This window comes from Podarcis liolepis (genome assembly GCF_965112155.1).
Source record: "Podarcis liolepis genome assembly, chromosome: Z".
Taxonomy (NCBI): Eukaryota; Metazoa; Chordata; class Lepidosauria; order Squamata; family Lacertidae; genus Podarcis; species Podarcis liolepis.
The window spans coordinates 21583761-21655849 of NC_139570.1; the positions used below are offsets into that span (position 1 = coordinate 21583761).

General features: G+C 43.5%; 2 protein-coding genes across 4 annotated transcripts; both read right to left on the reverse strand.

Moving 5' to 3' along the window:
* Positions 1-13306: 13306 nt before the first annotated feature.
* On the reverse strand, positions 13307-26576 carry LOC310698024 (uncharacterized protein). Of its 3 annotated transcripts, none has more exons than XM_083484732.1 (7): positions 26460-26576; positions 25848-26015; positions 23147-23314; positions 19550-19590; positions 17646-17761; positions 14847-16196; positions 13307-13472 (listed from the first exon to the last, which is right to left on the reverse strand). In XM_083484732.1, the coding sequence occupies exons 1-7, from the start codon at positions 26498-26500 to the stop codon at positions 13440-13442; spliced, it is 1917 nt and encodes a 638-aa protein (XP_083340858.1). In that variant the 5' UTR covers positions 26501-26576; the 3' UTR covers positions 13307-13439. The 3 variants fall into 3 exon arrangements, with proteins under 3 accessions (XP_083340858.1, XP_083340857.1, XP_083340859.1); XM_083484731.1 differs by having other exon boundaries at positions 13400-13854; XM_083484733.1 differs by lacking the exons at positions 19550-19590; positions 23147-23314; positions 25848-26015; positions 26460-26576 and adding an exon at positions 18392-18504 and having other exon boundaries at positions 13400-13854.
* A 3442-nt stretch (positions 26577-30018) lies between these two features.
* On the reverse strand, positions 30019-33206 carry LOC310697898 (uncharacterized protein; the record flags this gene model as incomplete). Its single annotated transcript, XM_083484500.1, has 3 exons — positions 30019-30270; positions 31495-31613; positions 32927-33206. The coding sequence occupies 3 exons, from the start codon at positions 33204-33206 to the stop codon at positions 30109-30111; spliced, it is 561 nt and encodes a 186-aa protein (XP_083340626.1). The 3' UTR covers positions 30019-30108.
* Positions 33207-72089: the final 38883 nt, after the last annotated feature.

Consider the following 72089-nt stretch of genomic DNA (forward strand, 5'->3'; position numbering starts at 1 on the left):
TTCAATTACTGGCCTTGTGAATTCCTATATAGAAGTGGGGGTGGGTTGTCTTGTCCTTTCAGATAGAAAAATGTCTTGGACCAGCCTTGACTTGCAGAATTACGTGCACATTGGTTTATATCTAGAACACTGCTTTCTTTCTGTGTGTGTTTAAAGTCACTTTTGCAACACTTTGCAAAAACCCAGTGTGTGGCATTGGAATAAACCTCACCATCTGCATCAAGCTGGAGCAGTTATTTCCTCTCCCATGAGAATCAGATTTGGATGTCCTTGTTCTGGCAGTTCTGAAGCCTATTAATAGTCCCTTTGACATACATAGAAGGGGATGGAGGGAAGGGGGAGAGCAACACCTGAATAAGCAGAAAGGTGAAAGCAAAGATACATTGGCAGCAATTGGTATTTTTAAACTAAAATGTGAACCATTGCCCCAAGTGAATGCTCTAGAATGCCCTTGATTCGTTTATTGTTCAAGAGCAGTGCCAGTAACAGTTATACTTCATGGCAAATAATAAGTCAAAATAATATTTCAAAACCATGAAGATTTTCAAAAAAGTAACACCACAACCTCCAGATGTCATTTTGCCACCAACTCACAAGATACATTGGTTCTGTTTATAAAAATATGTACTAAGCAGCTTTTCACTTTGCACAGGTATTGCCATGCTTTTTTCTTTAAAAAGCAATTTTTAAAATTACCAGTACATTTAGATGCCCCCCTTCCTGCAAGGAACAGTGGCATACATGGTTCTAAAGGTAAAGGGACCCCTGACCATTAGGTCCAGTCGTGGCCGACTCTGGGGTTGTGGTGCTCATCTCGCTTTATTGGCTGATGGAGCCGGTGTACAGCTTCCGGGTCATGTGGCCAGCATGACTAAGCCGCTTCTGGTGAACCAGAGCAGCGCACGGAAACGCCGTTTACCTTCCCGCCGGAGCGGTACCTATTTATCTACTTGCACTATGACGGGCTTTCAAACTGCTAGGTTGGCAGGAGCAGGGACCGAGCAACGGGAGCTCACCCCGTCGTGGGGCTTCGAACTGCCGACCTTCAGATTGGCAAGTCCTAGACTCTGTGGTTTAACCCACAGCGCCACCCTCTGTGGTTCTACTCACTATTTTATCCTCAAAACACAATGACTGGCCCTAGGTTACCCAGTGAGCTTCATGGCCAAATGGGGATTTGAACCCTGGTCTCTCGGGTCCTAGTACAACACTCTAACAATGCCATATCTCGATATTAAAGGACTGTAGGTAAAAGAGATTCCAAGCCAATTTTCACAGCTGTGTTAACGAAAAGAAATGAAAACCAATGTGTACGGTGCACCCATAGCTCACGGGCCCTATCTTGCTTGCCATGCAAAATCAATTCCTTCCAATGGCACTTCTTCCTGGTCTTCCAAAGAGTGCATCTTCTTAATCATAACTGCAAGCAGATCAGAGCACACCAGAACCAGGAAAATGTGCCACTCCTTGTTTGTCAAGCACCTCCAACCTGCTTGCAATGACAGTATGCAAGATGAAAAACAGACCCTTTTGCAAGGGCTCTCCTTTCTTTATAAAGTTACTTGTATATGGCAATTTCATTTTTTTTAAATCAGATAAGTGTAGAACCATTTTAAATATGCAATAAGACTCACATAATGTTTTTAAAAAGAGAAAGATCACTAGTTTTCGTGTCTGGGGTCATCTAATAAAGCTGATTGTTAGAAGGTTCAGGACAGACAAAAATAAATAGTTCCTCACAGAGCATGTAGTTAAACTATGGAATGTTCTACTAATGGGGAAATATTGGGTTTCAGTAGTCAGTACCTTGCAGGTTCGGGCCGGAATGGCCAATAAAATCCAGACTCCAGAGGTTAGCAAAGCAAGGTGTTTATTTAGCATTGCAATGGACACCATTTAACCGCCTAGAGCAGAAAGTGCCACCTCATGTAAAAAGCATAGCAATAGTTAAACTTTAAGCATTCCTACACAACAACTGTTAAGCTAAATCACACAGCATAGCTCAACCGCCTTCTGAAATAGCAATGGCCTTCATCTTTATCTCCTTCCTCTTGCTTACGCGCTGCTTTGTTCTTCTCTCATGGTTCTCTTGCAAAAACAACCTTCACATTCCAACCTTCGCTTGCTAAGCCCTTCCAACGCACGTTTCAATTTGCATGCTATAATTTCAATAAGTTCTCTGACAATACCATGAGATGTAGCAATGACCCCCAACTTGGATTGCTTTAAAAGGGGTTAGGCAAATGGTGGATTAGGCTGTCAATGGCTGTGCTCTGTCTCCACCATTGGAGGAAATATGCCTCTGAATGCCAGTTGCTGGGGAAAAGCAAGTGGGGAGAATGCTGTTGCTCACAGGTCTTGCTTGTGGGCTTTTCAAAGGCATCTAGTTGGCTACTGGACTTGGTGGGTCTTTGATCTGATCCAGAAGGGCTGTGTTTGTGTTCTCGTGGTTTTAGCTCCCTTTACTTACTTTGTTTGCAGGAAGGGCTTCAGAAGGAGTCGTACTCCCCTTGTGTTTAAAGCTGGGGGGCATTTTTCTTTTACCAAGCTACTTCCTGGACAAGAAATACAACCCGCAGTGTATGAAACTGCTGGATGGGGTTTTTATTCATGATTGGAACATTCTTCATGGAGCCCTCAGATGGTCAGTTTACATTCTTTCATCTAGTTAAAGGTAAAGGGACCCCTGACCATCAGGTCCAGTTGTGACCGACTCTGGGGTTGCGGTGCTCATCTCGCTTTATTGGCCGAGGGAGCCGGCGTACAGCTTCTGGGTCATGTGGCCAGCATGACTAAGCCGCTTCTGGCGAACCAGAGCAGTGCACGGAAATGCCGTTTACCTTCCCGCTGGAGCGGTACCTATTTATCTACTTGCACTTTGATGTGCTTTCGAACTGCTAGGTTGGCAGGAGCAGGGACCGAGCAACAGGAGCTCACCCCATTGTGTGGATTCGAACCGCCAACCTTCTGATCGGCAAGTCCTAGGCTCAGTGGTTTAACCCACAGCGCCACCCGTGTCCCATTCTTCATATAGTTAGAATCATACAATTGTAGAGTTAGAAGGGACCCCAAGGGCCATCAAGTCCAACTCCCTGCAATGCAGGAATATTTTGTTAAAGGTGAAACTGGAACCCACAATCCTGAGATTAAGAGACTCATGCTCTACCAACTGATCTATTCTAGCTATCTAAACAGTGGAAGTGTTGTTGATTATATTAGAGTACCACCCTCATTATTTTCTTATGTGAAAATATTTGAAGTGCAAGAACAAACAGAAAGTGATCACTTCCCTTTATTAGGTCCCCTAATAAAATGTCTTCCTCAGGCAGGAGGTGTTTCTGTAGAGCTTTTGGGTGTGAAAAGATTGAAATGGTCACTCAATTTAAGCAATAATGCTCAAAAGATATTATCTAGTTTTTGTATGATGATTCTGTGCAAGAGCTTTGAAAATGAATTGTCAGTTCTGGTGGACACCTTCCCACAAATTGCACCAGACCCAGGTTATTAAATTCAAAAGCTTCAAACAATATACTCAGATGGTTCAATACAGCTGGCTTGATGCACAATGTAAAGATGTTATGAAAGTTCTGGCAAAGTTTAACAGGGCTTTCCAGAAGAAATCTGTAGCAAAATCCATGGAAAAACCGAGTAATGCTAGAGCAGATTATAAGAAACTGCTCAAGAACAAGAAAACAGATTATGGAAGGAGGCCTAAATTAATGAAATGATTTCATTAATTTAAACATACATTGGGGAAAACTAAACATTCAAAGCAATGGCATCACTGTTTAGACTCCTGAATAATAATAATAATAATAATAATAATAATAATAATAATACAGTAATTTATTATTTATACCCCGCCCATCTGGCTGAGTTTCCCCAGCCACTCTGGGCGGCTCCCAATCGAGTCTTAAAAACAATACAGCATTAAATATTGAAAACTTCCCTAAACAGGGCTACCTTCAGATGTCTTTTAAAGATAAGATAGCTGCTTATTTCCTTCACATCTGATGGGAGGGTGTTCCACAGGGTGGGTGCCACTACCAAGAAGACCCTCTGTCTGGTTCCCTGTAACCTCACTTCTCACAATGAGGGAACCGCCAGAAGGCCCTCGGCGCTGGATCTCAGTGTCTGGGCTGAACGATGGGGGTGGAGACGCTCCTTCAGGTATACAGGACCGAGGCCGTTTAGGGCTTTAAAGGTCAGCACCAACACTTTGAATTGTGCTCGGAAACGTATTGGGAGCCAATGTAGATCTCTCAGGACCGGTGTTATATGGTCCCGGCAGCCGCTCCCAGTCACCAGTCTAGCTGCTGCTTTCTGGATTAATTGCAGTTTCCAGGTCATCTTCAAAGGTAGCCCCACATAGAGCGCATTGCAGCAGTCCAAGCGGGAGATAACCAGAGCATGTACCACTCTGGCGAGACAGTCCACAGGCAGGTAGGGTCTCAGCCTGCGTACCAAGGAACTTAGAAGTAATTAAATCATCTTAATGCTCCCCATGTTCCTCTGCACTGAAAATGGAGCATTTTAGAGCCAGTTATTTGTCAAAACCCCTGCCTGTATCATTAATATCCACCTTTATTGAGTTGCGCTTTCAAGCAATGCCCTCGGCAGTGTTGGTTGGTTGTACAAAAAGATTCCATACGCAGATAGATTTTGTATATGCAGGTAATTGGAGGTGGAAGATATTATTCATTATTTGTTATACTGCCCCTTATACACGCCCCCCCCCAGCTTTTTTAAACCTTTGTTCAAGGAAGCAATCATCCCACAATTGAGCGCATTCTGTGGTTACTGAGTGATTCCAACACATTAGTGACACATAGTGTGACCCTTTTCGTGTTGGTGGCTAAGGAGATTAGTTAGAAGGATTTGGACAAAATAGATGTGAACTGTAAGGGGTATTCAGAGGTCCAAATCCAAAATACATTTTGTATATAGCAGTGGAGAACCCCTGGTTATAGTCTCACCAGGAGCTGATGATTCTGTTTGTTTCAGCCAATGCCTTGATTTATAATTTGAGTCTGAAACTGTTTGTGCTTTTGCTTTTGTCATGGCCTTTGACTAGCACAATAAACTTACTGATTGATTGATACGTCATTTATATGTTGCCCCATAACACAGATTTCCCCCCCCTCCCCAAATGCAATAGTTAGGCTTTTGAAAAGCCTTTGTGAAAAGCTCAACTGTGCAGTGAGGATGGGAGGCAGCTAGGGATGGAAGAGGGGAGGTGGGATAATGATGGGGAAGAGTATGAAATGGATGGAAGGAAATATGAATGGATGTTTGTGTCTGCACAAGGAAGAGAGTATGTGCCTATGTGTTTGTGTAATTGGTCGAGCCCTGCCTACTTTTGTCTCCAGCTACACCCACCACTGGTATACTGTCCCCAAAGGGAAATGTGATCCTTGGACATACAAAGCTCTCCCCCCTCCATTGTGTTTTTACTGTCTTTTAATTTTTATTCTAAATGTTTGCTGTATAATCTGCCTTCCATTGAGTTCCATTGGCCAGAAGAAGGTGGAAGGTTAAAACATTTATTAAAATAGGCACAGCAGCGATTCAAGCATTTTCTCTCTCTTAAACTTAAGCTGTGTCAGCAATCTTCACTACTTGTCCTAATTTGCAGGCGGGGGATGCAGAGGTTCAGAGGGACAAGATGCCAATCAATCAGGAAAATCAGAAACTCTTGATGATTGACTGCAAATCAACCAGATGTCTACCAGGAGATCTGGATCTGTTTTCTTTCTGCCCTTGCTCTTGATTACCCAGTTCTGAACAGTTACCAGTTTCCAAACACAATGCAGCTTCCCAAAAGGTGGGGCTCTGTCCCCCCCCCCTTAGGCAGCAATCCTTACTTACAAGAGACTGATAATCAGAGAAGGGAAATGATGTAAAACAGCATTACAAGCAGCGTTACACTGATTTTTTAATACTGTAATTGTGATTTTTGTTTTATCTTTAGTTGTTGGTTTTTTAAGAGTATTTTATAGATTGTAATTGTTTAACTGATGATTTGTTAATTATATTATATGATTTATGATATATTTGTGATGTTCTGTTCTGGTACTGTTATTTATTCTTTGTAAGCAGCTTTAGGATTCATTTGAATGGAAAGCATCATAGAAATACAATTCTTCAATCAACTAAGCCCCATTGAACTACTGAGATTTACTTCCAAGTAAGCACACGTAGGCTCATTTTGTCAATAGTATGAAGCAATGGAGGCTAACCCTCCCCAGTCAAGGTGGATCTCCAAATCAGATTAACCATTCCAGAGAGATAATATGAAAACTGTTCCGCTACATTTTTGCTCATGCTGAAATTTCCCTCTATTTTTCCTCTTCATACTCTTTTCTTTGGTCAGAAGATGGAGCCATTCTCCATTCTATATGATTCTTGCTCTATTTTAACTAGAGCAGGATTAGTCCCTAGGGCATTATAAAGTAGCATTTGATTATTCACTCTTATTTTCAGTCTGAAACTGGGCCAGCCAACATCTTTCCAAAACCAAACAGATACTTAAAATAATAATAAAAATAAATGAATGTTTTAAGTAAAGATTCCATGAAAATAAAAAAATATAACAGTTTACAGTGGCTAATTGCAGCAATAATAATAATAATAATAATAATAGTAATAATAATAATAATAATAATAATAATAATAATAATAATAATAATAATAATAATACAATCCCCCGGGGGGTATGTGTTATATCCTTTTTACTTTCCTTTTTGAACATACATGGTTATACAAATGAAATAACTGCTTTGAAAGAAGTTTACATAAGAGAAAACACTGCTGTTACTGGATACTAACCATCTTTCTTTTCTTTGTTTTCAAAAATGTAATACAATTCCATCTTTTTCAATTAAAAATGTAACCTCTTTCCATCAGTTTTAAAGAGTTGACACACAATGCAATCCTAGGAATGTTTGCTAAAAAGTAAGTCCCACTGTGTTCAGTGTGTTTACACCCAGGTAAGTATGCTTAGGATCGCACTTAGGCATGTGAGCTACATTTTCTGATCAGCCCACTATGGACTGTGTCATAACCTAGTACCTAAAGGTGGTTGGGAGGCTGCACCCACTTCCTCCAAGGGAAAAAAAGCAGCTTTATTGCAAAGGAGAGACTCTCCTGCCCCCATCCATTGGCCAGAGGACCAGCAGCTTCTCTTAAAGGTGTGTCATAGCTCAATGGAATAACATCTGCTTTGCACACAAAAGGTCCGAGGTTCATTCTCAGGCAGTCAGTGCTTGGAATCTCCCCTGATTGAAACTCTGGTGAAACACTGCTTGCCAATGTAGATAATACAGAGTTAGATGAACTGATAAAGCAGATTCCTGTGTTCCTATACAGGGAGTTTGGTTTCCCCTCCCCTCCCCTAGCAAACTAGCAGAGTCCAATGGTACAGTTGTCCTAGGACTGCAGAGCTGAAGGACAGCATGCTCTGGTCTCAGCCAGGGGCCAAGGGCCACTGGAAAGCTGTTCCCCTGTCTCCCAGAAAGGTCATCATGGCATGGGGGTAAATAATCCATTGGCCCATGAAGGAGCCCCAGCAATGGCCTTGTTTCCACCAAATCCTATTGGAAAGAGGACTTACAATAACTTAGCTAGTGAGAAGCAGTGTCTGGGTTTGCACTGTTCTTCCTGCCTTCGAAACCCTTTTTCTTTTTTTCTCTTTTTTTAATAAAATATTTATTAAAAGTTTTAAACAATAAAACACCATTCACATACACAACCCAAAAAAGGGAAAACACCATCACCATCGGTCACATAGGCCAAAAGAAAAAAAAAAGAACGTAAAAAGACATACAAAAAAAGACAACGGACAAAAAATCATATAAAAAACATGAAAAATAGTTCAGTTTCATAAACAAAATTTCCATAGCCCTCTTTTCTGACTCCCTCACATCTCCCTTTTCTGTGTTCCCATTTACAAAATCTTGTTCAGCAATGCTTCACCTTCTCTCAAGCCTTATTTTAAGTTGTACGTTTCAACTATTACGTCTCCAGTTTTACCCTTTGTTATCAAATTGACATAATATTGACATAAACTTGACATAATATTATTCAAATTTCACCTTTGTTCTTATAGTTCAGTTATTTTCATACTCCCTTCGGCTAAGTCACTAATGCTATATTATCTTTATATCCTGCATCATTCTAACATTCATACAATTTACAATACTTTTGCAAATAGTCCTTAAATTTCTTCCAGTCCTCTTCCACTATCTCTTCTCCCAGGTCTCGGATTCTGCCAGTCATTTCTGCCAGTTCCATGTAGTCTATCAGTTGCATCTGCCATTCTTCCAGGGCGAAACCCTTTTTCTTTTGTGCCTTGCCTTTTCTTTTGTGCCTTGCCTTTTTGGACTGTATGCTTGAGGGCAGGAACTTTTCTATTACTGATTGCTGCAAGCCACTCTGGTAACCTTATTTTAAGTCGCACTCCTGAGTTTCTATACCCTTTTAATCAGTAGTTCTCAAACAATGGGAAAACACCACTGAGGGAGGGGTGAAAGACACTTATCCCAACCCCACCCCTCCAAAATGAAGGATGAGGAAAGATTCAGATACTTTTTCCTGTTAGAAAATGAGGCTTAGCATTGCAGCTGCTGAAGCTGCTTTGCTGCTAACTGCGGAAGCTGCAAAGAGGCTGTGAACATGGACGATTCGGCCACATCCCTGCTCCTGCCTCCTTGTATGGCTAGCTATTTGAGGAGGGAGATTATTACCTTTCATGTGTTACACAAGTAAAGGTGATTCATGCTTTGCCAGTGGTGGATCTTACTATAAGGCAGAAAGAGGCAACCACCGCATAAAAAGAAAATTTGCTGTTCCTTACTACAATACAGTCTAAGGCCATATCCCTATCATTTCTTTAAAGTACTATTATACCACTTTGACAGTGATGACTTCCCCGAAATAATCCTGGGAATTATAAAGGTGCTGAGAGTTGTTGTTGTTTAGTCGTGTCTGACTCTTCATGACCCCATGGACCAGAGCACGCCAGGCACTCCTGTCTTCCACTGCCTCCCGCAGTTTGGTCAAACTCATGCTGGTACCTTCGAGAACACTATCCAACCATCTCGTTCTCTGTCGTCCCCTTCTCCTTGTGCCCTCCATCTTCCCCAACTTCAGGGTCTTTTCCAGGGAGTCTTCTCTTCTCATGAGGTGGCCAAAGTATTGGAGCCTCAGCTTCACGATCTGTCCTTCCAGTGAGCACTCAGGGCTGATTTCCTTAAGAACGGATAGGTTTGATCTTCTTGCAGTGCATGGGACTCTCAAGAGTCTCCTCCAGCACCATAATTCAAAATTCAATTCTTCAGTGATCAGCCTTCTTTATGGTCCAGCTCTCACTTCCATACATCACTACTGGGGAAACCATAGCTTTAGGAGACCCCTATTGCTCTCCAGAGCTACAACCTCAAGAGGTCCCTTGGAAGAGGGATTAGGAGTCTCCTAACAACAACTCTCAGTGCCCTTAAAGTTCCAAGGATTCTTTGGAGGAGCCAAAACTGATGGTTTAAATGCATAGTACAGATGTCACCTAACTTTTAAAAGTGCTTCTGTGTGGAAAAAACAGAGGTTCAACTGCAGCCTTATATCCATCATTTATTCTCTAAATTATCATATACAAAAATTAGGAATAAGCTCTGTAGTAATTTGTTAAACTTTCATGATTTCCCAGGAAATTACCAAATTTCTCTTTGGAAGTTTTTTTTTTTTTTAATGTGTCAAGCGGGAGGTCATGACTGAATTGAAGTATACTGTTATAGAACTTCAAACTAGCATCTTTTGAAAGATTCGTAGTGGCTGGAAGTTCCTAGCAAATTCCTTACCGAAACTGATGCAAGCTTTGTCTCAGATTTTTTCATGCAAATCATTCTGTTAAGTGCTGGAGGCCAAATTAATATTTAAGAATTTGTTGTCATTTATTACTTTGCATCACTTCCACAAACACATTCTGAGCCTTGGGCAGTTGGGTATTTAATTCTTTTAAGGTAGCTCAATGAATTATGGAGCAGGGTTTCAACGGGGGGGGGGGGGATATAATAAAAAAGGACTTTTCATAGATTTCATAGTATTGTGGAATTGGAAGGGACACTGAGGGTCATCTTGTCCAACTGCCTGCAACGTAGGAATCTTGACCACAGCTGTCCCTGGGTGGCTCGAAACCCAAGCCTTCGGGTTAACAACCAGATACATAGACCCACTGCACCATGAGGCTTAAATAACAGCAAATCTTCATCATCATCATCATGGATGTGTAAATGACCTTTGTTTCACTTACTTCAAAAATACACATTTTTTAAAAAAAATACTCATGGATTTTAATTTAAATTAACAATGAGTCAATTCAAGCATTATTTATACAAGCCCTGCTGTATCATTCTAATGGCCCTTCTGGTCCATCATTCTGCTCAACTAGTCCAGCCTCCTAAACAAATGGATGCCTCTGGGAAGCCTGCAAAGAGGACATGAGTGCAACAGCACTCTTCCTGCTTGTGATCCCCAGAAACCAGTATTCAGAGACATGCTTGCCCCAACACTGGAAGGTGAGCATACCCACTATGGCTAGTAGCCATTTAGGGGATGTGGGTGTGCTGTGGTCTAAACCACTAAGCCTCTTGGGCTTGCTGATCAGAAGGTCAGCGGTTTGAATGCCCGGGACAGGGTGAGCTCCTGTTGCTCTGTCCCAGCTCCTGCCAACCTAGCAGTTCAAAAGCATACCAGTGCAAGTAGATAAATAGGTACTGGTAAACGGCGTTTCCATGCACTTTGGTTTCCGTCATGGTGTTCTGTTGCTCCAGAAGCGGTTTAGTCATGCTGGTCACATGACCTAGAAAGCTGTCTGTGGACAAGCGCCAGCTCCCTCGGCCTGAAAGTGAGATGAGCGCCGCAACCCCAGAGTCTCCTTTGACTGGACTTAACCATCCAGGGGTCCTTAACTTTTTTCCCTTTAGTCATTTATAGCCTAATTCTCCATGAATGTGTCTAGCTGCATCTTGCAGGAGGGAATTTAATACTTTAACTATGTACTGTGTGAAGTATTTCCTTTGGTCTGCCCTGAATCTTCTGAAACTCATTAAAAAAGATTTGGAAATATGGGGGAAGGTGAAACTATCATTTTTAGGAAGGATTTCAGCCTTAAAGGTGAATATCTTACATTTGTTCTTGTTCCAAACAATACCAGTAACAAATAGCACTAGCTGCTTTAGGGAATGGCAAAGAGATATTTCAAGATTTGTCTGGCGGGGGGGGGGGGGAGTGAAGAATAAAGTATAAAATTTTGATAGATACTAAAGACAGAGGTGGCTTTGCACTGCCAGACTTTCGATCGTATTATGAGGCAGCCTGCTGAACCTTCTGAAACTCTGCTTCATTGGATGCCACAGAGATCTAGTGTTATGGGGGGGACACCCCTCTATACACTTTCTCCCATCGTGGTTACTTTTATTACTCCTCTATCATGTGTCTCCTCCAGCCACACAACTACTTACACATTTTCTAAATGAAAGAGCTCCAGATGTTATAACTGTTGTGCATAAGGGAGTTGCTCCAACTCCTTGCTGCCTCCCTTTAAAAAATCTTTTCAGTACAATAATGGTAGAGGGCCTTGCCATCATGGCTAGTAGCAACCCACAGCCTTTCCCTCCATGAAAATGTCTACCTCTCCCCACTAAAGCTGCCCTGGCTGCTGACTATTATGGGAGCAAATTCCATTGTTTCACAGTGTGGAAGGTGAGTAGAAAAAACTTTGTCCTATCCACTTATTTCACAACATGCATAATCTTACACGTGTACTTTGCGTGTGTGTCCCCCCCAGCCAGTGTGGACTGGTCCATTAGTGTGAATGAGGCACTGGCCCAGCAAGCTCAGTCTGCCCTCAGCCAGCCAGCCTCCTTCCTTAAACCAACCAGGGGGGGTGACTCTGACTATCACTGTTAGTCCCCCTGCCCTACTAGACCCAAGGGGCACCATCCACCTCTGTTCCAAATAGTGTGAATTTCAAGAATGTTTGCACTGTCTCCTAGTCCACTGCATTTTGCTCTTTCAGGGCTCATTACAAGCTGATTCTATGCCACAGCCATATTGATAAAGATAAAACAAAACAAAAACACTTTATATGTGTTATAACCCTGTGACACCAGATGGCGCTGTGGATTACCATCTTTCACCAACGGGATTTCCCTTCATGAAGTCTACAACGTGTTTAACTGAATCGCTTTTTTGATGTGTCTGGATCTAGCCTCTGTTTCTTAAGATGATGGTATCCTTTCCAAACATCATGGAGGGAAATCCTGAGTTTGATTTATAAACAGATTTCTGCATTGCTAGAGTTGTTTAAATCAACCGCCACCTTCTCCCAAGACTAAAAATGTGTTCAGTCACATTATTAACTGCTGAAGCTATATTGTCACATTTGTCCCAAAGCCAGGATGGACACACTGCATTTATTTCTTATTTGCCTATCTTGACACCACATTTCTGTCAGTCTGTTCTGTTGGTGTACTTGGCCAAATTGGAGTACTGCTCTAGTACACGTTGTAATGAGTGGTCTTTGCTAGAAAGCCAGAACTTGCAGAGAAATGTGTTGTTAAGTTGGCAGACTGTATCAGAGTGAGAAAAATATGAGGAAGTGCCCATGATGTGATACCAGCATTCCAGGGGAAAGGTAGTTCACACTAGCATTTCTCCATCTGACACATTGATTCAAATGATCCACTTTGGGAGCATGAAGTGATTTGTACCATAGTTCCTACAAAGACATGCTGTACACAGGGAATGGTGCAGAAGTGGCTGGTTTGGGGGGAAACCTCAAAAGCTACATTCCAATATCTGAAGTAGCAGCTGGCTACCTTTACCACCACCCTGCCCTGCCCTGGCAAGCTGCAGTGGCAACTGGCAAAATGACAAAGCAGTAACCTCCAACCTCATATGGTATGTCTGCTGGGAAAAGGCAAGGAACCAAACATGTTGTTGTTGTTGTTGTTTTTCTAAAGACTCAGTCTGCTCTTAACCTTTGTGTGAGCAAGTTGCATTCTTGGAGCTGTCCATGGTCCTGCAACTTCTGGGCTGCCTTCCTCTGAGGATTCTGGTATCAGATGCAGAATCTTAGAGAAGGAAGTGACCCCAAGGGTCCTCTAGGCCAATGCTTTGCAATGCATATTGCAATCTTTTGCCCAATGTGGGGCTTGAATCCACGACCCTGAAATTAAGAGTCTCATGCTCTACAGACTGAGCATGAACAAGGCAATTACCAAGTTATGCCAATAAACTCACTACTCACAGGTTGTTGGCGGATATGTTTTATTTGTTAGCTTTTAATAAAAGGAAGAGCTATTCCTTGATACCAGCTGCTGCATAAAGAATCCCCAGAGAAGTGTTGTGGTAGAACTGAAAAAATCATTCCTCCTTTCTTTTTATTAAAGGAATTTTTGAACCCATTTTGCTCCAGGCTGGAATGAGGAAGATAGAAGGCATGAGAATGGAATTAATAACAACAAGAAGATTTATAAATTATTCTGCAGAAAGAAAAATGCAGGTTTTGCCACCTTATAAACATACAAGAATGCATTTCTGCACAGTTATCTGCGAGTAGTGCCTTCGGAGGGCCACTTTCAGGTAGTAGATGGGGCCAGAAACAAAAGTGGGCAGAGGAGAAAAAAAAGTGAATGTTACCTTTGTCTACTAGTTTAAACGTACTCATGCACCCATCTCTGTTCTCCACCCAGACAAGCAAGAAGCATGCCAGGTACAGGCAGGAGTCCAAAGAGTGGGCAGAGGAGCCAGGGGACCAGGAGGATGATCAAGGGGAACAGGCCAGTGATTTGTGGGGTTCTGTACCACCCATGTGGCAGAGGGAAGAAGAAGAGTCAGAAATGTGAGAAAAGGAGGCAGGGAAGAGTTACAGGAAGGCACAGAGACAGATGCAGAGAGAGCTAGGCCATTAGAATCTCCTCTGCTTCTTCCCTTGCTGTCTCCAAGGACAAGGTGGGGTTTAAAGGGACAGGAGCAGCTGGAGCTGTAGTACAGGAGGTCACCAGCTGCTGGCATCACAACAGTGAGTAGTATGTGTGCTGAAGGGGGCATGTTTGCATAGTTGCTCCAGATATCTGGGTCAGAGCACAAGCCTGAAGAAGGAGATGCCTCGCTAGCTATTTAGCAGGAGCAGTGCATATATTTTTTGCACCTTAGAAGCTGATGTAGTTGAGTGCTTTGACACTAAAGAACCAAACGTCCAATCACATGTCCTCATTGTGGGTTGTGTATCAAGGCATCATCAGAGTTCAAGGATGTAGTCTAGCCAGGCAAAATGACTTAAGGAGGGTACACAGCAGCACAGTTGCAGAGTGTGGCTTAGGGAAAATCCTGAGGGCCAGATAGAGAGGCTGAAGGGGTGTGCGCACATTGCCATTTCAGGCTTGAGGTTCTCAATCCCTTCATTGCATCCATAGAAACAAACTCCTGTTTCAACCATTTCATGCTGGAGTGTTTCTCTGAGGAAACCTCTATATAACTAAGCTATTTCACAAGAATGTCAGATGTAAGAATGAGCAAGATAGGTAGGATTCTATTAGTTTGCTCAGTATGATTACATTTGCTCCTGTTTTCTAATGCTTCAGCCAATGAACACTTGTAATTTACAAGCAATGTTGCAGCTTTTTAAACTTTAGACTACCTGTATTGAAGTTCTGATTGTGGTGCACCCAATATTCCCTCTTCCCTATGGTATAATATTTGACTGCCTTACACCAACTATTTGACCTCATTACACCAACACTTCTGACTTATGTTTTCATGAGATATGAAGAAAAATAGAAACAACTTACTAGGCGTGCAGCTTTCACCTCCTCCAGAGATCCTGTTGGAATTCTGGTGAAGAAAGATTTGTGCACCACTGTGTGTTTCTCAGTATCTTTGGGAGAAGTGGTGGGTGATTTGAGTGGTGTTTTCTCAGGTGTTGGGCGAGGCAAGCTGCTGTCAGCTGTAGGTGACATTTCCTCACTTCTGAAATGAGTAGTGGCAACATTTTGGGATGGTGTACTTGCTCTGGCAAACATACGTGCCCGCTTCTGAGATCTGAGAGAGGTAGTGAGAGCAGAAGCTGCCTCTGTGTTCAATTGATCTTCTGGTGGTGGCGGCAAATTTCTGGGTGGTGATCTGGGCGCTGAATCAGGAGGCACCATGCCAGGTGGTGATGTGGGCACTGTTTTCTCCAATACCGGCTGAGATGTCAGAGGTGGAATTTCTTGATCTCCAGAATTAGTAGTGTGAGACTCAGGAAAAGTTGTTTCTGAAGCTGCAACAGTGGAAACTTTACCTTCTTCTTTTCCCTTTCCAAAACGTTTCCTGGCAACATTTAGTGTTGGCTTAAAAGCTCTGGCAAACAGAGGTGTGCGCCTCTGAGATCTGAGCGATGTGGTAGGTGCAGAACTCAGCTCTGTTTCATCAGTGGCTGATGTTCTCTCAGAGGTTGGACTGTCATTAGTCACAGGTGAAATTTCCTTACTTCTAAAATGAGTCATTGAATGCTTTGGAGGAGGCTTGGTGCTGTTTATCTCTTGTGGTGTATGGATGGAAACAGATTTTCCAGGCTGCATTTTTTCCACTGATGATTTCAAAATCCCTTTGGGTGATTTTGACTGTTCCCCATCATCACTTGGTGATGGCGCAGCAGATGTTTGAGGGGTTATGTCTGACGGAGATACCATCAGTGTGGTATCTTTCTTATCTTTGATTCTTTTCCTAGGTTTAGTTGCTGAAGGGGAAATGGGGGGCGGTGATTTTGGTGGTGGTGGTGATGGCGATTCCACAGTGGTCTGGGCTGATACACTGCTGTGGTGTGATTTTTCTTCATTTTCAGGTGTAACTGTTATATTATCAGCTGCATCTACCTTGGTATGATCACCTGCATGTTCCTTAGTATCTGATACAGGGGCCTTCTTTTTCTTCCAACAGGGCAACTTGTGCCAGAATTTCTTTTTCTCCTCTGACTTGCTTGGATCTGCTTTCTCAGAGTTCTCTAAGGCTTGGTTCTGGCTTGGTTCTAGAGATGGTTCTAGAGATGGTTCTAGAGATGGTTCATCAGATTCACCTGGAGCAATAGGCTTGGGTGGTTCAGTGGTGGGGATCTTAAAGTCTACTTGTACATGTGCAGGTGCTAGTGGTACGTTAACTCGCTGAAAGGCAACAATCAAATTGCATGTTAGTAATTGTGACATAGAGAGAGTGGGATTGAGATAAGGAGAGAATCCATGGACAGCTGCAGACCCTCCAACTCTCTCATACCAAATATCTCATGTTCCACGGCCACGTTCACACCTCCTTCATTTCTCATGGTAGAAAACTCTACTCTAGCTGCACAAAGCTATACTGCATTCATTAATTTGCAGTGGCACATCTGGGGCTTCAAGAAAACCAAGATGTTCATTCTTTTATTCTTTTGGCTAAAGATATGCTTCAAAAAACCTCTCGTAACTGCTGTACAATCTGTTATAAAAATGAGCTTCATCAGCATGAGAAGTGGCAGACAGTGCAGAACAAGGAACCTTACTGCCTATGGGTGTGCATCAGTACAGATGTACATTAGGGGCAAGATGCACCCATCTCCACAACTTAGAGATTTAACTTCCATAGATCAGGGGTACAGGGATTTAACCACTGTTTTTATCTAGCAAACCACACAAACAATATTTTAACAAAGCATCCCCAAAAGCCAGTGTCATATCAGTGGAAGGGGAGAACGAGAGCTGTCCTTAGAGAATTGGCACAGTTGACATGTGTGTGATGTATAAATCTGGCAGCAAGGTTGGTGATCTCATGTGACTTGGACCCACACAAGAGGAACTATAGGGAAGGAGGAAGACTTTCATATATTGGAGGCCCAAGGGAGAATTTTTGGCTCTGGACTTTTTGATTGTAATACATACTGTATGTGTTGCTTCACTTAGTTCAAAATGTGGCAAGTTACCCTTCTGGTGTCCTCTTCACCAGCTTGGATCTTTGTTGAGTTTCTCCAACATGAAAGGCCATTGCTAAGGGTTGAAAGGATGCACACAACCCATCTGGGCTTATATAATGTGAGTGTAGTTTTAATTGTAATCATTTTTATACAGCTACTGTGGACTACAATGCCCACGATGCAGTGCATTCTCACAAAAAAGCACATGTCAAAACATCCAGTCTGCAGAATATGAAATATATACATTGAAATGTCACAGGCCAGGTGGATTTTCTATTGAAATTCCTGGCTCTGTAAGCAAATTTCACCATGCTATTCTGTTGGCAGTTTTGTACCTTTCAGGGTTTTTTGTAGATCACTGCCTTAATGGCTGGGGACCCTTGGCCCTTCAGGTCCTGCTCCTATCAGACTTAGCCAGCATGGTCAGTGGTCATGGATGACAGGAGTTGTAGTCCAACAACATCCATAAGAGCAAAGGTTCCTCAACTATGTTGTAGCAGATATGACACATACCCACATGGCTTTGACAACATCTAAAATATTTGAATACTAAACTAAACTAAAATAGAGTTTTGTCTTTATTGATTTCAATGCATTTCCCCCTCCTAATATTGCACTTTATTAAAAATTCTTGTCTTTATTAATTGCCTGGAGGAATGCTGCTTACCTTTAAAGCAGAAGGCCTTGATCTTGCCTTGGTACCAGGTCGTACTGGCTTTGGAAAGTCCAGAGGAAAGCTTAGGCTGACTCGTGGCTTTAGTATGGCATTATAGCACTCGATATCTGAAATATAGATAGAAATAAGAAAGGCCTTTGAGGAAGGGGGGAACCCAACAACACAATGGTAAAGAGTGGTTTCTATGAATTCACCTATGAGTTCAGTTCTTAACAGATGCTTAAAAGGACAGCATAAGAGTAGCCCTACTGAATCAGGTCAATAGTCATCTAGACCACCATCTTGTTCTCACAGTGGCCAACTTATGTGGAGCCCAAAGGCAGGACCTGAGCACCACAGCCCTCTCCCCACTTGTGAGGAACTAGCACTGTGAGCAACTGGCATTCAGAGGCATATTGCCTCCAACCGTGCAGGCGCAACATAGTCATAATGGCTAGTAGTGCCATTGGTAGCTTTCTCACCCTGAATTGTCTAATCCTCTATTGCAGTGTTTCTCAAACTTTCTTCTCTGGGCCACACTTTCTGAATAAGAGTTTGCTCATGCCGCACTGAATTTTTTTTATTGCTACGAAATGCATTGGAGAACAGAAGGCAACAATTCTAGCAGTGTTTTGATTTATAATGCAGAATACAGCTACTTTATAATATGATCATGGGACACCCAGAAAGCATAAAACAATGCAGCTAACATAAGAACAGGAACCATTCCCAAAATATTATTTATTTATTAGACTTACATATTCCGCCCTTCATCGCAAGATCTCAGGGCGGTTCACAAGATAAGAATGCAAGGTAAGGCAAAAATAAATAATTAGTAATGAAAACAACAAAACAACCTCCTCTGGCCACCAGGCTCTTATGGGGAAGGTTATACACCTGTTCAGGTCTGTCTAGCAAGATATGATCTTCCAGGTTATATGTGTGTTTGGATGCATTGATCTGAGAGTCTGGCTCCACCTACTGCTGGGTTGAAACAGTTTCCCACCTTTGCTTTAAATCCCATATTCACTGAATGCTGTGAGGAAATGCCAGATTCATTTCCCTAAACTGCAAGTGGGAAATAATAAACAGCTTATTTCCATAAATCTTCACTGGGCTCCTGAGAATAAATACAAGTACTGACAGTCTGCTGGAGATATTGGTAGGGTGGGCTGTGGGTCTTAATGAGTCTGGTCTCAATGCTGTTGGACTACAACTTGCAGCAGCCCAAATCAGTGGGCTAATTTCCAGGGAAGATGGGAGATGTAGTCCAAAAGATCTGGAGGGCACTGGATTGGGGAATACAGTGGTACCTCGGGTTACATACGCTTCAGGTTACATACGTTTCAGGTTACAGACTCCGCTAACCCAGAAATATTACCTCGGCTTAAGAACTTTGCTTCAGGATGAGAACAGAAATCATGCTCCAGCGGCGCAGCGGCAGCAGGAGGCCCAATTAGCTAAAGTGGTGCTTCAGGTTAAGAACAGTTTCAGGTTAAGAACAGACCTCCAGAACGAATTAAGTTCTTAACCCGAGGTACCACTGTACTCGTCTAAATACAGTGGTACCTTGTGTTACATACGCTTCAGGTTACATTCGCTTCAGGTTACAGACTCCGCTAACCCAGAAATATTACCTCGGCTTAAGAACTTTGCTTCAGGATGAGAACAGAAATCATGCTCCAGTGGCGCAGCGGCAGCAGGAGGCCCCATTAGCTAAAGTAGTGTTTCAGGTTAAGAACAGTTTCAGGTTAAGAACGGACCTCCGGAACGAATTAAGTACTTAACCCGAGGTACCACTGTAGTCAGAATTTCTCTACCACTCCCTCTCTATCCTACAAGATAACACAATAAGAACATTTTTTAAGTGTGTGCCCTGCCCTGCAAAGCAAACTCTCTGATGTTCACCTTCATACCTGGAATGTATTTTTCATAAAGTGGAGATCCTCTATATTTACTACAAGAGAAAAACAACAACAGAGAGAGGCATTGTCATATAGACTGTTTTACCAATTCTAAAGACATTATCCCTTTTCAGTTTTAAAATATTATTATTATTAACAGGTACAAGGTAAAAAGGTTAAGGTAAAGGAGCCCTGGCCTGGACAGTTAAGTCCAGTGGAATTCAACTTTGGGATGTGGCGCTCACCTCGCTTTCAGGCTGAGGGAGCCGGAGTTTGTCTACAGACGGCTTTCTGGGTCATGTGGCCAGCATGACTAAACCGCTTCTGGTACACCATGACAGAAGCCAGAGGGCATGGAAACGCCGTTTACCTTTCCGCTGCAGCGGTACCTATTCATCTACTTGCACTGGCATGCTTTTGAACTGCCATAAGTGTATGCCTTAGAACAGGCTTCCTCATCCTCGGCCCTCCAGATGTTCTGAGACTACAATTCCCAGCATCCCTGACCACTGGTCCTGCTAGCTAGGGATCATGGGAGTTGTAGGCCAAAAACATCTGGAGGGCCAAGGTTGAGGAAGCCTGCCTTAGAATGACCTTCATTTGGGAACTGAATAGATATAGAATGATTGAGTTATGTTCTTAAACAATAATATTGTTATAATTTATTTCTTATATCCCACTCATCTGACTGGGTTACCTCAGCCAATCTGAGTGACTGCCAACAAAATATAAAAGAACACAAGAAAACGTCAAACATTAAAAGCTTCCTGAAACAGGATGTCTATGAAAAGTCAAATAAATGAGCGCTTATCTCTACAAAGGTTCAGTGAGATCGTCTCTTTTCTGTAGTAGAAGTTTATGAATTCTGTCTGCCACCTCGACCCCCCACCCCCATCATCCTAATTATCTACCGTTTCAACACTCATCCTGGTAACCAAAACAGAAGTCAGGTGGGATTTATTCTAAAGACCTGGTTGTATGCAAAATCCCTTTGGATGCCTTGGAGCCTGCGGCAAGTTGAATAGAGAAGAAATTACTTATTTGGTGTACATATTCCAGAACATCAGTGTGTCTAGGCATGAGTCATTTAGATAAGTGAAAACAAAATAAGCACCTATTGGCCATTTGAAATGAAAATACAATTAAAGGCTGCAAGGTCTGGTTCATATTTACTACTGCGATACTATTAGCTGGAGAAATATTTAATAATGTTATGGTCATGCAATGAGGACAGATTCCCCCCCCCCCCCAGGCATTTGTTCAGCTGATAGTTAAAGCTGGGTTTTTTTTTTGTTTTTTTTAAGGAGCACTGATAGCTAGAAGATGCTTTCTAAAATGGCCATTGATGATTGGTTACTGCTAGCTATCAAGCATGCCTCAATTGGTTGGGGCCTGGAATCCTGAGATTCCAGGGCTTGGATACTGTATCTCCAAACCCTCCAACATTTCTCCAATGAAAATCCTATGGGACATCCTAAGGAAAAGCAGGACATTCCGGGATCAAATCAGAAACCAAGATGGCTTCTCTAAATCAGGGACATCCCTGGAAAATAGGGACACTTGGAGGGTTTGCTAATATATAATGTATGCTGGCAAGGTTGCACTGTTAGATAGTTATAAAACAGCTGCAGGGAACTTCTTTCAATGCAAAGGAAACATTTTGTCGTCATCAACCCTGCAGGTGACACATGCTGGTGGTGGGAATGACCAAAGCGAGCAACAAATGTGAATCTTGCCACTGTACAATAGGCTGCTTTCTTCACATTTACCGGCCTCTCTCTCTGTACCATCCAGGCAAGGAAGAGACAATATCAGAGTTCCAGGATGCATTCTAGCCAGGCAAAAATGCTCAAGGAAGGTATGAAGAAGGGGCAGTGAGGGGTGTGGCCTGAGGAGAGTCTCAAGGGCCAAACAGAAATGCTTGTAGGGCCACATTTGATCCCCCAGGCCTGAGGTTTCCCACCCCTGTAATAAAATACTAAATTTCCCATTTTCAGCTTCTCTTATTTCCACTGCATTCATCAGCATATTTTGTTTGGGTGGGGGAGCAAAGTTAGGATGGAGGATTACAACTCTGGTGGGACCAGCAGAACTGATAGAAAGAGCTGAAGAATGATTTTTGTTACTTTCATCATTCTTCCCGCCCCCCCCAAAAAAAACTTTGAAATGATTTTTCTCAACAGCTTTTAAAACATTTGAAAAGGCGTCTGTCTTTTTTTCCTCTTTTTGTGGCCTTGTTTCGTTTCTTCCCTTGTTAATTAAACCATTCATCCAAAACAGGCATGGAAGAGAAAGATCTAATTTATGGACCTAGCCCAGTGAAAAGAAACAAAATTGAAGAATAAGCTGGACTGTTTAGAGGATTTATTACAACTGTGGTTGAAAGCCTTTTGAATAAGCTTGAGTGGGAGACCTGCAAAATGTGGCAACTTAATATTGCATCAAGGAGATGAGGGTAATGAGCTGGATCCTTGAAACAGAGGTAGGAGCAATTATTTGAGTTGCAAAGCTTCCTCTGGCATACAGATGATCCTATTCTGCATTACTAAGACCACAATAAGAGTATGCAGGATCAGGCCAGTGGCAAATCTAGTCCAGCATGCTGTTCTCAATGGTGGCTAATCAGATGCTTGTTAGCATCACATGGCCCTGGAAGGGTGGGGAGAAGTTTTGTGCAGGATTCACTTTTACTAACCCGCTGAAAATGTCGCATTTCAATAGCACTGGATAAAAACAGGGCGGAGAATTTCAGGTGCAACTATGGATCCAGTGGTGAGATGGATAGATAGATAGATATGATGAAAACTATGAAAGCAGCAATAACAATATTTCCAATCCACTCCCTTTAATATTAATATTGTTACTATTAATATAAACAAACCACAGTTCCTAGGGGCTTTTGAGGAAACCAATGACTGGTTCAAGTGGTATGAATGCTGCTTTGAATGCAATGTGCAGATAGGGGCCTCATTTTAAATGTGTGCCTGTTTATGAAGCTCATCTCCAACATCTGGCCCATGGGGTGATGCAGGTAATTCACTCCACCCTATGAGTCACCATTTTGTACCTGGCTCTGGTTCTGGTCTGCTCAAAAATAAAATAAAAATAAAAATCCCTGAAGTAGTTCCTGCAAAATCAGTTCTTCTGCCCGACCCTGAATGGATTGCAGGTGGGAGCAGGTTGCACATGAGTGCACATGCATTGCCTTTTAAATAAATAAATCTGGAAACTCCACTTGTCTCAATCCAGCATCACTTCTTTCTTAGGACAAATATTTCTATATCCAGTGCATAGATCAAAATGTGCAACATAATGGCTTTCCCAGTTCAAGGCAAGCAAGCTGAGGAAGCTGAGTTCATATCCTTTGGGGCAGTGGTCATTGCTGCCTATTGGGACTGGCAGGACAGAAGGCACGGAGGCCAACAGTAGGTGGCGCCAGAGTCAATGACAGCCAGAACCACCCTATGACTTTCTGTAAGTAAAGGTGCAGATTGGGGGGTGGGCAGCAAACTGAATGTGATGGGGGAGAAGGAAATGATCCTGGAATTGCTTTGTGAATTTATGCCCTGTTAACAGCTGTAATTGGGGCTGGATCATAACTTGGATTACCTGACATGCTGGTCTACCTCGGATGTCTGCTCTAAGTTCTTGGCTGGAAGGTGTTTGGCATTGGCTGGAACATTCTGGACATTGGCTGGAAGATGGTGAGTCTTGGCTGGAAGGTGGCGAGTATTAGCTGCCTCTGAATGAACTTTCTGGTTGTTTGCAGGTGTTTGACTGAAAAGACATTGAGAGAGGGTTAGGGATGTGCATGCAGGCCCCAACCCCCTCAACATTCCCAGCAGCCTCAAGCATTGAGTAGAAGGTCCAGAGGAAGAGGATTTGCATGTGCATCTGAAAGAGAATCCACCCCACAATTGATAATTCGCAATTGTGTGGGCTTTCCAGTCCTGGGGACGAGTCCTTGCTTGTTGCACTCCTTACATACTTCTACACATTCAAACGGGGGGTGGGGGGTGGCTCCAAATGCTGTTGGATTCCAACTCTCTCAGAAAGCATGGATAATAATCATGGATGATGGGGGTCGCCGCACAAAAGCATTGGGAATGGGGCATTGCTCCTCCATCCTTGCACCAAAAAAGCAACAACAACCCAAAAACGTTGGTGCCCTAATGTCATGTGTGAAGCACCTTTTACTAGATCTATTACAGGGGTCAGCAAACTTTTTCATCAGGGGGCCGTTCCACTGCCCCTCACACCTTGTGGGGGGCTGGACTATATTTTGAAAAATAAATAAATAAATGAAGGAATTCCTATGCCCCACAAATAACCCAGAGATGCATTTTAAATAAAAGGACACATTCTACTCATGTAAAAACACGCTGATTCCTGGACTGCCTGCAGACCGGATTTAGAAGGCGACTGGGCCGGATCCGGCCCCCGGGCCTTATTTTGCCTACCCATGATCTATAAAAAACTCTTCATTTCTTGGGCAGATTATACTTTGACAACAATTCAGGACCAGCTTTGCTCAAGAAAGGATGGTTGGTTTTGTTTTTTTAAATTATCTCCATTGGAGCCATTTTTCCTGACTACAGCGGTAACTCGGGTTACAGACGCTTCAGGTTACAGACTCCACTAACTCAGAAATATTGCCTTGGGTTAAGAACTTTGCTTCAGGGTGAGAACAGAAATCGGGCGGTGGCGCAGCAGCAGCAGCGGGAGGCCCCATTAGCTAAAGTGGTGCTTCAGGTTAAGAACAGACCTCCAGAACGAATTAAGTTCTTAACGCGAGGTACCACTGTACTTCATAGCGAGACAGCAAAGTTTCTTTCATTGGCCTGGCTGAGATCAAATACTATCTGGTTCTTCTCCTCCCATAAGTGCCTGCAGCAACAACTACACTTGTAACAGTATGAAAGAGCTAGTACCTGACCTTTCTGATCTGCATCTTCCTTACCTCATTCTATTTTTTCTGTATCCTGACTCTTAGATGATAATCCACCCTGGCCCCATTAGCACTCTTCATTTAACACAGTAGCATACCACTTTAAACAGCTGAGCTTCCCCTGAAGACTCTTGGGGACTGTTGTTCTCAGAGTTGTTCACCAGTCAATTCCTCATCCCAGAGAACTCAGAGAACTTTAGCCGTGTGAAGGGAATAGGGGCCTCCTAACACCTCTTAGCATCCTTAGCAAATTACAGTTCCTAGGATTCTTTGGGGGAATGCATGATTGCTGAAAGTGGTATGATAATGCTTTAAATATATAGTACAGAAGAGACATATTATAAAGCATCAAGCTCCTGAATGTGTTAGCAGACAGGCAAACAATATCTCTTTCTTTCTATCTGTCTGTCTAGACAGGTGCATAGCGTGATAATGTTTAGTCAACTACTGAAGAAATTTTTGCTTAGGAAGGCTTTATCTGCAGTGCACCCAGTCACTTATGGAATATCAATTTTACATCTGATGATTTTTTTTCTGGAGTTTGCTGGTATGCTTTCGTTGTTTTGAGAGCTTGTTGAATTGATTTTATTGCTTTTAGAGCTTGAATTTTTGTGTTTTGTTTTGTTCGATCATATATACTGCTTCAATGGCTTTATACAGTGGGAAAGTCTATAAATTTGCATAATTCCCTCCCAAGGATTGGAAACATGGTGCCCTCCAGATGTTAGGCTACAATTCCCATCAGCCTTAGTGGCAATTGCTGCCCATCAAGACTGACAGGGAGAAGGCACAAAGCCTAACAGTAGGTGGAACCAGAGTCTATGACAGTCAAAGTCACCCCTTGAACATAGAGGAAGAAGGTGGAGGCAGAGCCCCATTCACCCAAATCTATTTAGCATGATTATTTTTTTAAAGCATGTGCAAAAGAACAGCCGTGAGAAGAGGCATGTGATCAGATTCAGGTCTAAGATCTGCAGACAGGAAGGGTAACCCTTCACCCACTGCTGTGGTGCTTCTGAAGTTTTACCTCCTGTAATTGCTACTTAATCCAGATGGGAAGCTGCCAATGGCATTGAAGGCAGCATTCTCTTAAGAGTGATTAGAGCTTTGGAGTGGAGAGGATTTTCACTGAGATTGCAACATGGGTGAAAGGGTTAACCCTGCTTCCTAGGCACTGTAGACCTGTTGCTGTAATTGTCATAGTTGTTCTTATTGTTGCAAATGCATTCACATACTCGCTCCTTTCATTTACTCCTGCAGGCAGAAATGTGGAGATGGTAATGATCTTGGAGTTGTTTTGCGAGACTGTGCAATACACCCTGTTAACAGCTGTGCCTGGGGCTGGAACATAACTTGGCTTACCTAACCTGCTGGTCTGCCTTGGGTGTCTGCTCTAAACTCTTGGCTGGAACCTTCTGGGCATTGGCTGGAATGTTCTGGGCATTGGCTGGAAGATGGTGAGTTTTGGCTGGAAGGTGGTGGGTACTGGCTCCCTCTGAACGGACTTTCCAGTTCCTTGCATGTCTTTGCCTGAAAAGACATTGAGAGAAGATTAGTGATGTGCATGCTAGTCCCCACCCATAACATTCTCATTGGCTACAGCTTCAGGTTTTGGTTTATGTATTCATCTGAATGAGCTTAGAATCCTCCCCACAATTGGGAATCCCAATTGCATGGGCTTTCCAGTTGTGGGGAAGAGTCCCTGCATGTTCAACACCCAAATAATACTTTTTCAACCCCTCCAAGGACATAGTAACCAGGCCGATGCATACCTCTCTGTGCTCCTTACATCCACCTGTGCTCTTTGAACACCTAAACAGGCCTTATAATCTTACTTGTATACTGAACTGGGCACTATACATGGGAATAATAAACTCCATGTGGACTGACACCTTGTCTAGATTTTATTGGTGTTTCCATGTAGAGGATTATCCACATTTCAGAATGATGCCCCGAAGTGCAAGATTATTTCACCTCACGTGCTTGTTCCTTCTAGCCAGACCGGGGGAATTCATTTTTCTGTTTCAGGCATTTCCTTCCCTTTTTGTTGAAGATTCATATTGTGAAGTCATCCTGAAGAAGCCTGAGCAGGAGATGCTGCTGCTGATGTCATAAAGAGATAGAGACAATGAATGAAGGGGAAGGTTGAGATTCCATTTTGTACAACCCAGATACCATGCTAAGAGGTAGTTTAAGTTAAATTTTACTTACACTCCTTTTTCCTTGTGACTCTTGGTCTTGATATTCTGTGGTGGTTTAGTAGAACATCTGTTGCAGCTCTCCAAAGGTTACCAGCACATTGCCTCAAGTCATGGGATCCTGCATGGATCTGCAGGTTTTGGACCTGGGTGACTTGCTGCAAGTCTTAACTGTTGAATGACAGGAATAGGAAGTGGTTGGGTTACTGCCAAAAGGTTATGCTGTGCTACATAGGTGGATGGTCTCTGGCTGTTGTAGGAAAGTAATTGGCCTGATGGATCAGACAAAGTTCCTTCAGGTTCATTATCCTGTTTCCCATGGTGGCCATACAGATGCCTTAATGAAGGCAACTGCTGCCTCTCAAAGTCTGCTCACTCTACTGCAGAATACCCAGGAAGACCTAAGATTATCCCTTTCAGTCAAACAGCAGCTTGAATCACAGGTGCAGGTTGTGTTTGCTCCTACTGTTATAAAAGGGCTCAGTTTCAGCTTGTTCCTTGCTGGAGCAGCTCAACAGTTCTGTGTTCCCTAGAATCCTGCCTGAACTTTGCTTTGACTTTTTTCCAGCCTAACTCCACCCAGCTTCGCACTCAGTTTGATCCTTTCCTTGTGCTGTGCTGTAGAGCAGGACACCCGGTCCCACCTATGACTTTCACGTGCATTCCCTCAAGTTGCCAGAATGCTCTCATCCCTATAAAATGTCCCTTGAAGAGAAGTGAGGGATTATGCCTAGTTCTGGTGCTGGAGTGCCTTTCTGGGGATTTGATTTGAGCTAGTAGCTTCATTTGTGGGAGCACTATTGTCCTGCTTTTTTTTTTACTGCAGAGGAGCCCACAGAACCAAGCCAAAAGATAGATTGGTGGTCACAGCACCATGGAGAGCTCCTAGTGAGCTATTTGTTCTGAAGGGGGTTAGAAGATACAGTGGTGCCTCGCAAGACAAAATTAATTCGTTCTGCGAGCTTTTTCGTCTTGCGAATTTTTCGTCTTGCGAAGCATGGTTTCCCATAGGAATGCGGTTTTAAGAAAAAGGAAACAAACTTGCAAGACGTTTTCGTCTTGCAAAGCAAGCCCATAAGGAAATTCGTCTTGCGAAGCAACTCAAAAAACGAAAAACTCTTTCGTCTTGCGAGTTTTTCGTCTTGCGAGGCATTTGTCTTGCGAGGTACCACTGTAATTGAATTGGTTAGGACGTGAGTCAGAGATTACAATCTGTGGAGGCTGGCTTACCAACTTTGATTCTTCTTCAGCCAGTTCCTCCCCCCCCCCCCCGATTTAAAGTGATTCCTTACCATTAGGTCCAGTTGTGGACGACTCTGGGGTTGTGGCCTCATCTCACTTTACTGGCCAAGGGAGCCGGCATACAGTTTCTGGGTCATGTGGCCAGCATGACTAAGCCGCTTCTGGCCAACCAGAGCAGGGCACAGAAACACCATTTACTTTCCCGCTGGAGTGGTACCTATTTATGTACTTGCACTGCGTGTATGCTGGTCCCGGGGGGTGGGGTGTTACCGTGAGGCATGGTCAGAGTCTGGTCCTGGGCCAAGGGTCTGGAGACTGTCCACCAAGGGCGAAGCGGGGTCCAAAGCAAGAAGCCAGGCGTGGTCGGGAACTCTGGAAAAACAGGTCTGGGTGCTGGCAGAAACAGGTTTCCAACGTCTTCGTTGCTCCCGCAACCTGGGACTGGGCTGACTGGCCTTTATCTCCTCTGAGGCCAGGGGCGGTCCCAGCCCACAGGTGACCCGCCTCTCCTGGCCTTAAAGCGAGCACTCCACCTGAGAGAACCCAGTTCCCTCTGCCTCTCTGCCCTGAGCCTCTGCAACTCAGGAGAGGCTAGAGGGTTACTGGACTCAGGGGCAGCTTCACCTTCCCCTGACAGGGCTGGGAGAGGCGCACCTGGAGGCAATGGGTCCTCGATCACCTCCAGAGTCAGAGTGGATACATCTGGTGTCTGCTCCTGAGGATCCGGCACAGGTGCAGGCCCTTCGGATTCAAGCCCCTGCCCCGGCTCAGCCGGCCCTGGAGGCGGGGACTCCTGTGCAGGCTGGGACTCCTCAGGTTCAGATTCTGAATCAGATTCCCAGGCCATCACAGCGTGCTTTCGAACTGCTAGGTTGTCAGGAGCAGGGACCAAGCAACTGGAGCTCACCCTGTCATTGCGGGGATTCAAACCGCCGACCTTCTGATCAGCAAGTCCTAGGCTCTTTGGTTTAACCCACAGTGCCACCTGTGTCCCCCCTGACTTACTTCTAGTCAAAAGAGTGGGCCTGACTTTCATTTTCGCCTCCTTAGTCTCAGTGTTGTCCTCGTATACCTTTGTAGGAAGGAGAATGAGGGCAAAATGAGAATTAGCTGGCTCAGTCCGCCATTGCCTCCACCTTCCATTGGCCTCTCTGCCTTCTGCTCTACCAGGCACCAGCAAACACTGGCTATAGTGTTACTGGCTACAGAGCCAGGCCAGGTTTCTGGTTCTGATGTTGGTGATTAGAGGACCACTGAACCTGAGCCTGGCTTTTGAGCTTCTAACTTCAGGTCGCCTCTCATCATCTCCATCCCTCTTTGGACCCCTAGAGCCTCTTAAAAGGCCATCTCATTGGCCTAAAAATAGCAGTATTTGATGACCTCCTGGAAAGGTTGTGTGGGTGGTACTCAGTTCCCTGAGATCAGGGGAAGGTACCAATGAATGTCTTGGCTTTAGTTATTGGGGGTGTATCATCTGATTCAGTGGGCTTCTCCTTGCTAACCTCAGGTTCAGTGGGTCCCTGACCACCAGCTTGACTCCTTACTGGGTGACACTGTGGCCTCTGACTAAGTGTACTGCCACTTCTGGACTCCAGGGTCATGACACCTATGCTGCCTGCCTCCATCTATACTCTACATGTGTATTTGTACACAAACCCAAATGTTACAAAACACCTTAAGTCTCCATTGACCTTTTCTCTCTAAGGAAGCCAAACATGGGCAAGCACTGCTGCTGGAAGTTCTAACTGCTCAAGGAAGGTGGGAGAGTATAGCACTATGGCTAATGGCAATAAGCCAGGTTCACACTGTGACTATAGATCCTGTCTTGTCCTTAAATCACTGCTTGAACAAATCACAGTTCCTTGAGGTTAGATATCATGTTTAGCTTAAACCCAGAAGTGGAAGCTTTCAAACCCTTTTCTGGCATGTGAAAGAAAAGGGGGGCATGTAGTGTATGAGCCCACAGTTCACAATGGCTTGTTCCTATTCAAGGAAACCATGATGTCCCAATACGTGTGAAGTTGGCTGGGCTATCTCTGATTTGTGGTCACATTTTTGAGCAAATAATTATGAGTGTTGACATACTGCTTGCGGGAGGACAACATTTTGGGTCTTTCTTGACTTTATTATCTAAGATGTAGTTGTGCAGCTCTTGCTTTTCTAGGTGGTCTCTTGACTCCCAATCACTTTTCCTCATCAGTGAAGAGTGGACCATCTACAGGTACAGGCATAACCAGCATGCCCCCAATGCGAACATAGTGACTTTTCAGAATTTCTTGTTTCTCATCCTTTATAAGAGCATCTACGGTGGTATCCTGTCTTCTTTCTTCAACAGCGACGGAAACCTTAAAATTAACAACAGAAGAAAAGAGGCTGCGATACATTCTTACACCAAGATTTACTTACAGAAAACAAAAGCCAGCTGACCTTCCTACTCCCACCCTCCCCATCTCCTTTTCCTGTTGTGACTACAGTGGTACCTCAGGTTAAGAACTTAATTCGTTCTGGAGGTCTGTTCTTAACCTGAAACTGTTCTTAACCTGAGGCACCACTTTAGCTAATCGCACCGTGCCGCCGTCGTGCGATTTCTGTTCTCCTGAAGCAAAGTTCTTAACCCGAGGTACTATTTCTGGCTTAGCAGAGCCTGTAACCTGAAGCGTCTGTAACCCGAGGTACCACTGTATGTTATTTTTATTGATTTGTAAGCCACTCTGGGCCCAATCATTAGCTCATGAGTGTTAGGGTTAAATCCTGCTGTGTTGGCTGCATACAGCACATGGAACTATTGTTGCCAGCCAACAAAGAATTGAACCACACCTTCCTGCTCATTAGCTGCCATTACCGATCAGGTGTCAGTTGATTGACAAGATGATGTTTGCAAAAATTGGAACCCCTGGCAAGCCAAAATTGGCCCTGGGTGCCGCACTGTTGCAATAAATTATAACACATACATAACATAATTCTTTAAACTTGTTTAAAACAAGTACGTAATCCAATGCAAAATTTCTTCTCACATCTGAAAATAAAACAGCTTTCTTCCTTGCTTCTGGTTTCTCATTTATCTGTGTCCCCTGCAGATCTCATACAAGGAGGCTAAAACTCTAAAACAGGGGCAACTCCAAGGGTTTGAAAATTGTACTTATGTATCCTTCGCGGGTGGCACTGTGGGTTAATCCACAGAGCCTAGGGCTTGCCGAAAAGAAGGTTGGTGGTTTGAATCCCTGCAATGGGGTGAGCTCCTGTTGCTCAGTCCCTGCTCCTGCCAACCTAGCAGTTCGAAAGCACGAATAAAGTGCAAGTACATAAATAGGTACCGCTCCGGCGGGGAGGTAAACGGCGTTTCCATGTGCTGCTCTGGTTTTGCCAGAAGCAGCTTAGTCATGCTGGCTACATGACCTGGAAACTGTACGCCGGCTCCCTTGGCCAGTAAAGCAAGATGAGCACTGCAACCTCAGAGTCGTCCCCAACTGGACTTAACGGTCAGGGGTCCCTTTACCTTGATCCTTTGCAAATCTCTGATCCCACAAATTCACCACACAAATCTTGAACATATATCATTGTTCACTTACTTCAGTGAAAAACAACGGCTTTGTTTGTGGTCTTTGTAGAGGATGTGGAGGCTTTGGAAACAGAAGTTTGATCTTGATCAAGGACTTTGGAGGCAGCTCACCAAAAATGGAATCTAGGACTAAGAAATCATAGGAACATGACTAGGGAAATAAGCCTTTACAGATAGGTGAGCTCTGTGAGGCTGTGTCTTGCTGGAGAAACTCCCCTCCCACTTCAAAGAAGCCTGAATGTCATCAGAAGGCTGTTGGTTCAGGCTTGCAGAAGCTCTGAACAGGAACACACTTCTTTTGGAAAACACTACAACATTTAGTTGCAGCTTACGCCTGTTTTGTATAACAGCCATCTTGGTGGTCCCTCCTATCAGCAGAGCAAAGAGATGTAGTCAGTCAATGTAGTGATTAATGAATACCTGGAGAGGAGTCTCCAAGCCTGCAGAAACATATTTATTTGAAATAATGCAACCAGGATTGAATATAAATTTCCCTACATGATGTATGGAATGTTGAAAGCAGTGGTTCCCAATTGGTGGTCCGTAGACCCTGGGGGTCCATGCAACCCACACACAATTTTGGGTGCTGTGCTGTCACACAGATTGTGTGATTTGCATGGCAGCGTGGCCTGGAAGACCAACACATAGATATCAACATTTTCAAAAGTAGAGGTCCATGGCTTGGCTTTTGAAAAACAGGGGGTCCACAGTATTTAGGTAATTGGGTACCACTGGTTTAGAACATGTTGAAGATTGGGGGTGGGAGGAAAATGAGGTTGAATGAAAATGGCTTGCCTGAGCATCTAAAACAAAGGTGGAGAAACTCAGGCCCCTCCAATCCTCTCTATCAGGCCCTTGAGATCCCCTAGGTGAAACAATTCATTGATCCACCCTCGTTGATCCACATTGAGTGACTTTGCCTGGCTGAACTGTCATAATGCCTCTTGCTTGCCATGGATGGAGAATAGAGGGAGATCTGTGGGTGGTAGTGTAGAAACCTCTGACTCTGAGACGGCTGAAATGTGCCCTGCTATGAATGTAGCAGACTGAGAATCTTTTGGCACAGAGTGGGCCCAAGCCAGCCCACCCATGAGACGAGGTGAGGCAGCTGCCTCAGGTGGCAGAAATGAAAGCAGCAGCACTCCTGCCAGCATCCTGCCCCACCACTGCCACAGAAGCAACCCAGGTAAGGGAGGCTTCTGTGGTGGCAGAGTGGCACAGCGTTCTGCTGCCCAGCTTTGCTACAAGTTTCCCCTGTCCTTACGAGCTGTGAGGAACTGGTGGCACAGCTCTGTGGAATGCTTCCCCTCTCACTAACTTGGTGAGAAGGGAGGTGTTGTGCTACCCAGCTTCACCACCAAGTGAGAAGGGAACTACGCAAAGTGCTTCTTGCAGACCCCCAAGTCTGTCTATTGATGAACAGGTGGGATTATGGAACATACATGCTTTCTGGGTCATTTGTTGTGGACTAATAGCTTCCTTGGATGTGTATTCTTCGGTGGCAGGCTGTTCCTCATCATTTCCATTGGGATGTTCTGAGCCAGAGTCCATTTCATCATCAACATACTCCTCTTTTTCACCACCTTCTGGGTCTTCATTCATTTGTGTCTCCACTACATCACCCACAAACTCTTCTGGTTTGGTTTCATAGAATTCATCATCATTGCTGGGGACAGAAGAAAGGGTGGGGGGATCCCAAAATGTGGAAACATGACAACACATTTCTTCTGCCTATGAATAGCCAACATCTTTTCTAGTCAAGAAAATATTGCTGAATAATTTTTTTCATTGTAAATATGATAATTATTGGTAGAATAACGGGAGGCAAGTGTGGGAGGCTAGGATCCAGAAAAAGGACACCAGGATCTAGAAATGCGACATATGCACAATTTAGAAATTCTTGAATGTGGCCAGCACTAATGCTGCGTTTCATTTTCTCTGCTTTTGCCTTGGGAGGAGGTTTGACCAAATCTGTCAGTTTTGGTTTCTCTCAGTTTCTTATTTCCCCAGTCTTAAGGTCAGTTCTTCATAAGTTTGCAATGTTATTTTTTTAAAGTCCTCATGAAAACTGATCATTTTAGTGTGAATTTCTCCTACTATATACATTCTTTTCTATCCCATTTTGCCTAACATATACACTTTTACAAAACAATGTTCCTCAACAAACACTGTGCCATTATCATCGATATATACATCTCTGTGCACCCTTCACCATAGTATATGCTTTTCTTTCTTTTACACATTACAGTTATACCTCGGGATAAATATGCTTCAGGATAAGTATTTTTGGGTTGTGCTCTGCAGCGACCTGGAAGTAACGAAGCGTGCTACTTCCGGGTTTTGCCACTCACGCATGCACAGATGGTCAAAATGACGTCACGCGCATGCGGGGAAGTGGCGAAACACCACAAGCGCAGTCGCGTCTTACGTTCTGTTCAGGATGTGAAGGAGGCTCCAGGACAGATCCCGTTCGCATCCCGAGGTACCACTGTAATTAGTTGGAGAACCGTATTGTAAAATTTGGAGTAGTGCTGATTTTGAAGGATGGATGAGTTTTGGTTGGTTATTATTTCAAAAAGGATGAATTAGGGAAAATGTGGTCTTAATCAAATTTCTCTCCTGTCCTTTCTTGGGGGTAACCTATTAGACGGCACATGCCAGGGGTGGGTGCCACACTTTTTTCTTTTGCCCTCTCTCCCCATTTTCCCTCCTTGAACCATCATGAAATTAGAACAAAGGCCACATGAGCTCATCTCCACGATAATGTTTATTCTGCTTTCACAAATCAGTTTAATGCACAGTTTATCTGTAATATCTGAATGAAGCAAGACTGGCAATGAATATATTACCTGAATTTCCAAACACACACCTAGCTTTATGGATATATATATATATATATATATATATATATATATATATATATGGAAACAGAAGCAAGACAGTAATATGGAACTTCTCTTTTCCTTGCTTGCTTATCTCCAGAGTTGTAAGCACTTCCCTTAAAGCATAAGGACTGGAGGATGGTAAATTAAATTTAACATCTTTATGCACCCTCTTATGCTGTCATCAGTACTCAACTTTATCTGTTGATGGACGGCCATCCTGACAGCCCCAGACACATTGACCAGATGTTTGGAAGCTGTGGCTAGATGGGTGTGTGGGAGTCGGCGGAAGTTAAATCCTTCGAAGACAGAGGTCCTCTGGCTGCGAAGGGGCAACATGGAGTTGGGGGCCAACTCCCATCTCTTGCAGGGGTGCAATTAGTGCCAGCGCCTTCTGTCAAGAGTCTGGGAGTAACCGTCGACGCCTTTCTTTCTATGGAGGTGCAGGTTGCAGCCATAGCAAAGGTGGCATTTTTCCACCTTCGTCATGCTAAGCAGCTGGTCCCTTACCTCTCCCACCCTGATCTTGCCACTGTGATCCATGCAACAGTCACCTCCAGGCTCTACTATTGTATTTCGCTCAACATGGGGCTGCCCATGAAGCTGACACAGAAACTCCAATGGGTGCAGAATGCCGTGGCAAGGCTCCTTATGGGGTCCTTGCCACAGGATCACATTCATCCAGTGCTACACCAGCCTCACTGGCTCCTGGTGGAGTACAGGGTTAGGTTTAAGGTGCTGGTTTTAACCTTTAAAGCCCTATACAGCCTAAGGACATACATACGGGACTGCCTCTCCTGGTATGCCCCCGTGGAGGACCTTACGGTCCGCAAATAATAACACCTTGGAGGTCCCGGGCCCCAAAGATGTTAGACTGGCCTTGACCAGGGCCAGGGCCAGGGTCTTTTCAGCCCTGGCAAAAGGCACTGGCCCCAGCCTGGTGGAACACTCTCACTCTCTCGACTAGGGCCCTGCAGGACTTGAAATCTTTCTGCACTTGATTGTAAAAAACAAAACCCAAAGCAATTTACAAAAATATGAAACAATAAATTGAATAAAAATTACAACTATAAAACATAATAAAGTAATAAAATAAAGTAGATTAAAATTGCCTCAACTTACTAAGCATCTGGGTAGCCTTGTCTAAACAAGAATGTTTTTAGGGGGTGCCGAAAAGAGGACAGTGAAGGAGCTTGCTTGATTTCAATAGACAAGGAGTTCCAAAGTAGTACAGTGGTACCTTGGTACTCAAACACCTTGGTTTCCAAACGCCAAAAACCTGGAAGTAAGTGTTCCGGTTTTCAAAGGTTTTTCAGAAGCTGAACATCTGATTCAGCTTTTGGCTAATGTTTTTGGGGCTCCTGCACCAATCAGAAGCTGCACCTTGGTTTTCAAACATTTCGGAAGTCAAACGGACTTCCAGAATGGATTAAATTTGGTGCTTTTGTTTTTGCTATTTATTTTGCATTTTTGTTTTTGAGGCTTTTTCGGTTAATTTGTTTTTGTGACTGTGTGGAACCCAGTTCAGCTACTGATTGATTGATTGATTGTGTGACTGTGGAAATGGATAAAAGCTGCCTATACAAACAATGACTAACATCAGTGCAGGTGAGGAAAAAAAATAATCTTAATTTTTATCATCTACAATACTGTCTTATTTATTTTATAATACAGTACATTGATTATTGCTTTCATTTTATGGATCAATGGCCTCATTATATAGTAAAAGTCATGTTAAATTGCTGTTTTAGGGGTTGTTTTTAAAAGTCTGGAATGGATTGATCCATTTTCAATTACTTTGTATGGCAAAGTGTACCTTGGTTTTGGAACGCTTTGGTTTTGGAACGGACTTCCAGAATGGATTAAGTTTGAGAACCAAGGTACCATTGTAGTGCCAATTCTGTTCACTGAGGCAGTTGAGTAGGCACATCTGGGGTAGTTGCTTGTTTACTTCAGACAAACAATTCTGTCCTCAAAAGGACAGACATACTCTTAGAATGTACCTTTAACCAAGCTAGACTATTGTCTTTTCTGGTTCAGTGTTGTCTACTCTGACTGGCAGCGGTTGCTCAGCATCTCAGGCTGATGATCTTCCCATCACCTGCTACGAGATCATTTGGCCTGGAGATGCATTGAAACTGGGACGTTTGACATGCAAACGAGACTGAGCTACAATCTTACATCTCCAGGAGGAAGTTTGTAATGGATGGGGAAGCAAAATTATTTCTCTGAGGTAATGCTGCCTTTAAAGTTAAGCACTTTGAAAAAAGCAAGAGTTTGAATGGAAGAGTTAATCATGTGCTTGAATATTTCCATTAGAATCAATGAGACTGAAAAGTGCTGGATTGGGTCCCATATGCACAGAAGAAGAAGAAGAGTTTGGATTTGATAGCCCGCTTTATCACTACCCGACAGGTCTCAAAGCAGCTAACATTCTCCTTTCCCTTCCTCCCCCACAACAAACACTCTGTGAGGTGAGCGGGGCTGAGAGACTTCAAAGAAGTATGACTGGCCCAAGGTCACCCAGCAGCTGCATGTGGAGGAGCAGGGAAGCGAACCCAGTTCATGTTCAGTAGTCTTTAAAAATGCTTTGGGGAAACTTGCTTCCTAGCATGCGTTGAAGCCAAAATTTTATGTGAAACTATGGAAGCATGTGGCAAGCCATAGCCAGTGCCAGATTAACAAATAGGCAGAGTAGGCGCTGACCTATGGGCCCCCACGCCTTTTAGGGTTCCTGTGACAATGGATCCAAATAATAATGACTTGATCTTGAAAGAATTTGACTCAGAAACCTACATCACCTACATCACTGTGAGGGGGTCCCTGAGATTTTGACTGCCTGGGGGCCTCCAGAATGTTTAATCCTACACTGGCCATAAATTGTGAGGTGGTGAATGATTAGCTAAATTGTTCTGAGAATCGATACTTAGCAATAAGTGAAAGTCAAGAGAGAGGATATGAACCGACTCTAGACTCTGCATTCATAATCTGAGGTCCTTCTTCGTGTGCCTCCTCCACAAGCGGTCTGGAGGATGCCAACACAGGAATGGGCCTTCTCTGCAGTGGCTCCCAATTTGTGGAGTGTTCTCCCCAGGGAGGGTCATCTGGCACCTTCGATATATATCTTTAGGCATCAGGCAAAAACATTCATTTTCATCCAGGCCATTGTCTGAATAATATTCTACAGTCTTTTAAATTTGTTTGTGGGAGGGGTATGTTATTGTTTTGTTGTTTTAACTATTTATTTTTGCTTTTACCATGCATTTTTATCTTGCAAACTGCTGCGAGATCTTATGGTGAAGGGCGGTAAATAAATCAAATAAATAAATCTAATAGTCTTGTTAGGAATGTTTATGGGAGCTACTTGGGTATGAAGAGTTCTTGGTGAGTACTTGCCAGTCTAGATGCTCCATTGATTTTTTTCCCCTTCAGCTGGATGTTTTGGTCAGGAAGTTGCAAAGTACAAGTCATCAGTTTATCTGGTACATTATATTGTCACATCAGCTGATAGGACATTGTGATGCAATGATTTCAGTGTTTCTTTTCAGCCTATCACTTGAATCTCTCTCAAACTGGCTAGACAAGTGTTTGGAGACCCCTCTGGGACAGAGATGACTTGGCCATGGTACTCCATGCTCTGGTAATTTCCCGGCTGGATTGTTGCAGTGTGGTCTGTGTGGGGCTGCCCTTGAAGACTCATAAACTTGTGACAGTCAGATTATGCACTAGTTAATTATATGTATGATATTAGTCAGGATAATCTATATGAATTCTCCACAATTCACTAGATGTAGAAACCCTCATTGTGGGTAAAGGTAAAGGACTATGGGGTGTGGCGCTCATCTCTACTTTCAAGCCAAGGGAGCCGGTGTTTGTCCACAGACAGCTTTCCAGGTCATGTGGCCAACATGACTAAACCGTTTCTGGCACATGGAGGACTGTGATGGAAACCAGAGAGCACAGAAATGCCATTTAGCTTCCCGTCACAGCGGTACCTATTTATGTACTTGCGCTGGTGTGCTTTTGAACTGCTAGGTTGGCAGGAGCTGGGATAGAGCAACAGGAGCTCACCCTGTCATGAGGATTTGCTGACCTTGCAATTGGCAAGCCCAAAAGGCTCAGTCGTTTAGACCACAGCGCTGCCCGCATCCCTCATTATGGAACACTGTGCCAAATATACTGGTGCGGGGAGGAGGAAACCGTGAAGTAAGGGCCTTATCAGTAGGCACTTTGCTGAGTGTGGACCCATTCAAACCTGGAGCCAACCCTGAACATAGCTCCTCAGTTAATTTATACCATTCTTTAAATGCATTATGGCTTAATCACCCCCACCCCACCTCCCCCAAAATCCACAGAGTGGAAACATTAGAAAGGAAAGGAAAAAGAAGAGGAAGCAAGGATGCAAAAATTAAGAGAAATGTTAACATATGTGACAAATTCACAAAGGAATTTACACTGTGTGCAGAGTACCTCTTCCTGGGCACAGTTGTTAGAATATGTTAGTTTGAATTCCAAAGCCTTGCAAGGTGAGCCCCAAAAGTGTGATCATCACTTAGCAACAGAGCTGTGGCAAAGAATGCCTTGATCTCACTTGATTAGCACCTTGGAAAAGAAACATCCTCATTGAAGAGGCAGTGTCATTGTCACTGCAAGGAACAACAGCTTCCCCCAAAGCTAGGAGAGCTCTTTCCATACAGTAGCAACAGTATGCATGAGGACCAAAGAGCTCTATGGCCTGCCAGCCATTGTTATTAAACTCCTCCAAGCACCACACACATCTCCTCAAAAGAAGGAGGTTTGGCAGAGCTTTGGCCTGGTTTGTGTGGCCAATCTCACCTGGAGTGTTGCAGGAGTGCAGGATATGTACATGGGAATCTGCCTCATGTCAGATCAGATGCAGGCGGCAGTCTACACCTATGTTTGGATGCTGGGCACCATTTTGAATCAAGGTGGCAGACTAAAATATGACATTGGTGTGACTTTGCCTATTTTTTGGTGCAACAGCTTGAAAATCGGGTGGTGATAGATGCTTGTGCCTGATATCCCTCATCAAGCTTTCTCCTTGTGTTTATTTTCAAGCCCTGGAGAACGTGGGCCCAGGGTACCCCAAGGATTGCCTGAACCCTTATTTCCCAGCTTATTCACTGAGATCATTTGCAGGAATGTTTTTGGTCATTCCCTGAGTAGCTGGGGCTTGTTTGACAACAAGAACTCGAGGCTGCAGTGCCATTGGCCCAGTCCTGTGGAACACCCTACCAATGGAGATTCAGTGTCCATTTTTTGTGCCAACTTTTAAAAGCATGTGGAAAACTTTTATATTCTGCCAGGCCTATGGAGGTTTGTTTTTAGTTTCTTTTTTGCTTTTAACGTTTTTTATTACTTTTTATGACTTTATTGTTTGGATACAGACACACACACACAACAAACAAACAAACAAACAAACAAATTGCACTGGTGTGACACACCCTCCAACATTTCACTAATGAAAATAGGGATGTCCCATTCCATAATGATTATTTTACTATTTATACCTCACACATCTTATTGGGTTGCGCCAGCACTCTGAACAACTTCCATCATACATAAAAACACAATAAAACATTAAACATAAAAAAACCTTCATTATACAGGATTGCCTTGCATTATACAGGCAGCCCTGTTCAGGGAAGTTTTTAATATTTAACGCTGTACTGTTTTTAATCACTTGATTGGGAGCTGTCCAGAGTGGCTGGGGAAACTCAGCCAGATGGGCGGGGTATAAATAAATTATTATTATTATTATTATTATTATTATTATTATTATTATTATTATTATTATTATTATTACCTTGAGACAGCTCAGGGGTGGGATAACTCCATCCCCTCCAACATTTCTCCAATAAAAATACAGACATCCTAAGGAAAAGCGGGACATTCTGGGATCAAATCAGAAACAGGGATGGCGTCTCTAAATCAGGGACGTCCCTGGAAAATAGGGACACCTGGAGGGTCTGATTTGAATACATCTGCATAGACACCATCTTCCAGTTTTGTGTGATTTTGCTTTATTTGGTGTCACAGATCCAAACTGCACCCACTGATTTGGGTGAGTCTTAAGGTATTGCTTCCCAGCTCAGCACTAGCGTTCCGAAGATGGTCTTCATCTATATTTTGGACACCAGACGCCATTTTGAATTAAGATGTTAAATCAAAATGTGACTTTGGTAAGACTTTGCCCAATTTGGTGTGGTGGTTACAAACAGGCTTTCCCAAATTGGAGGATAGAGTTATTGCATATGGTTTGCTACTGGGTGAACTGAGGTCGCATCAATGTGTGCGCATGTGCACAGCCCCCAAACCTCACAAATTGCACTCTCCATTTAAAATTGTAATAAAGTGCCATTTTGATAGATTAGATTAACAGCTGTTATTAGCAGCAATAATTTGCCATAATACCAAAAATAATGATAATTGTGGGTCTTGGAAGTGAAGAAAAAAAGCATTTTTATATAAGCCATAAATACCTAAGAAAAATGTGCAAGCAAAGCACCCTTTCCTCCTCAGATCGGTTGGGAGGCAATATTAAACCTTTCTTGGAAGATTTTCTTGCCACATTTTAATTACCTGTCCTGTTTGTTTATATTCAGTTACATTTTTCTGAAGATGTAAAGTTTTCTTTTTTAAAAAAACCCCAAACACCTTGGTATTTAGGAAAATCCAAAGCTGGGGTGATGCATGCTCAGGTGCTAATTTATTTGCATCAATTAATTCCAGGCCCCTGATGTAAACCAATTAGTATTCAACCCTTAATGGAGTCATTATCTGTCAGATTAGCTTTCCGAAATGCTTGTCACCGTTACAGGACTAGGCGGCAGAACTTTGCTAATAAAACTAGCAGAATTAATGGAGTGAACAGCAGAGATAATGACTTAATGTGGAACATACAGTATAGACGAGGGGACTGATCAATGGGATTCTCAAAATAAAGATGTCAGAGAAGTAGCTACAGTATTCTTAAAAAAAACAAAAGCAAAACTCAACAACACCAAAAACCAAGGGAGTGTGTGGGAATTGAACAATACTACTCACACACATTCAAGAGGATATTATTGTCTTTGCAATGGTACAAAGCATAGTAAGTATATTTCCTCCTTTGACCCTTATATCATGATTGCAGGGAGTCTTTTCCCAGACCTTCCTGGAGATGCTGGGGTTTGAACCTGCAGCCTTCTGCATGCAAAACAGATGCTCTACCACTGAGCCACATTTCCTTCCCTGATCTCCCTGGTGTAGATTTGACTCTCAGTGCCATTGGCTGCAGGCACCTATGAGTGTGTGCAATCAGCCCAAGACATGGTGTACATGGTGCTGGTCATGAGCTGGACCTCCTGAGAGCTGATGTGAAGGGAATTGTTGGCATCCATCTGTCTTGGGAGACAATGGAGTGTACCTCTGGGGGTGAAGTCAGGCTGCTGGAGAATCACAGCACCCACTGTGGCTACAGAGACTAGTAACTCGCAGCTGCTGCCTTCTGTGTTGTTTTTGCTGCAATGACAGCACCAAAGTGACCTCTCTGGGGCACAAGCCTGGGCAGCGTGTATGGAGATCCTGGGCTGCCCAGAAGACAATACCTCCTTCTCAGCCTCACTGTTGTGATCCAAAGGAAAGCAGAACAATATGTCTGGCATCAGCTTGGCTGTAGGAGTTGCTGGAAGGAGGCATACAAGATACCATCCAACCATCCTAAGGACTCCACTCCAGATTTGTGTAGGGTTTAGTCTGTAGCCTTTTTCTCCTGAAGATATCCTGCTTTCGCTTAGGTTTCTGGGGCTCTCTGCTGTGAAAATAATGGGCATTCCAACATAATGAAGCTTTGTCTCCTTCCAAAGTCGTAGATTCACAAGAGGAATATTTTTTTAAAGGATTTTTAAAAGACAAAATAAAAAAGAAATCCTGTTTTCACATTTTCCAAAATCAACGAGTGTCATTACATCTCATAAATTAAAGAATTAAAACAATGCAGTCATCATCACACCAATCTGGTGTTGAATTAGAGAGCAAAAAAGTGTAAGAGTCGCCATTCCAGGGAGGAGATTTTCGGTGCTGGGATCTCTTTTATTTTAGCCATGGACTGCCATCTGTCCAGATTTTAATTTGCTCTGAACTAATTTTAAGATGTATTTTAATTAATTGATTGCCTGTTTTTATGTTCTTATGTTCTTGTATACTGTGTTAGTTTTATGATGTTAGCCGCCCTGAGCCCGGCTCTGGCTGGGGAAGGCAGAGTACAAATAAAAATTTATTATTATTTATTATTATTTCATCCTCATCTTTGAGAAAACGCGCTTTCTACTGAATTCAAATCTAAAAAAAAAATTCCTATTCTCACCTATGGAACAGTAATGATCCCCTCTTCTCCCTCAACAACTCTTCTCAAGATTCAGAATTTCCCCACAAATAATAAAGAACTCTGCTTCTTTGTTATCCCTCACTTCCTTTTCCATTCATTGGATTGCCAGCTGTAAGTCAAAAGTTGGCTATGAGATAAATAATTATCTATACTGAGAATGTGCAAAGGATTTCAGTGGTGAAGACATTAGAAGCACTTGGATGAGTTTCTCTACTCTTACAGAGGGATGGAGCAGGCAGAGGTGTCTCTGGTTTCCTCTAGTGATATGAGCAAAATTTAGTCCAGTTCACTTTTTTATGCATAGTGACCTAAATTTGCAGTTCCCAAAACAATACATGGATGGAAGTACAGGTAATACTTGAAATTTACACTTCAAATTCTGCACTGTAGTTTTCCAACAAAATTAAGCGTGCAAAAATTTCTATAAGTGAAAAATGTGCACTGAGATAACTATTGATTTTCTTGTAAGTCCCTGCCATTTTAAATGACAATTGTGGTAAGCTTTTTTTTTTTAAAAATTGTTTATTATAGATTTTCTTGGGTTACAAAAGTACATACGGTAGGTAAAGGGACTCCTGACTATTAGGTCAAGTCGCAGATGACTCTGGGGTTGCGGCCGTCATCTCGCTTTATTGGCCGAGGGAGCCGGCATACAGCTTCTGGGTCATGTAGCCAGCATGACTAAGCTGCTTATGGAGAACCAGAGCAGCACACGGAAACACCGTTTACCTTCCCGCTGGAGCAGTACCTATTTATCTACTTGCACTTTGATGTGCTTTTGAACTGCTAGGTTGGCAGGAGCAGGGACCGAGCAACGGGAGCTCACCACATCGCAGGGATTTGAACTGCCGACCTTCTGATCGGCAAGCCTTAGGCTCTGTGGTTTAGACCACAGTGCCACCCGCGTCCCAGACAAAAGTACATACAACCTCTCTATTTTCAGATCATAAAGTCATTTCTACGTATCAGTTGAAGTCAAGATTGGGAAAATGAAAAGCTGAACAAATCTGAAACTCAGTGGCGTGCAGTGAAAATTTTCATAGGTTTGTGAGAGCTTTGCACCTCTCTCCCTAAGCTTCCTGGGCTATGGAAAGGAGGTGCCAGGGGAACATTTAGGGAACTAGCCACTAACTAAAGGACTAGGCCTAGTCCACTATCCACAAGGTACTGCTGAAACTGAGGTTCACCCATTGCTTGCTGCTACTGGTTCATTTTTGTTTTTTAAGGGAAGGAAAAACTGGCTTCTGAATTTGGGTGATTTGGAGCGCAGATGCACAAAGGAAGAAAATACTCAACCGTTCCTCACCTGCCATTTTCTTGCTCCAAATCACACCTTCCCTGTAAGGCTCAAAATATGTGTTTCTGAGGGCAAATGCAAAAGAAAGAGAAAAGGCTACTGGGATGATTCAAAACAGGAAGACAGAGGACAAAACAGGAAGACGATGGCAGAATGGCTTAAGCATCTCTTCCTTGCCCACCACTTTTTGCTCCTCATAACCCCCCTCAAAATGTGCTTTCTTCCTCTTTCAAAAGGGCCATTGGGTTACAGTTACATGCATTTTCATGTAACACATATTTTGCAGCTTTCTTTTTTGTTGTTTTCCAGTTATCTCCAGCTTCACTTCAGAGGCCAGGAGGGGGTGCTATTGGAATGCCATGTGCGTGGATTTTCTGCTAAGTCAGTTCCTTTTCTTTTTAAGTTACCTTGTAATTTTTATACTCACAATTAAATTTTGTGACTTGAGAAGGGGATGGCGACAGCTGCATTGCAAATGTGAATTTATGGTGTTTGCCTGCTATTTTTTTTAATAAGCAGTAATAAATGATTCAAAGTTTTGAGTTTATGAAAGATAATTTATGTCCTATTAGTATTAGTTGTTGGCATCCGTCTGTCTTGAGAGACAATGGAATGTGTCTTGGGGGGAGAAGTCAAACTACTGGAGAATCACAGCATCTGCCGTGGCTGCAGAGACCAGTAACTCATAATTGCTGCCTCCCATGTTGCTTGTGCTCCATTAGCAGCACCGAAGTGACCTCTCTGGCTTGCAAGCCTAGGGAGTATGTATGGAAGTCCTGGGCTGCCCAGACAAGACACACACACCCTGGCCTGGCCTCACTAATATGGTCCAAAGAAAAGCAGAGCTATATGTTTGGCACCAGCTTGGCTGCACGAGTTGCCGGAAGGAGACGTACAAGGTGCCACCCAACAGTCTTAGGGACTCCACTCCAGACGCGGGTGGCGCTGTCTGGACAGAGCCTAGGACTTGCCGATCAGAAGGTCACCAGTTCGAATCCCCACAATGGGGTGAGCTCCCGTTGCTCGGTCCCTGCTCCTGCCAACCTAGCAGTTCAAAAGCACATCAAAGTGCAAGTAGATAAATAGGTACCACTCCGGCAGAAAGGTAAATGGCATTTCTGTGCACTGCTCTGGTTCGCCAGAAGTGGCTTAGTCATGCTAAGATTTTACAGTACAGAAACCACCTTCTTGACCCACTATTGGTCTCATCTCCTCAATCCACCAGAGCCTGTCGTCGCATGCAGGGGAAGTTGCTAACTCACTGAGGATTTGAGACCCATTGACTACCCACACCTGGTTTAGCTAGCCACTCAAAGCCGCTCCCAGGGTACATGGCCACTGTCACATGCTGACAGCTTCTAGTGTTATTAATTTTATTCTAGAACATGCTTGTAGGCCAGTAGGTTCAGGAAGGATATTTTGTTTCTCTCTTAAGTTCTTTGATTCCCCATCTTACTCTTAAGAGGTGGTCAGCTATTGTATTCTTGGAGTCCAGTGATCTAGTAGCTAATGCTGCAGGAACTGGTTGTGTATTTTGCTGCAGAACCACATCTCTTCCAGAGTGGTCAGGCTCTAAAATAAAGCCACTTCTCTCTGTGTGGATGTAGGGATCTGCCTTACATTGACTCAGCCTATTTGTTCACCTAAGTGGGTAGATAGATTTTAGCCCAAAATTCTCTACTACTATGAGTGGTTGTGACTCCACAGGGTTTCAGCGAGAGAGAGGTGTTTTCAATTACCTGCCACCTGGGAAACTCAACTGAAGATGTCAGGATCTGATCCTGGGACTTCCTGAATGCAAAGCATGAGCTATAGCATTGCCCCAATTTCAACTGTGGTCCATCAAGCTCACCATTGTCCAACAGATGATGCTGGACTCCAACTTCCAGCAGCCTCAGCCAGCATGGCCACTGGTCAGGTATGAGGGGAGTTATAATCCAACCATATCCAGAAGGCAATAAGGTCCTTATGTCTGGTCTGCACTGGTGGACAGTGGTTCTGTAGGGATTTGGAAAGGAGTCTTTTCCAGCCCTACCTGGATATGCCAGAGATTGAACCTCAGATCTTCTGCATGCAAAGCAGATGCTCTACCAAAGAGCTATATCCCCTTTCTAATGGAATTGTGATGAACACATGAAGTTGCCTTATTCTGAGTCAGACTAAGGGCCCATGCAGCTCAGCAATGTCTATGCTGACTGGCATTGGTTCTCCAGGCTTAGAAACAGCAGTTTTTTCAAGCTGTACTTGGAGATCCTATATGCTCTACGACAGAGCTATGCTCATTCCTCTGAACATAGAAAGAAGCCTTGTTTTTAGGCAGACCAATGGCCCATCATCAGTATTGTCTACATTGACTGGCACTGCCTCTCTGGGGTTTCAGGCAGGTCCTACTTGAAGATGCCCAGGAATCTAGAACCCTTTGCATGCAAAGAAGGTGTTCTGCCCTTCCTCATGAAGGAATGCCCACCCAGCCCAGCATTCACTACTCTACTTGGCATTACTTCTCTATGGTCTCAGACACAAAGATCTATATATGCAAGAACAACTGTGGCCTATATATATATATATATATATATATATATATATATATATATGCAGAATGGTATTCTTGCACTTCAGTGTGAAGGAACCAATTAATTATGTAGCATGTTGCTTTTGAAAATTGAGCAACTGGAACTGAATGTGTTGGGAAATGGAGTTGCCCTTTTTGAGTATGAGACCAGTTGGGTCTTGGGGAGGGGTCATGGCATGCAATGCACTCGAGGCGTGCCTCCCATAAATCACAACACTGGAGTGCCGAGTTTTGCGTTAATCCTTCCTTACGTGTAGAAGTGTTGTCTCTGCAGCTTGTGATAAGGCAGAGGAAATTAAATTGTTTTCCTGTGTGCATGGCACAGCAAGGTGCTTACGCAACTTTTTAATAAAACACCAGCGCTGCTATGGCGATGGTGGCGGCTAATTTAATGCCAGTTAGAATTTCTCCCCTTAAACTTGATTGCTTTCCAAACTATGCAGAGGCCTGAAATGTCCAGCTTTTTGATGCGCTGATACTTGTATGGCCAGTCAACGAAGGAAGATTATGGAGAGGCAAGAAGCTATAACGCTCGCTCACTATACATGGAATGAGTGCAATTTAGAATGGGCCACAGCTTGTGTACTTTTAAAATTCCTGGAGGAGGGAGGGGGAAATAACCTGACTGTTGGTAAAAAACAATCAGGCACAATCAAGCCTCAATTCTGATTCAAATCTTCGTGTCTATTTCAGTGCATTTGTGGAGCTCCTATGTATGCAGGCTTTTCCCATTCACTTCAATGGCATGTAATTAAAAAATGGTCATCCATCCTCTGCTTTAAAACCTCCAGTGAAGGAGAGTCCATAGCCTCCTGAGGGAGTCCATTCTACTGTCTAACAGCTCTTACTTTTATGAAGTTCTTCCTGATGTTTAGTTGGAATCTCCATTTTTGAAGTCATTTGTCTAGGTCCTACCCTCTGGAGTAGGTGAAAACAAGCTTTCTCAATTTTCCATGTGACAACCCTTCAGATATATGAAGCTGGCAATCACACCTCCTCTCAGTCTCCTCTGTACCAGGCTAAACATACCCAAATCCCTCAACTATTTCTCATAAGGCTTGGTTTCCACACCCTTGATCATCCTGGTCATCCTCTGAACATTTTCCAACTTGACAATATCTGTCTTAAATTGTGGTGCCCAGAACTGGACACAATACTCCAGGTGAAATAAGGAGCTAATCTGAGGCTGCACCCTAAACACACTTTCAAGGTAATAAACTCCATTGAGCACTTTCAGTCTGTCTTTGAATAAACATAGGGATGGGGGAGAAATTCATTTCACTTCATATTTCATGGCAAACCTAACTGGTTTTATGTTTCCAAAACAATTTGTGAATCAAAACACAGCCATCCTTCAAAATTTACACATTCATGAATTGTGCAATGCACTTCTCCAGTCAAGTGATCAGTATACATTGGTTAAAGCGTCTTTCAAAATGAACATATTGGTGAAAACAATATACCATTATTTTAGGGTTAATGACACTGCAGACATGATTATGTTAGGGGGAATTACATACAAACAAATATATATTAGGAGAAATTTGCACTAAGATGCCCCTCTTCCATATTGTACAAAAGGGGAATAGCTCAGTCAGTAGAACATGAGACTCTTACTCAGGGTCTGGGGTTCAAACCCCACGTTGGGCAAAAGATAGCAGGCGGTTGGGCTAGATGGCCCTCATGGTCCCTTCCAACTCTAAGATTCTACGAAATCCTTGCTGAATAGAAGACATCATACCGTGGTACTTTGGTTCTCAAACTTAATCCGTTCCGGAAGTACGTTCCAAAACCAAAGCGTTCCAAAACCAAGGCACACTTTCTCATTGAAAGTAATGCAAAATGAATTAATCCATTACAGACTTTTAAAAACAACCCCTAAAACAGACATTTAACATGAATTTTACTACCTAATGAGGCCTTTGATCCGTAAAATGAAAGCAACAAACAATATACTGTACTGTAAAATCAATAAAACAGTATTGTAGATGATAAAAATGAAAATGTAATTTTTTCTTACCTGCACTGATGATAGTCATTGTTTATATGGGGGGTGGGGGGTCAGGGTTCCCTTCCAGAATCACAACTGGTGAGTCCTCTCCTGACATTCCTTCCCTTGCTTTTTTTACACCACTGACACCTGGTTCAGACTCGCTGATTCTTTTCCTCACCCAAAAACTTTCAGTTGAGACTTGCTTTTGCCAATGTTTTAAAATTTGCCTAAAGTGAGAGATATCATTATCATTGAAAGTGTTAGTGGCGTGACTTACAGCAGCTTTATCAGGGTGATATTTTTCAACAAAAGTTTGCACTTCAGTCCATTTTGCAAACATTTCTTTGATCATTGCAGTAGATACACTTTCTCTGCTCTGCTCCTCCAAAGATATTTCCTCAGTTGCCACCTGTTGCTGCTCCTTCAGATTGTTTCGAAGTTCTTCTGTGGTGAGCTCAGTTTTGTGGTCCTCCACTAACTCCGCATCATCACTACTCACTTCCAAACCCATGGACTTTCCCATAGGCACAATATCGCCAACAATAGGTGACTCCTCTTCAACAACCTCACATACACGTTCTGGGACAGCTTCTGGCCACAGTGTCTTCCATGCTGACTTCAGTGTTCTCTGTGTCACATCCCTCCATGCTTTGTCTATGATATGTAAGCAATGTAGGATATTGAAATGATTCTTCCAGAACTCTCTGAGGGTTAGCTCTATGTCTGAGGTCACCTCAAAGCACCTTTGGAACAATGCTTTAGTGTAAAGCTTCTTAAAATTAGATATGGCCTGCTGGTCCATGGGCTGGATGAGAGAAGTCGTGTTGGGGGAAATAACTTTACACTGATGAAGCCAGACTCTTCCAACAACTCATTCTCCAATCCTGGAGGGCGACCTGGAGCATTATCCATAAGAAGCAGGCACTTCATTGGGAGATTTTTGTCTTGGGGGTATTTTATCATACTTGGCCCGAACACTTCATGAACCCACTGAATAAAAAATTGCCTTGTTACCCAAGCTCTGCTGTTTGCTCTCCGCATCACATGCAATTTGCTTTTTATGACATTGTTTTTCTTAAATACCCTGGGGTTCTCAGAATGGTAGACTAGCAAAAGCTTCAACTTAAAATCTCCACTTGAATTCGCACAAAATAAAAGTGTCAGCCTTTCTTTCATGGCAATGCTTTCTCCTCCTTTGTTATGTAGATCCTCCATGGCATTTTTCTTCCAATAGAGGCCTGTCTTACCACAGCTGAAAACTTGTTGGGGAACGAAGCCCTGCGACTCAACATAATCTTTAAATTCCAAAACGAATCGGTCAGCGTCTAATTTGTTGGCACTGGCAGCTTCACCATTTCTCACCACACTGTGTATGCCACTTTTCCTCTTAAAATTATCAAACCACCCTCTACTTGCCCTGAAACTCTCACCCTTAGCACTTGCTCCAGGGGTATTTCTGATGAGGCCAGCATGCAAATGCAAAGCTTTTTCACAAATTATGCTCTCAGAAATGCTGTTACCTGCCAACTGTTTTTCAGTTATCCATATTAAAAGCTATTTTTCCACTTCTTCAATTGTCTGTGTTCGCTGCTTTGTGAGTGTTTTAACACCTTTTGCAACACTGGCTCCTTTAATGGCATCCTTATTTCTTAAGATGGTACAAATTGTGGATTTGGCCATACCAAACTGCATTGCCAGATCACTTACATGGACCCCACTTTCATGCTTGGAAATAATTTGCTTCTTTACCTCTATTGTAGTTCTATTAATGGTTCTCTTGGCTTTGCAGCTTTTGTCCATTTCCGCAGTCACTCAATCAATCAATCAATCAATCAATCAATCAGTAGCTGAACTGGGTTCCACACAGTCACAAAAGAAATAAACCAAAAAGCTGCAAAAAGAAAAATGCAAAAAATAGCAAAAACAAAAGCACCAAATATAAGTTCCAAATATTACCTCTGTGTTGCATGTGTGCTCAGGACTCAACAGCCGACAGACCTTAGCGTAGCACTCAGAACGGAAGCGTGGCACTCAAATCCAAAGCGGAACTCTCAAATTCGAAGTGTGGCACTCACAACAGAAGCGTAACACTCAAATCCGAAGCGAAACACTCAAAACAGAAGCCTGGCACTCAGAATGGAAGTGCAACACTCAAATCCAAAGTGAAACACTCTAATCTGAAGTGAAACATTCAAAAAGAGCATGTTCGGCTTCCGAAAAAAATGTTTGCAAACCGGAACACTTAGTTCTGGGTTTGCAGCATTTGGGTTCCAAGTTGTTTGAGAACTAAGCTGTTCAAAAACCAAGGTACCACTGTGTGTGTGTGTGTGTGTGTGTGTGTGTGTGTGTGTGTGTGAGAGAGAGAGAGAGAGAGAGAGAGAGAGAGAGAGAGAGAGAGAGAGAGAGAGAGAGATTTGGAAATGTAGAAAACTGAATTTAAGATTGGAAAAATGAGAAGCTGAGAGAAACTGAAACTTACAGCTTTGCCCAGGCCTTGCTGTTTGCCACATGCTGTGCTCATGGCAGAGATGATATCTGAACCTTATACTTCCTGGCTAGTATCTTATCCACTCTCTTACAGAACAAACGTTGGCTACAGCTCATAGTTAGCTTAACCTGAGCCCAGGTCTAGATGACCTGCAAAGCAGCATGTTGCAGAAATTTTAAAAAAGACTGCAGAGGAGCAAAGTACTGGAGGCAGTATACCTTTGAATACTAGTTGCTGTGAATCACAAGTGGGGAAAGTGCTGTTGTGCTCATGTCCTGTTTTGAGGCTTCCCAAAGGCATCTGGCTAACCACTGTGAGAACAGGATGCTAGACTAGGGCTCTTCCTTTGTTCTTGAGAACATAAGAATATAAGAAGAGCCTGTTGCGTCAGGCCAATGACCCATCTAGTCCAGCATCCTGTTCTCACAGTGGTCAACCCAGTGGCCTATGGGAAGCCCACAAGCAGGACCTGAGTACAACAGTATTGTGTGAATATAATTTAAGTGTTATCTTAAATGCTATGCAAAATTAATTTAGGGCTACTGGGACAGACAAACAAGAATGTTTGTTTCCCCATTTTTGGAAAGTGCAAAAGCCTGCTGTTACAGTCTTGGATGTCTGAGCATGTAGTGCACAGGTGCCTGTGACCTGTAAGAAGAAATCAGAAATAGCTATTGGAAACTGCACACCATTTTTCTTTTCGCTGCTCTAGGAAAATGAGCTACATGTACTATAAAATGCAGGCTATGTCTTTCCTGATATTTCTACATTCATTACTGAACCCACAAACAATTCGTTATTGGTAATTAATATTAATTCCATCCATTTAATAGCTGGTATTATCAAGGGTAGGGAGATCGGTTTCCCAGTGTTAAATAATTTTTGCCAATTTGTCTTGCTCGGCTTGCTGCTTCCCTGATTTCCCAGTTGCTTCATATCTTCTCTATCTGCAGTCAATGAGCTGAGGGAATCAGAGCTTCTCCAAATCAATAGATCAGCAGCCAGCACAAGTAGAGAGATGCAGATTTGCTGGATGGTAATGTGAGATGGAGATACAGAAACATGCAAAGTGGAAATCAGCTAGACTGGGATTGCTAAAGCCAAACTGCAGGCTTCTTGTGATTCTTTTCTTTCACTTGCCTGTTCAACTCATAGTAAGCCAAGAGTTTCAGATCACAAGGACCATAGGTCAGTGATAGACCACATGCAAATAGTTCCAGGCTCAGTCCCTGACATTTCCAGGCAGAATGGTAAATGCCGCTCTCTGAGATGTTGGAGAACCACTGGCAGAGGAAGGGCTGCAGTTCAGGGGTGCAGCATCCACTTGGCATGTGGAAAATCCCAGATTCAGTTCCTGAGATCTCCAAGTGGGGCTGGGAATGCCCCTTGCCTGATACCTGTCACTTTCAAAAGTGCCACGTGATGATTCTTTCTCTCTTCTGAGAAATCAGTCTTTTTAGAATGGCAGCAGCTACTCCCAGAACCAAACAGCCTATTTATATTAGGCAGGTGCCTTCACTGTACTGTTTTAAATGCCTGCTAAATGTGTTTCTGTTTAGCTAAGCCTTCCCGGACACATAACCCTGCTGTGTACTTTTGTTTTTAGAAGTGTGGATTTCATTATCTATCTTTTGATAATTCCCCCATGTCTACCATTTAAAAAAATCTGTTTTTATTGATCTTTTGAATTAATATATTGTTCTGTTTTATATAAGCAGCTTTATAAAAAAAGTGGTAGATACATTTTGCAAAATAAAATAAAAATCAGTCACTCAGAACTTAATAAAAGAGCCAACTCCACTAGAAGTCCAACTACAGCAGGCATTGATAAATGAGGATATGTTCTGTATCTTTTGAGACATCTCCAGTTTCTTACTGTCACAAAACTGATAGTGCGAGAGACAGTCTACTGTACTGCCATGTTTAACACAGCAGTTCCTTGGCAATTTGTACATCTGTGAGTGGTTCAGTTCTACACCATCATCTCCTTTTTTTAATATCATCTAAGACATGAATTAATATTGTCTATTTGGGGCACTCTTAATTTCAAATGCAGCTTTCGGGGGGGTGGGATTAATATCTTGTCATCTTCTGCTTTGGTTACTGTGTTTTCTGTGAGAAGAAGGGACTGTAATTTTAATGCCCAGCATAGACTATAAAGGACTATAAACATTTAATGGACCCATAAACATAGATTTTAACCTTTTAAGTATTCTACATTTTGATTGGCTATGTGGCTGTCTTCTTCCCTACAGGTTATCAAGACTAATAAACAGGAAAGTTGAAAGTGCTGAACAAATCAAAAGGCCAAGAGAAAGAGAGAGAGGGGATATATATATTTAAAAAATCCTGAAAAGGTCAAAGTAGTACAGTTCACTATAATCTTCCTCAGAATATATGAAGCATTGCGATTTTGAGGCCCTTACTCCTCAGCTTGTAATAATGGCAGAAAAAAGACCCGGCCTTAGTGCGATCCATTTTTCAAGAAGCTGCTGTAAGGATGATGGCAATGATTTATTATTTTATTTCTCTATAGCCCACCTTTCTGCAGTTTGTGATCAAGGCAATTTATGAAGCAAAATTTAAAAACAGATAATCACCATTTCAGAAAGAACATTCCAAGAAGCAAGATGCCAAAAATCATTTAAGCAAAGGTCCCAGGAAAATAAAATGGTCTTTGCCTAGTACCTAACTGATGACGGCATTAATAGCCAAGAAGATATTTCTGCAGTGGGTGTTCCAGGGATGCAGGGGGGGGGACCACAAAAATGGCCCTATCCACCTATAGCTGCTTGCCTACCCCCTGAGGGTGAGAATCCTTCCAAGAGAACGTCTGATGAAGACCTAAGTCAGGGGTGGGGACTCTCCAGATGTTGCTGGACTCCAACTCCCATCAGCCCTAGCCAGCATGCTCAGTTGTCAAGGTTGATAGACTAGTCCTGCAACATTGGGCAGGGTGGGGGGCAGGCTAGCTGGCTTTGATCTTGAACAGACAGCAGTGCCAGCATCCTTGCGCACCGGTTGAGACCTATTTGGAGCTCCTCTTCCTCACAGCCATTGCCTCTTTGCATGATCTAAGTATGCAAGTAAACAAGCATCAGCAGAAGAAGAAGCAAGGAGAAGTGGCAGCAGCCTTGGTTTGTCTGCCTAACTCTTCCTTGGCAGAAATACACATTGAACCCAGAGGAAAGGACAGGTCAGGTGAGTGGGCAATGTGGTGACAGTGACGAGCAGGAAGTAGACACAATCATCTTGCTCTTGTGTCCTCTTAAACCTAGAGCTTGCATGGACAGGCAGGTTCATGGGGAGAAAGGCACCCTGGTAAAAGGTAACCTGACCATTAGGTCCAATCGTGGCCAACTCTGGGGTTGCGGCTCTCATCTCGCTTTATTGGCCGAGGGAGCCGGCATACAGCTTCCGGGTCATGTGGCCAGCATGACTAAGCCGCTTCTGGCGAACCAGGGCAGCGCATGGAAATGCCGTTTACCTTCCCGCCAGAGTGGTACCTATTTATCTACTTGCACTTTGACATGCTTTCGAACTGCTAGGTGGGCAGGAGCAGGGACCGAGCAATGGGACCTCACCCCATCGCGGGGATTCGGACGGCCGGCCGACCTGATCAGCAAGTCCTAGGCTCTGTGGTTTAACCCAGGAGTCTATTTAGGCCTTGAGCAAAACTAGCACTTTGAACTGTATCCCGAACCCAACCAAAGGGCAGTTCAGGTCATTCAGTGGAGCCCTCATGACCACAAGGCCCTGTTTCCTGGCAAACTGGCTCTGTCAGGGGGCAGAGGTTATTTTTGGATTTGGAATGTAACGTGCAGCTGAGCTGAAGGCTATCAATTTTATTTATAAAAACTACAAAGCATTACAACCATCTTACATCCCTCACTTTAGATGATGGGAACCCTTTCAGCAAACGACATGACCTCTGGAACTTGGCTGTGATGCAGCCCTTTCCAGACCTAGCCTGCTTCGAGGAGCTGACAAACAAGGGTGTTTAAATGGCAGGTAGACAACACAGCAGATACTTCCTATAACAGGTGCCACTATAGGACACTGCTAAAGCATTTATAGAGATATAAATTCCCACATAGTACCACCCTGGCGTATAACTAACTGTGGGAGAATCATATTTTAAGGGGCAGGGGAAGATAGAAACAGAATTAACCACTTAAAGGCCCCAGAGTCCAAATCTCCAGGCATGTCAAAAACATACTGCCTAAAACTCCTCAGAATCACAATGGCATTGGTGGGGACCTCAGTGCTGGAGGCTGAATGTGGTATTCCAGCCCTCTAGATTTAGCTTAGAAACAAGCCTATCCACCGCCCCCAGGTCACACCACTGCTTTGCACCCTCCACAAGTATGTCTAGCTAGGATGTGTCCTCGAATTAGTATAATGCCTCTTGCTTAACTGGATAGAGAATGGAGAGGTGACTGTGTGTGTCGAATCCACTGACTGGAATATAGCTTACTCTGCAAAGACTAAGAATCACATCCAGTGTTCTTTCCCTGCCCTTCATTAGAATGTGGCCCCTGGATGGTTGTCTATGAAGTAATATGGACCTCTTCGTCTGAGAAAGATTCCTCACCCCTGCTCCAGAGTAACCTAAACTACAAACAAGTCCTAATGACATTCTTGATAGACAGGTAGGTGGGAAGAAGCCGCAAGAGAAGCAATTAGGAGGCATTTAATTCATCATCATGTCTATTTATTTATTTATTTATTTATTTATTTATTTATTTATTTATACATTATAAACTGAACTAAGAAACGAAATCACTATTCCCCCATTTTATATATATAGGAGAGAAGGGAGGGGGCAATAAATAAATAAACCTGCTAGATCTAAAATAGCAGAACTTGCAAAGTAGATAAATATTATTTGTACTCCTGAGTGCAGGAGTTCAACTCCTACATCATTAAGAAAACAAGCTGAAGACAGACTAATGCACTGACTTTGTGTCCTACGCGACTAATGATTATTTTGGAGAACAAGTATTTATTTCTTATACCTTTAAAGAACCCTAAAGCAATGGGGGTAATTATTGAGATTCAACATCCAGCAATTACGGGGGAGTGAAGATGGGAACTACGGTAATAGAGATTGCACGTTACTTCCCCCCTCCCCCCATGGCAATCAACTATTTCTGTGCAATTTTCAACCTTCCATCTTTTATAACATTTGATGAGGGATCATACCAAGCCAGGAATGAGTTTAGAAATAAAGAATAGAGCCAAAAGGGTAATTAGAATTTACCAGCAACACCAGCTTATATTTCTGACAGGTCCTAAATACTGAGAAATGTTCCTTCCTTGACTCATCAAGGCGATGGTGACTGGTGCCCTTTGGAACTGGTGTGGCAGAAGACAGAATAAATCAAAGGCAGGTGGAGCCAGAACCAATGACAAGCAGACCCAACAATTGCTTGTTTTGTCCCCATCCTCCTCCCTGCCAAGAACTAAAAGGGGAAGGCTGAGACAAAGGATGAGGAAGCCAGCTGTGGCCATGTCCTAGGCTGGTTGCTAGTAAGAAGGCAAACAGGTTGGGGCTGGTTGAGAGCAGACTGAGCTTGGCAGCCTCCAGTTCATCAGGGATGTTTACCAATCGACCTGGATCCAGAGAGGGACACCTTCTCTCATACCCCATAACTTGAGATCTGATGATGAGAAACTTTAACCCTTCAGAGGTTGCTGAGCTACAATTCCCATCATTCCTAGTCATTGGCCATGCTTCTTAGGATGGATGGGTGCTATAGTGCAGCAACATCTTCAGGGCCACAGGTTCCCCATACATGATATAGGGGGTGAAGGGTACTTGATGGGTGCTTACTGTGGAATTGGTGCTTCCCATGCATGCAAGCTTTTTGCAGCATCTATTCCACACAACATGGAAATGCCAACTCATATTCCCACCCCTATCCCTTTATGGCTGGGACAGATCAGTCTGCAGAGCCTGAGACTCTTAAGGTCAAGCCCCAGGTTGGGGGCATTGCAGGGGGTTACACTAAATTACTCTTGTGGTCCCTTCCAACTCTACAATTCTATGTTTCTATGATTCTGAAGATTATATTGGGGAAGTTTAATCTGGAGTACTATAATATCACTTTAAACAGTCATGGCTTCCCCCAAAAGAATTCTGGGAGCTGTTGTTTTTAAGGGTTCTGAGAGTTGCTAGGAGACTCCCATTGCCCTCACAGAGCTCCAGTTATACAGTTCCCCCCGGAACAGGAAGTGATTGTTAAACCACCCTGGGAACTGTAGCTCTGCAATTCACAGGGTGGTTTAACAATCAGTCTCTCGTTCAGAAGACAGGCTGATAACTGCAGGATTAGGAGCCTCCTAACAACTCTCAGCACCCTTAACTAATGACAGTTCCTAGCATTCTTTGGGGAAATCATACCTGTGTAAAATGGTCTATTTCTGCTTTAAATGTACAGTGTGGATGTACCCCACAACTGTTAATGCAGTTTAAGTCAATAGCATGAAAATGCCCTTTTTCTTTCCTCTTATTTTATCCTTCTTCCAAAGAGCACAGCGTGGCATTACATCAGGGTTGGGGGACCTGTGTTCCTCCGGATGTTGCTAGACATCAACTTCCATCAGTCCCAGCCAGCATGGCCAATGACCAGGGATGATGGGAGTTGTAGTCCAGTTAATTTCCCCCTCTAGAGACGTTGCTTAGGAAACAAATGCTGGAGTGGTTGCTCTCATCAGTACACAGATCTATCTTAAAATCTAATGAGGTTTTCAGCAGGGCCGTAACTAGGGGGTGATGAGGTGGGCCTAGCCAGGGGTGCAGGTGAGGGGGGAGTGCAAAATGGGCTTTAAAATATGTCTATAAATAAAAATATTGATTATTGACTCTTGGAAAAGGTTTTAAATAGAGGGTGAATTGAATGGGTGGAGGGGGGGTTGGAGGAGAGGTGGAAAGAAGAGCTAATTTGTCCATGGTTAGGAGGCGCAATCTGGATGGTTCTGCCAGGGATGCAAGATCACCTAGCTACGGCTCTGGTTTTCACCTAAGTGCTTCTACTGGCACAAAGATCTCTGCTTCTGCAATGGAATAGCCCCCCTCCTCCATACTCTTCCTATGTGCCCCCACACCCTACCAAATCTGCTCTGGAGGGTTGGGGAAAACCTGTTGGGTACAAACTACCTTGCCTTCCTTCAGTCCGCAGAGGATAGGGTTGAGAGTAACGGACAGTCAGGGAAAACTATGTGGTTTCTTGCTAAACTCATATGTTCCACTTCTTCCTCTTCCCTGCTCTCCCTTTCTTTCCTCTCCCTTACATGAGGCAGCCATGAGAAGTAGCTCCCACCATCTAAGCTTAGAATCTGAAGCCAACCTTGGAAATGGGAAGAAACTGTAAGTAAATAACATTCCCCCCCCTTTACCAATGGGACCTTTGCATTTACTTGTTTAAGCAATGCTAGTGATGTGGGGATCAGACAGAACAGGTGGTGGGACTTGTGTAGCCTCAGCTTCAAAGCATTTTAACTCTAATATATATTACTATTTAAAAAAAAAAAACGGGGTGGAGGGAGAGGAGAGAGAAAGGGGAAGTTTTGTTGCACAACCTGTCCTTTGGCTAGTAGAAGCACTTCTCTGGCTACCACCCACAGTACTTTAAAGGAGGGATGGGGAAACCTGCAGCTCTCCAGGTGGTCCTGGACAACAATTCCCACCATCCCTGAACATTGGCCATATTGGCAATGACTGATGGGAATTGTAGTCCATCAACATCTGGGGTGGGAAAGGTTAGCCATCACTGCTTAAAAGAGAAGACTGAAGACTCAGAAGAATGTCGGCGAAGTGCAGCAGAAGGCCTCCTTCCATCCGCGCCATAAAGCATCCATCAAAATCCAACCCATTCGTCATTTTTGGACCAAGTCCTATTTTTAGGTTGAAATCTGTTCTGAGATGTTAACAATGTGCATTGATTCCCTTCTTTTCCTTTCAGAAGTAGAGGCATGCTGCTTAAGGCATGGCTTTAATACAGACATGATTTTGCAACTCGTTTTACATATAATTGCTTTTGATATTTAAAAATAAATAAAATTAAAAACAGCTGAGCGACTGTGGTTCCCTGTGTGTGTGTGGTTTTTTAAAATTGGCTGCTGAACATTCACTATATTTTTTTATCCTACAATCACTCATAAGGATCTGCTGTGGCTATCATATATCCTAAAAGTGCAATTACTGTAGAGACTTTCTGGTCTATTGGCTGGAGAATGCTTGTGTAATGACTGTGGAATGGGTGGGTGGGTGAAGACCCCGATCCTGCAAAGATTCTAAAGATTCAATAACATTGTGACTGCTCTTGGGAGAATAAGTTTAGGATGCAGCATCATACACTTCCGCTCTCAGGTCCAATGCTCAGAAAGAAATGAAAGTATTTTATCAATTTATTGTTGTAATCACAGACCCTTCAAGTGTCCCAATTTTTCAGGGACATCCTAAATTTACAGAAGCCATCCCAGTTTTTTATTTGATCCCAGAAGTTCCCACTTTTCCTTAGGACATCCCTATTTTCATTGGAGAAATGTTGGAGGGTATGGAGTTATGTGACCCCTGAGCCAAGGAGATAAGTAACCCTACAACCTTTAGAAGACATATGAGGGCAGCCCTATATAGTTTTATTCTGTTTTTATATGTGTTGGAAGCTGCCCAGAGTATTATTATTATTATCATTATTATAGAATAGGATGTCCCTATTTTCTTTGGAGAAATGTTGGTGGATATGTAATTCTCATCCTCATCACATCAAGACTTTGTGCTTGGAGCAGATGAAAGGACTTGAGAGCTATCTTATGTCTGATGCATACCGTATGTCTTATGCATTTGAATGAGACTACTCTAAGCATAAGAAAGATTGCATTCTGCATTGCTTTCATTGTATTTTATCCTTTTGTGTTTGTAAATGAAGCTGTGCACCACCTTATTACTTTTTTGAGGGGTTGTCTATAAATGTTATATATATATATATATATATATATATATATATATATATATATATATCCTAAGCCAACTTGCCTGGGAGTAAGCACCACTGAATTCAATAGGACTTTATTCTGAGTAAACATGGCTAGGATTACACTGTAAGCCTAACTCCAACCTGTTGTTGTTGCTGCTGCTGCTGCTGCCGCAGTTGCTGCTGTTATCATTCCACCCCTTCTGCTAACATATCCCAGGCAACTTAATATATTCAAAATCATACAAATGCATTCAAAGAAGCAAGCCCTGCAACAAAATGCTGCAGTGTGGGGTGCTTCTATTCAGGATTCCAATCATTCCATTCATTTAACCCTCCCACCTGTGATTTCTCCCTGCTCCCCACCACATGGCAGCACTCAGCCAGCCTTCTGCACTGATAATACATGCTCGGTCCTCATTAGACTTTTGCGGAGTTTGTTTAATTTGCTGCATTATGTCTCCCAACCCAGCAAAATGTTTTGTTCTTCTCTTATCTTGGGCTTCCTGCAACCTTCAAGCATTCTGCTACTTCCCTCTGAAGCAGGGGTGAAGAAGCTTTTTGGATCCATGAACCAGGACCCTAGCAAGGCCACCCACCTGTCAATCAAGTGACACTACAAATTCATGAATATATGCAGGGGTGCCAACTTGAATCAAATATGGGGGGGGGGAGATAAACCCCACCCTGAATAATCAATCACATGACACAGTGCATGTACACCATTTGAATGGTAATGCCCACCAACTTTAGAGGGGTAGCCTCCTCAAATATTTTATTGGAGGGGGCAAACACCCCCTCAGCCCCTAGGAGCTGGGTTCTATGAATGTACTGTATGAGTTTGCTCAAATCCTAACACTTCACTGAATGTAGAGGTTGGGTGGGGGGTGGGGGGTGGGGGTCTGCCACCTCAACTCATAACATGGCACTTTGATGTCCAGAATCTACTTCTTCAAGGTTTTCATTTTCCTTTTAGTAGTGTGTTGCTGCCTGAGAGGGGTTCCAAAGCCCAAACAACCTAGCACATTCAGGTGCACAAGAAAGTTCCCTTCAGGGACCTCTATTTCACACCCAAATCAAGCTGTAGTCGTCTCTCTTCACACCAGCTGGCACCAAAGCGTGTAGTGAGACATCAAAGAGAAAGGAGAAACTGTATCTCTTTGCAAGCACTGCTCTTTGGATTGTGGACAAATACAGTGGTACCTCGGATTACATATGCTTCAGGTTACATACGCTTCAAGTTACCGACTCCACTAACCCAGAAATAGTACCACGGGTTAAGAACTTTGCTTCAGGATGAGAACAGAAATCGTGCTCCGGCAGTGTGGCAGCAGTAGGAGGCCCCATTAGCTAAAGTGGTGCTTCAGGTTAAGAACAGTTTCAGGTTAAGTACGGACCTCTGGAATGAATTAAGTACTTTACCCGAGGTACTACTGTACAGTGAACGCTTGGGTTGTGAGCATGATCTGTGCGGGATGCACGTTCACAACATTCAGCGTTCACAACCTGCAGTGGCGCAGCTGCACACCTGCGGGTTGCGATTCGGCGCTTCTGCACATGCACAAAGCGTGATTTAGCGCTTCTGCGCATGCATGACCACTGAAACCCAGAAGTAACCTGTTCCGGTACTTCCAGGTTTTGGCATTCCGTAACCCAAAAAACGCAACCTGAAGCTTCTGTAACCCGAGGTATGACTGTAATTAAATAGAGGAGCATCTGCTTTGCATGCAGAAGGTCCCAGATTCTGAGACAAAGCAGCAAAAGGACCCTTGTCTGAAACGCTGGATAGTTGCTCCCAATTGGTGTGCACAATTCTGAGCTAGAGGGCTAGTTAGTCTGGGCATCTTCCTGTGTCCCTAGTTTGAATTACATATTCCCTGTAGGACATTTTTTTTCTATGATCCGAACACTGTTTAGCAGTAGAGTGGCCAAGTGTCCTACTTTACAGAGGGCAGCCCTCTATAGGAAAGGCTGTCATAAGGCAATCCAGCTAAAGGATTTTCTGGTCCAAGTCTGGGCTCAAAGATAAAGAATCACGGGGGGGGGGGGGAGAGAAGGGGTCCAGAGGTTGCCCATCAACACTTTGCACCTGACCACCCATTTGAGCAGGACCACCAATCACCTGTTCACAGTCTTTCCCATGATGGTGAGATGCATTGCTTTTCTATCACAGCAGTTGTGTCTAACTCTGCATCAGTACATAGAACACCATATGCAAATTTTATGCAAATCTGCTCTGCCTCCCTCCCTTTGACAATATGGAAATGGCTACCCTGTGTAGGAGGTTGGTTGAAACTAAAGCTACCTAAAGTTTCTGCACTGGTTTTTTGGGAGGGGCTATGTCCCAGCCTGGGATACTTGGCCATTGTAGGCAAGATGCCCTCGCTGATGCTGATGCCCCCTGAAGATCCAGGCTCCTTCTTGTTCCTACCATCATATCCCTGCTGGCTCCAGGCCCACTATCTCAACAACTGCACCCTTGCCCATGCCTGAACCATAACATAGTAGCAGTGGTGAGGATCCAGAATTAGCAGTGAGGGCAAGAGTGCTGTGGTGGCAGTAGTAGCGGCAGTGACATGGGCAAAGCAGTTGCAGGGCTGTCAGCAGTGCAGCAGGCTGTTAGTGCTGCAATGGTAGGGGTGGGGCAGTGGTTAGATCTGCCACCTGAGGCAAATTGCTTCACCTCATCCCTTTGAAGCACCAGCTTTGTACTCGTTTTGTACATCTTAACTCTTCCTTCCAATTTATAGCTGCCATTCTTGCTGCCGTTAATAAGTAACCAATTAAATGTTTATATAATAACCATTCGTTGTCTCCACTGAACATGCCAAACTCTTTTCTGAATATACTCAACTTTGAGTGAGAAGAGGGCAAAAACCTCCACGAGTCCTTTATGGGGAATTAGTGACCATTCATTCAGCACATGACCAAGAATCTACAGGACTGGCTGTACCTACCACATTCCATAATATGTGTTTATGCTAACATTTTCCTTCATTTTGAGACCAGCAACTTCTAGAATGTCCAGTGATTGTATGAATTTCGCTATTATTGTTTAGAACTGAGCTATGCCTTCAGGGTGGGAGGGAGAGTGGAATGCTCAGTTTGTAATCTTTTTCTTTTCCATAATATTAGAAAGAAAGAAAGAAAGAAAGAAAGAAAGAAAGAGAGAGAGAGAGAGAGAGAGAGAGAGAGAGAGAGAGAGAGAGAGAGAAACTAAGGCCATCTGCAGACATTCCTACAGAGAAAAGCAACTGTGAATTTTTCTGCTGCAAACTCACATGCATCTTAGCTCCCCAAAGGGAGCATTCCCTTCTTATCTTTGAGGCAAGTTGTCCAGTTTGTGGGTTTTCTTCTTCCAACACTTGCAGTTTATTTATTTTGCACTTCTTTAAAACTTTTGCATCTTCACACTTTTTAAAACCTGGTCCCAGAAGAGCTGGATGTGACCCCCTTGTGACAAACACAAAGGTCAACCAATCAGTATGGCGCTTCAAAGAGTGGGATGGTTTGGTGACTGATGCAAGAGCTGGCCAATCAACGCTGAGCAAATCTAGCTTCTGCTGAAAAACCAGATCAACATTCCTCTGAGCGTGATCCAGGGACAAAAATGGTTTGTGTGTGCCAAAAATGCAGTGAGTGAGCTTTCACAGCAGCCTCACCACTAAAATTATGTACCTCAGTATTAGGGATGAGCAGTTTTGTCAGTTTGTTTCTCTTGGTTTCTCTTTGTCCTCCAGATTTCCACATCACTTTCTGAATCTTGTTTAAAGTCGTTACGAACATTCATCAACATTTTAATACAGATTTCTTCTCATATGCACATTATTATTTTTTTGCAATTTGCCCAATACAGACATTTTTGCAAAGCCATTTCCCCCAATGTAATTCATTTTGATACACGATATTTGGCTGGAGAACTTCATTGAAAAATTTGAACAAGTGCAAGTTTCAAAAGGTGTGGCAGTGTTTTGGTTCATGTATTATTTTGGAATGGTTTCAGTTGGTAGGTTTGCTTTTAGATACTAACTGAATTGAATTTGTCCCCCGTCTCTGATCTGTGTGCAGCCTGACAGTTTTTTCTGCATTCTGATAGGGCTGCATTGACCACACAGAGCAAGAGAGTAATGGAAATACTTGAAGGGTATTTCACATAACCATTGCTAGGTTCATGCATTTTCTATTCATTATCCAAGGTCAAAACATTTCCAGGATGAATCCTTCTACACCTGACTTTACCACTAGAGAAAGGACCAATGCATGCTACATGAAATGTACTATTCCATATAACATGCCTGTTTCATAAAATAGCAGCTGTGGAGGGTAGGGAATCAGGGCCATGACCATAGCCTGTGGAGTGGGGGTTGACCATTCCACCAATGGAAATCATTTTGCTCAAGCAGCCTCTTTGTGCTGGTCCCAGGGGGAGGTTACCGTGGGGCGAGGTCCAGGACCTGAGTCGAGGGTCGGCAGACAGTCCTCCATGGGCGAAGCAGGGTCCAGGGCGAGGAGCAGGGCAAGGACAGGAACTCTTGAGGAACAGGATAGGGTGCTGGCCAAAACAGCTCTTCAGCGACGTTGCTCCTGCAACCTGGGACCGGGCTGACTGGCCTTTATCTTCTCTGAGGCCAGGGGCGGTCCCGGCCCCCAGGAGGCCCGCCTCTCCTGGCCTTAAGGCACTCCTCCTGGGAGAAACCAGTTCCCTCTGCCTCTCTGCCCTGAGCCTCTGCAGCTCAGGAGAGGCTGGAGGATAAATGGACCCAGGGGGAGACTCACCTTCCCTTGACAGGGCTGGGAGAGGCGCACCTGTAGGCACTGTGTCCTCAACCACCTCTGGAACCAGAGTGGATTCACCTGGTGCCTGCTCCTGAGGATCCGGCACAGGTGCAGGTGCTTCAGATCCAAGGCCCTGCCCCAGTTCAGCTGGCCCTGGAGGCGGAGACTCCTGTGCAGGCTGGGATTCCTCCGGTTCAGCCTCTGAATCGGATTCCCAGGCCATCACACTCTTGCTGCTATTGTAGTTCCCCTCTTAAGCAAATATTTCATTTATTACACTTCTTTAGGCAATTCATAAACCACTTAATAGAAGAACTTTCAAAGCAGCATACAAATAACATTGTGGATCAGGCACAGCTAGAAATCTGCAAAGCAGTTAAAAAGCAAATATACACAAAACCTTAATTCATTAAAACACAGTAGAAACAGTAGAAACAGTAACACTTTTTAAACAAGTATATGTAATTAAGTTCTGTGGCTGGATAGTGCTGTCACACTAAAGGATCAACTTTTTGTAAATGTGGAAGAAACATTATGTAGCACTTGTAAAAGTAGAAGCCGAAAAATACCAACAAGATGCTAAATGAGCATTACACATTATATCAGCTGTAATATTGTTTTTAAAAAAAAGCTTTACCAAAAAACCAAATCTGTGAGCCAAGGCCAATGAAATATGCAATTATTAACAATGGTGTGTGGCTTCACAACAATAAGATGCAAAAAATGTGTGCAATTGCACTTCAATGTATTCTAAAATATCTGACTGTGCATACTAAATTTAACTACTCTGCAGCAATGAAATAAAAAGATATTTCCAAAACAAAGGTGTCCTGCTCAGTGATAATTGTGCCAAGCAGATGTTCTCTGGGGGTGGGAAACAAAGTTCCATGGATTGAAAACTGCAAGTTCTGGGAATTGAAAACTGCAAGTTCCATGGATCAAAGCAGTTAGATAACTATGTGTGGGACCTGGCGATCTCATCAGTAAAGTGGTCCCAAGCCTACAGTAGCTTGGAGAATGAAGTTCAGGAGATTTTCATCAGGACAACACGCACGGGGAGGGAGGGTTAGCCACCACCACACCCTGCTCCATGGCCCTAACCCTTCTATTTTAATTGCTATTTGTAAAAAGGATAAACAAAACCATACACAAGGAAAACAGGAAGCATCTGGTGTAAATGAAGAAATAGAAGAGTTAGTCCCAAATATGCAGAAGGACATGGGTAGGCCTTGCAGAATACAGAGTCACCTTGTTTTTTGGGCCCTACAGTTAGGTAATCTCTGGACTGAGTTGTCTTATTCCCCCCCCCCCTCCACACACACCTTTTAAATTGCAATGTGTATTATTTCAGTTTCTTTATAATATGGTTTGCCCTCTCCTACATTCATTCTGCCAAGTGGGACTCTGGACATCTGCCCTAAAGCCCAGCCGTGATGTTACCACCACTTGAGCCAACCCTACATGCTCCTTTGTACGTACTTATTTGCAAAGCCCTCTCAATCAGAAAGGTCTTTAAGTGTTGTACATAGTAAAATTATCATTAAAACACAGCTGAAACCTACAAAACTGTTGAAAACCCAAGTATACATAAAGTAAAGGTCTATAAAACGCAGATGAAATCAGCAACACTTTTAAATAACACATAACTGAATCACATTTAATTTTTAATTCTCCTCTCTCTTTTCATCCCACTTGTTCACTATAGGTCTTTCTGATGTCTTCACCACTCCAACTTAAATGGAGTTGTTTGTGGGAATCATGAGAGAAAGTCAGAGAGAGTCCATCTGCAGCCTGAAAATACATCAGACCAATTATGGATTGGTTGCCTGTGGTCTTTTTTGGTGGATTGGCAGAAGAATGAAAAAAGAAAATACTCTTGTTTTGGAAACTGGGCATTGCTTCCCTAATGATGCATGTAAGATAGGCATGTTTTCAAATCAGGCTCTAGTTGAGTCTATGTTGGTAGCTACATTAATATCTATCCTAGCCCTGTGTTGTTATCAAAGTTTTGGGTTGAAACTCCACCTTTCATTGATTCAGAATTTCTTCCTGGTATCCATGAAACTCTACATCCTCTTTTTACCAAACATGAATCTGCCCTGTGTGTTATAACCCTTGCTGAAAGCATTTTACTGTGAGGTAAACTACTATGTATTGTTTATTGAGTCTGTCCCCCCCCCCCCGCCACCCGCATGTCCTCTTGAGCACGGGGAGCTTTTAATCAAGTTTTGTAGTCCCACACTGCTGTTTTAAAATCAATTGCTTTATGTTCCAAAATGGATTTACTCCTAGATGGAAAGGTCCTTGGAGACTCCCTGGGAGCTCTGAGAAACTCTCCTTTATGCCGTTTTCAAAGCTTCTGTTTCTGATCCTAAAGCGAGGAAGCATCAGGCTGAGTTCCAACATAACATCTTCCATTGGCTCATTCCCACACACCCAAACTCTGCTTCTGCAGGAACATCCCCAAATAAATCAAATACAATATAACAATGGGCTTCCTGGAACCTGTTGGATGTAGTGCACGGACATGAAAGTGAAGTCTAGACCCGGAAGATGGAGCTGAAGTCCCAGCTGAGACCACAAGGCAAATTAGTGGCTCTGATCCAGCTGCTACAGTCACAGGCAACTACTCATGCACAACAGTCAATGGCTCCTATGTGCATAAAATCCTATTGGCTTGAAAGAATGCATTTAGAGGGAGGGTGAGATGTCATACATTAAAGAGGACACCCCTCTCTTTGAATGCCTTTCTGGTCCAAGTCTAAAAATAAAGAACCATAAAAGGGGCAGAGCAAACAAGGGCCTTGAAAATGCCCATCAGCAGTGAGCAGCTGGCCAGCAAACTGAGCAGGCGCACACAGGATTACTGTTTTATTCTTATATGAATTATTATTATTATTATTATTATTATTATTATTATTATTATTATTATTATTAAAATTTGTATATTGCCCTTCATCTGTAGATCTCAGGGTGATTCACAACATAAAAATGACACCTGGTCACAGTCTTTCCTGCTATGGTAGGGTGCAATGTATTTCTATTTAAAAAATAGTAATTATTTCTGAATTTACATCTATGCATATAAATTGGCACATGCAGATTTCATGCTTTGTATGTCTCCTTCTGTCCTCTCGTTTGGTGATACAGTTCCTCTTTCTGGCTTTATGCATAAGAGGCCACCCTAGACACAGCCAGTCAGTTCAACTGTAATGTGTCTTGACATGGGCAATGTACTTTAGAGGCTAGTTACACACATCTCTCTTGCTGGATCAAATCTTTATGATCAAATCAGTGCTAATTATTCTGGTGGTACTCAGTACCGGCACCCTTTCTTCCCCATCCTCTTGCAATCTATTGGGATGGTGGTCAAATTTTGTTCGGGAGTAGCAAACAGAGAGAGAGGGAAGAAAAACGGACTCCTCCTCCTCATCCCCCTTCTCTAAGAAGTACACTCATGCATCCCAGTGGTGTTGGGGAGAAGTTTGGAGAAGTTTGAGAGAGGAGACATGTAATTCTGGAAGGAGGGCAGGATGGATGCTAGTTTGGGGGCAGTTAGAGAGCCAGGAGGGTGGGGAAAAGGATGAGAAGGAGGGGATTGGAGTCTCAATTATAAAGCATGGGCTCCTTGAAGAAAAGGGTGAGATATAAATGCAATAAGTAAACTATTCTGCTTACCTGCTTAAGAAAGCTGGAGGGGCCAGCCAAATGGAGATGTCAGTCAACAAACCTGGCAGCCTGGTTTGTTGGGGCAACCTCTCCACATGGTCACAATTTCGGGTTGCCATATGTCCTCTTTTTCCTGGACACACCCTCTTTTTCAGACTCAAAATTTCTCTCTGAATGGATTTTCAATATACAGTGGTACCTCAATATACAGTGGTTACATACGCTTCAGGTTACAGACTCCGCGAACCCAGAAATATAGTACCTTGGGTTAAGAACTTTGCTTCAGGATGAGAACAGAAATTGCAGTGCGGTGGCAGCGGGAGGCCCCATTAGCTAAAGTGATGCTTCAGGTTAAGAACAGTTTCAGGTTTAGAATGGACCTCTGGAACAAATTAAGTTCTTAACCTGAGGTACCACTGTATAGCAAAACGTCTGGGTTTATGCAAATACACATACCACAAAGCTTCCAGAATATAAAGTCATGCTGCTCTGCACTTTTCCTCTTCTACTCTACTCCAGCTCCTTTCACGTGACTGGAGCTGACCAATACAGGTAGTGGGTTGTCACATGATTTGGTCACCGTGTTGTTCTTCTCCCCTGTCACGTGATCTGTAGAGCCTGTGGCTGCGAGCCATAGAGGAATATGCCCAGGAGCCATGGTAACTTGGAGTGGGGTATGCCTGGGGCTTTGCCACCCTCGCCCTGTGGCTAACCAGCTCAGCGGGTGGAGGGAAGCAAGGTTGATCCAAGGCCCCTTTTCCCGACCTCAAGAGCAGCAGTGGCTGGTGGGGGAACCGTTCTGTTTGTTCACTGACTGGTGGGCAGTTACTTTTGGCTAAAGCAGCCCAGTCAGAGTGGCTCACTCTGCACTATGTGGCTTTCATAACAGTAGCAAATACATGAAGCAGGAATGAAAAACATCCACCTTTATATGCTCAGGTAGGCATACATGTATGTAACACCAATGCACTTATAAAAGGTAAAGAGACCCCTGACCATTAGGTCCAGTTTCAGACGACTCTGGGATTGTGGCGCTCATCTCGCTTTATTGGCTGAGAGAGCCGGCGTACAGCTTCCAGGCCATGTGGCCAGCATGACTAAGCCGCTTCGGGCGAACCAGAACAGTGCAGGTAAATGCCGTTTACCTTCCCACCGGAGTGGTACCTATTTATCTACTTGCACTTTGATGTGCTTTTGAACTGCTAGGTGGGCAGGAGCTGGGACCAAGCAACAGGAGCTCACCCCGTCGTGAGGATTTGAACTGCTGACCTTCTGATCAGCAAGCCCTAGGCTCTGTGGTTTAACCCACAGTGCCACCCGCATCCCAATGCACTCATAGTGAATGCAATTACTGTTATAAGTGTGGAGCTGCTTTCAGTATCTGATGCAATTTGAAAACAACCAAACACTGTGAGTTGGCTGAATATTTATAATATTTGCCTGTTCTGATCCTTATGGTTTTTTGGTTGGTGGAGTATATGTGTGGCTTTATTATTATTATTATTATTATTATTATTATTATTATTATTTTAAACTGTTGTTATAAACTCTTCAAAATATTGCTCTTCAAAATATGGCAACTCTATCACAACTGGACCCCTGCCAGTCTCAATGTGTGCCTGGCACCTGAGGAATTTCAAACTCTGGATATAGGAGCAGGGGAGACTTGGGGTGGTACATGACTTGACATGTACCTGTTTACAAAGCAGCTGAAACCAAGAGTAGAAATAGTTAACATTGTCCTAAGTGGCCATTTTATGCACACTTTATCCTGGTATGTGAATTTTTGTACACATTATTTGGCTGGAGTGCCTTGCAAAATTCAGAGAAGTGCAAATTGCAGAGGATTTGAAAGGCTGCCTGTGTTTCAGTTAAGGCATTGTTTCAGAAAGTGAGATTTGATGGATTAATCCTTGAATGCAAACTAAATTGAATTTCTCTCCATCTGTACTAGGCTGGGTTTGGGGTGGGCGGGAATATGCCCTTAGAATCCTCTACCTATTTGCCTCACTTTGTCTTATTGCAAAGTGTGGGACTGTGTGCCACCATGCTGATCACCTTTAAAAGAATAAGAAAGCCTGGACATTGGGCATTTTTGCACCAAACAGTGAAAACACCTAGCTGAGAACGAACATTATTCCACCAGACAGAAAAAATGTCAGGCATAAAGCTTACTTCACATCTGAGGTCACCATTATGGTGAAGAGCCATTCAGTCCAGTTAAGGGACATAGTATCAGGGGTGTCTTACCCATAGAGGCTAGTGGCGCGTGGTGCCAGGGCACCAAGTTCTGGAGGGTGCCAGGGAAGAGGCAGAGGCTGGACGCGGTGCCTCCCGGCATCAGCTCACCGCCCTCACCCGCCTCTACCTTGCCGCACCGAAGCAGTGCTGTGCCCAGAGCCTCCATTTGCTATGGCCACCACAGCACCAGTGGCCAGCTGAGCCGGGAGGCACCACATCCAGCCTCCGCCTCTTCCCCGCCAGAGGAGCCACCCTCCAGCCGCTGCCCGCCTCCTCCAGCCCCGCTGGCAGTGCTGTCCTCCCTTAAAAAAAGGTGGACAACTCTGGGGAATGGGGGGGGCGCAGGAGGGAGCTTTGTACCAAGGCGCAAGATATGCTTAAGATGCCCCTGCATAGTGTTGGGCTTTGGTGGGTGTTAGCCAGTCAAATGGGATTCAGAGGCCTGGCACTTTTCTGAAAGCAGTCAATCTATATTATATGCCACTGCAGAATTCAGGCTTCCATGACCTTGGAAACTTAATTTGCCTTTTTCCAGATCCATCCCTGATATGCATATTGGAGTTGCAAGCTGGTTAAAGAAATGTTGATTCATTCATCATATGGTATTTAACTGATTCACTGATTGCATTTGCAATTGATTTGCAAAAACAAAATTTCAGAGGACAAAAAAATACAGTAGTAATTGTTGTTATTATTACCCTTCCTTCACCAGCAGGTTCAGGTTTTCTTTGTTTTCAGGTGCAGCACACCTAGGTGGCAAGAAGCTGCCTTCTGCTGAGCTAAACCATTGGTCCATCCAGCTCAGTATTGTCCAAACTGAACCCTCCCTGGAGGGATTGAACCTGGGACAATTTGCATGCAAATCAGGTGCTCTAGCGCTGAGCTGTGGTAGGTGCCATAACGGAAGGGGTATTCCTCCTGTGTCTGAGAGGAGACAAAACACCTCCTTTAAGGAGCAGTTTCCAATCTGCAGTTTGTTGAAGAATCTAGTTTTAAAGTAATTAAAAACAAATAAAGCATCCCCTAATTAATTGGGGAAGAGCACTTCTGTAGCCAGTATAGCATTTACCCAATTAATCTGTATTATTAATAAATTAAATATTGCAGTGTGTGTGTGAAAAATATTTTCATCTGATATATACTGTATGTATAGATAGCATAATCTAGTAGAGGTATGGCAGGCATGTGACCCTCCTGATGTTGTTGGACCCCAACTTCCATCAGTCCCAGCTACCATAATCAGTGGCCAGGGTTTATGGGAACCAGAACCCAGCAGAACCAGGAGGGCCACAGATTCTGCCATTCCTAACACAATCAGGG

Coding starts and splice junctions, on each gene's coding strand:
- LOC310698024 (XM_083484731.1), bottom strand. CDS start 26,500: ATGAATTCCCCCGGTCTGGCTAGAAGGAACAAGCACGTGAG. Junction 26,016..26,459: donor AGAAGGAACAAGCACGTGAG/GTGAAATAATCT, acceptor ATGTCTTTTCAG/GCAAAGACATGCAAGGAACT. Junction 17,762..19,549: donor TTATGAAAAATACATTCCAG/GTATGAAGGTGA, acceptor TCTATATTTCAG/ATATCGAGTGCTATAATGCC.